This window comes from Artemia sp. Qi Xiang Cuo, chromosome 15, assembly GCF_049724085.1.
Source record: "Artemia sp. Qi Xiang Cuo chromosome 15, ASM4972408v1, whole genome shotgun sequence".
Taxonomy (NCBI): Eukaryota; Metazoa; Arthropoda; class Branchiopoda; order Anostraca; family Artemiidae; genus Artemia; species Artemia sp. Qi Xiang Cuo.
This window is the reverse complement of record NC_142808.1, coordinates 190,352-262,440: the sequence shown is the minus strand read 5'-3', so window position 1 is coordinate 262,440 and position 72,089 is coordinate 190,352. Positions and strand designations below refer to the sequence as shown.

Below are 72,089 nucleotides of genomic sequence, written 5' to 3'. Positions count from 1 at the left end.
CCAATAGAAGAGACACATGTTTTTAAGTGTTTTGTGACTAATTTCTTTTAAGTGTTTTGTGACTTGTTTTGTAACTTTTTTTATTTTTACAAGGATTGATTGTTTTGATGTGGTTGTTCACTTTAAAAATATTTTATAGTTACGATGTATAAAGCCGTCAAATATATGGATTTTTGGTATTCCAAATTAAAGATAAAATATCACTAGTATTCAGTAACATTCATAGCCTTTATCAATAACGCCCAGCGATAGGAATTCTAGTTTGATTCTCTTAATCTAAGTTTCAATGCTTTTCTTTGAACAAACTACTTTGAAAATGATTTACTTTTTATAATTACTGAGTCTGAAGGCGTTAAATTTATAGGTGTTTGATAATCGAGTTAAGAAATTTTGTTGTTGTTCAATAATATCTGCTTAACAATTTGGCATTGCTCAATAGAACTGAATGCTAAGAGTTTCTTTCTTAATTTTTATAAGTAGGCCATTGTTTTGTATAATTTTTCTTTTACTTTACTTTTTTTCCATTTTTATAGACTTTAATTTCGCTTGAGATATTTTTTTCATTACCTTTGAAAGAAATGTTTTTCTCTAAGCTTTGCTACTCACCAAAAAGCAGACAGGTGTTGGAATGTTGACCGTGTGTTTCTGCATTAGCCAAAATGTTGCGTTCATAAAACCATACCGTTTCATGAAATGTAATTAAACAAACACAAACTATTTTTCTTTATCTTGGTCTTGTGCTTAAGTAAATCTTCTTAAAGAATATAGACAAAAAGTCAAACTTTAGAATGAAGAGCAAGGAGTTAAGGAAGAGGCAGCCACCCTCATTGAAGAATAACTCTGTTCAAATAGGTCTAAACTTCAGTTGAAAATTCAGTCTACTATCAGTTGAAAAAACTTCAAAACTTGATTTCTAAAATTTTTTCAAACTATACCCAGGCCTAGCCAGGATATAATATGGGGTAGTGGCCCCTTAAACGCTTGGTTTATTGGTGTCAAAATGTATGCATCAATAATTGTAAATAGATTAGTACCGCCATGTTTTTCAGTTTTTCTGCTTACAAATTAGATTGTTGGATTATAATTAAAGTTTTCAACAAAATTTGAATATGCTTTGAAAATTTGTGTCCCTACCGTTTTCTACTTTTGTCTAAGCCTCATGGAAAGCTAGCAGCTTGGGTATTAAAATGTACACTTTTAGACATCTTCCTAAACCCCCAGCTACACAATAATCTTCCCACCATAATAGCTGAGGTGCTTACACATCACCAAACGTAATTTCATAGAAAAATTAAATAAATCCACCTCGTTAAATCCAATGCTGCTACCATTAGGTAATACTTTATCTGTAACTGGGAAGCATGAAATATAGGTTATTGATACTTCCAAATTGATTAGATTCTTAGAAACTGAAATTGATTGCAAATTGATCCCTTTTGGGCAATGTTGTATTTCGGTTCCATAAAGTGGCCGAAAACACTTGTAAAATCAAAACTTGGTATCTTTGCAGCCCGCCCACTCACCATGCCTGCATAGTGCAGGCAAGGTAAGTTTTGACTATGGGCCTTCAGAAATGGAAAGATCTTGGCAAAATTCCGCTGTAATGGATTTTTAGATCTTGGAAATCTGTTGGTCTAGGGCAGATAAATGAAGCTTGTAAGAATAAAATCAGAGCCTTAGATTGCCTCTAGGAATCTGTTTTTAAGTTCCTAACTCTAGTCCTTCTGTAGACTATTCTACGGCTTAGGACATTGCATAAAGACAAGTCTACACCTGCTTCGATCTTGGAAAATAATAAATGTTTCCGTAATTTTGGTTAGAGTCTTATTTTCTTTAACTCTGGGTTCGATTAAATTGAAATATATAATAATGTATAATAACTAACTATATTATTACTTATATGGATTCTTTCCTTTAACTGGAATCCTCATGGTTTAATTTTACTGAGCGTTGGTTCATTTTACATGATTAGTTAGTTACTCTTTTTATTAGAGAATCTGTATCTTAATGTATATAAAAATCAACATATTCCTAAGAAAATGTGTCCTATAATATATTTCCGTGCCCCCTACAGACAACCTTCATTTTGGTGTCTAACCCCCCCCCCCCCCTGTAAAATATTCTGCGGGGATCCTTGTCCCTCCTAAAACCGATGGCCACTAAGAGTTATGGCAAATAAAAAAAAAACAAATGCAAACTTCCAAAATTTTCAAACAGTTCGTGGTAACAAACTGTAAGTAAGCAGCGACTCGGCTCAATATTAACCGAAACTCTAAAAAAGGAATGTTGATACCAATATATATATATATATATATATATATATATATATATTTATATATATATATATATATATATATATATATATATATATATATATATATATATATATATATATATATATATATATATATATATATATATATATATATATATATATATATATATATATATATATATATATATATATATATATATATATATATATATATATATATATATATATATATATATATATATATATATATATATATATATATATATATATATATATATATATATATATATATATATATATATATATATATATATATATATATATATATATATATATATATCAAAAGAATTGGCTTTTTATGCTGATTTCAAATATATAATAGAGGTTTCAGCTCTTATCTAGATATTTCAAGCTCCTATCTACAAAAATGAGGAATTTTGTATTTTATGCCGGAAAAATGATCACTGATGCGTGTTTATTTGTCTTTTCCTTTTGTTTTATTTTTTATTTCCCAGAGGTGATCGTATTGACCAGTTGTCCTAGAATATCGGGGGAGGGCTCATTCGAACGGAAATTAAAAGTTCTAGTGCCTTTTTTAAGTGACCAAAAAATGGAAGGCAATTAGGTCCCCCCCCACGCTCCTTTTTTTCCCAAAGAAACCTGATGAGCAGTTTGAGATAGACATGTTGTTCAGCTTTATCAAAAGTTATAACAGGTATATCTTTGAGGTTGATTAATCCCCACAGTCACCGGGGAAAGGGCTGCAAGTTATGAACTTTTCCCAATGTTTACAAATAATATTTGTTATTGGGAAGTATACAGACGTTTTCAGGGGGGATTTTTTCTGGTAGTGGGGAGAGGGGTGGATCTGGGGTTACGTGGGGAGATCTTTCCATGGAGGAAGTTTTCATGGGGGTAGGGACATTGCTATGAAGGGGGTGCCGGGTTTCCCAGCATTATTAGAAAAAACAAACAGAAAGTTTTCGACTGAAAAACTTTTCAACATCAAAACTTGAAACGAACAGAAACTAGTACGCATATAATTGGGTTCCCCCCTTGTCAATTCCTTGCTCATTTACGCATAAGTTTTTTTTAGTACTTTCATAATAGCCATTTATTCTAATTAACGGCATTTGTGACTGAGGGGTCATTCTTAAAGATTTGGAAAAAAATTGAACTTTAGCGTAAAGAGCGAGGTATTGACTAGGGAATGTGCTCTCTGATACACGTAATAAAAATATGCGAATATAGAAGTTCGTTACGTAAGTTAATTCGAAACTTACGCATATTTACTACTAATAAAAATGTTTATAAATAAAATTAAACAACATTCGAGAAAGCCATTTAGCCAAAAAAAAGTAAAATGAATGTGCAAATTTCGTTTTAACTATTCATGTACGGTGAGCCAAAATCAAAACCTGCATTAGTTTAAAAACATTCTGAAATTAAATAAGAAAAACATGTTTTTTGAAACAAAAGTAAGGAGCAACATTAAAACGTAAAACGAACAGAAATTATTCCGTGTATGAAAGGAGATGTCCCCTCCTCAGCGCTTCGCTCTTTGCGCTAAAGTTTTTATTGTTTTAAAAAATAGAGTTTCGAGAAAGTGTCATACTTAAGATGGGACAACCCTTTTCATATACGGAATAATTTCTGTTCATTTTAAGTTTTAATGTCGCTCCTTACTTTCAGTTAAAAACTCTTGTGTTGTTTTTTATTTAATTGAATATACGAGCTTGAAACCTCTGCAGTAGGGTTATCAAACAGTTCGTGGTAACGAACTGTAAGTAAGGAGCGACCCGGCTCAATGGTAACCGAAACTCTAAAAAACGGGATTTTGATACCAATACATACATCAAAAGAATCAAATTTTAATTCTGATTTCAAATATATAAGTTTCATTAAGTTTAATCTTACCCATCAAATGTTACGTGCCTGAGAAAATTTGGCTGATTTTCGAAAAAAGGGGGAAAGACCCCCTAACAGTTATAGAACCTTAATGAAAATCACACCATCATATTCAGCGTATCAGAGACCCCTACTGTAGAGGTTTCAAGCTCCTATCTTCAAAAATGTGGAATTTTACATTTTTTGCCAGAAGAAAGATCACGGATGCGTATGTATTTGTTTTTTTGTTTTTTTGTTTTTTTTTTGTTTTTTTTTCTCCAGGGGTGATCGTTTCGACCCAGTGGTCCTAGAATATAGCGGGAGGGATCACTGGAAAGGAAATTAAAAGTTCTAGTGCCCTTTTTAAGTGACCAAAAAAAATGGAGGGCAACTAGGCCCCCTCCCACGCTCATTTTGTCCCCAAAGTCACCCGATCAAAATTTTGAGATGGCCATTTTGTTCAGCATGGTCAAAAATATAATAAAAATGTCTTTTAGGATGACTTGATCCCCCAAAGTCCCCAGGGGGAGGGCTGAAAGTTATGAGCTTTACTCAATGTTAACATATAGTATTGGTTATTGGGAAGTATACAGACTTTTTCAGAGGAGATTTTTTCTGGTAGGTGGGGGAAGGAGAGGGTCGGGGGCTATATGGAAGGATCTTTCCATGAAGAAAGTTTTCATGGGGGAAGGGACATTGCTATGAAGGGGGCGCCGGATTTCCCAGCATTATTAAAGAAAAAGATCAGGAATTAAATAAAAAAAACAAGTTTTTCAACTGATCAACTGATTGTGATTAAGAGGTCATTTTTAAAGAACTGGAAAAAAATTTCGAACTACAGTTTAAAGACTAAAGGTATTGACTAGGGGGCCAACCCCCTAATATACGTGTTAAAAATTTATGAATATAGAAGTTCGTTACGTAAGTTAATTCTAAGTTACGTATATTTATTACTAATAAAAACGTTCGTAAATAAAATTAAACAAGTTTCGAGAAAGCCATTTAACCAAATATAATATGCAAATTTTGTTTTAATTATTCATGTACGGTGAGCCAAAATCAAAACCTGCATTAATTCAAAAACGTTCAAAAATTAAATAAAAAAAACAAGTTTTTTAACTGAAAGTAAGGAACGACGTTAAAACTTAAAACGAACAGAAATTATTCCGTATATGAAGGGGCTGTCCCCTCCTCAACGCCTCTCTCTTTACGCTAAAGTTTGACTTTCTCATAACTCTATTTTTTTAAACAATAAAAAAACTTTAGCGTAAAGAGAGGGGCGTTGAGGAGGGGACAGCCCCCTTCATATACGGAATAATTTCTGTTCGTTTTAAGTTTTAACGTCGTTCCTTACTTTCAGTTTAAAAAACTTGTTTTTTTTATTTAATCTCATATAATGAATCTGATAGTGGCATTTACATTAAGATCTTGAGACTTTTTGGGGTGATCTTCTGCCTTTTTCAAAAGTTAGGAAAATTTTCTCAGGCCCTTAACTTTTGATGGGTACAGTTAAATTTAATGAACTTTATATATTTGAAATTGGCATAAAAATTCAATTCTAGTGTTATCAAAGAGTTTCAGTTATTAATGAGCCGTTTTGCTCCTTATTTACGGTTTGTTAGACTACCATAAACTCTTAGAAATGTTTTTAACACTACGTATGAAACTGTGTGTCTAGAAATTAAAATTTGAATTTTTTTTTTACAGGCCAAAAAAACAATAAAAATAACTAACGCTGAAGAAGACTTTAGTACTGATGTTGATGAGAATGGATTTTCGGACGCCCTACAGAACGTTATTCCTAATCTCAAAGGGACATCAGTAGCTGCCCCAGTAGCTCCAGTTACAGATACAGCACCTGTTCCGACAGCAGTGCCTCTGCCACAACAACAACGAATAGTTCCTATCTTTACTGTTGTTCGACCAATATCTCCCACAAGTGCTCAGTCTGATCCCAATACATTTATCCAGCAAAGTCCACAGGAATTTCCGTTCTCGTTTGCTGCTCCTGTCCAAAATGCCAAACTTAAACAACTGAATCAAGCTCGCCCTCAACCAAAGACAGTTCCTCAGCTTACAATCGGACAGTTCCAATCTCATTCTTTCCAGCCTCAATCCTTTCAGTTTAGCCCAAAGTTTACTTCATTTAACTAGAGACTGGGATAAGCAACTGATTTTGTATTGTGTTTGTTTTTGTTATTTGCAAATAGACTAGCTACTGTATTGATTCTAAATTATTTTTTAAAACTTCGGTGGTCAGGCAATTCTTACTAACATAACATACTAAGGGGAAGATGTAATATATCTCTCAGACTGTTTGTAAGGTTTTTACCCGGAGACCCAGCCAATGCCTATATCAAAAATCATAGGCAGTGCAATGGCGCTGCCAAAGTAAAGAGCGATGTAGGCACAATGTGTTATTTATTTATTTATACCAGGGCACTTCGTATTGAAGGAGTTCACAGAAACTTCGAAACGGACCCCGTGCAAGCTACACCCGTGGGTATATAAGGTTTTAATGGAAATTGTGTTCGTTGAAACTTTGAGGGGGGGGGGCTAATCAGATTGGAAATAAGAAGTTCTAATGCCCTTTTAATAGTCAAAAGTAACTGGAAGGCAAACAACAACTACAAACCCCCACCTATCGTTTCCCGAAAAATATCAAATAAAAAGTTTGAGATAGCAATTTTGTTCAGCATGGTTTATTGGTCCAGTAATTATGTCCTTAAGGATGACAACCCTCCCACCGCCCTCAAGGCAAGAATTGTAAGTAATTTCCTGGGGTTATTAAAGTTTTTATGGAAAGGATGGTCGTATAAATTTCCGAGCATGCCAAATGGATTGGAAAGTAGATGTTCTAGTGCCCTTTTTAATAGTTAAAATGAACGGAGGGCAACTAGTCCCCTTGTCACATCTTATTTTCCCCAAATGCATCTAATAGAAATTTTGAGATAGCTATCTGTTTCAAAAACAGTCGTAAAAATCACGTAACAAGGCCATTGAGGTTGATACTGCTCCCCAGAGTGTGGTGGTAAAGGTTGTAAGTTATGCCCCTTGGGCATATACGGTTTTTATAGATGGGGTGGTTGTGGGAATTTTAGAGGCTCATTTGATTGGAAATTTAAAGTTTTAGTTCTATTTTAAGAGTCAATAGCAATGGAGGGCAACCAGCCCCCGATCCACCCGAAACCCTATTTTCCCCAAACGCATCCGATCGAAATTGTGAGATATCAAATTTGTTCATAATAGTCCAAAGAAGAGACAATAATGACTCAAAGACGAAAACAACCCTCCAGAACCCAGGAGTAAGGGTTGTAAGATATGCCATGGAACAAAGGGGCTTTTTACGGAATGGAAAGACTATAAAATTTGTATGGGGCTCATTTGAATAAGACTCTGAGGTTCTAGTGTCCTTTTTAAGAGTCAGAAGTGATTTGAGGGTAATTAGCCCCCCCACCCACAAGCCCATCATTCTCCAAAATATATCTGATAAAAATTTTAAGAGAGCTATTTTGTTCAGCATTGTTTAAAGTACCAGGAGTTATGTCTTTAGGAATTTGAGCTTCCCCACAGTCCTAATCGCATGGGCTGTAAGTTAGGTAATTCATTCATTGTTTACATATGGTATAAGTTATTGAGAAAGGTATGCAAATTAAACTTTACTTTCCAAAATGACGAGGGAAATTCAGATAAGTCTTTCAGAGAATGTTGAGGGTTTTGTTGAGCTAAATCAAAACACTTTATGTGTATCAAGATTGTCAAAAGGGCGTAATTCAGGTATTGACTGAGTCTATTAATTTTGAACTTCCAGGAAATGATAAGAAAGATGATCAATAAGGCAATAATTGCAGGCTATTAGTACTACTACAGCTTGGGTATTAAGGGTATTAAGTTGGGAATCTTAGAGAACGCTTAAAGGGCAAGATCACCTGACCAAAAGGCAATATATGGACGCTGCTACTAATACAACTATCACTACTACATTTACTAATACTACTACTACTACTTTGACCACTACTATTAATGCAACTACTTATAAGGCTAAGAGCATTAAGATGAACATTTAAAGAAGTATATAAATTTACAGGTTTTCAAGAGGACATATCAGCAATGTCATAGCCATGGCTAATTGTGTTAAGTTTTGAACTTCCTGGACTTAATGGGAGGGATGTTCAACCGACCAAAAGACAATACGTTAACATTAATGCTGCGACTAGTAATGTTATTACAACTAATATTATTACTATCAGCAGCAGTAGTATTATTGTGACTATTATTGCAACTATGCCTAAAGGTATGAAGGTGAAATTTTCATTGAGTTTTGAGGGGGGAAGGTGGATGAATTCACAACACGCTGTTAGTATGAATGTTGTCAAAAGGCCGTAACAACAACCACTTAAGAAGAGCTTGGTGTGTGCAGTTGAAACGAGCAGGGTTTGTTTTGGGGGATGTTGAACTAACCAAAAGAAAATATTTACATCCTAATGATGCTGCTTCTACTCATACTCCAGCTACTGCAAATATTATTCCTACCTCTACTGCTACTATTGCCTCTAAAGCTAAGATTGCTACTATTGTTTCTACTGCTACTATTATTACTTTTTGTATTACTACTGCTGCTACTAAAATAAACCGCAGTAAGGCAAAAATTTGACGAATATTGAAAATGAATGGATGTAATGTGGAACACACAATGCCCACACAGATTGTCAAGAGGACGCATCAGAAATACTTTAGGAGCGGCTGAAGGTATTAAGTTGCAATTTTCAGGCTGTGTTGAACGGGATGTTGAAGAAATAAAGGGTGCTATACGCATACTGCTACAAATACTACTAAAACTATTGGTACTATGAAGGCTAAGAGCATTAAGGTGAAGCTTTCAAGGGGTATTTTGGAAGATGTTGAATTAAATCAAAACAAATATGACCAAGTAGATTTTCAAAAGAGTGACACAGCAATATCTAAAAACCAGCTTACATTATTCAGTTAGATCCTTAATGGTAAGATGTGGGGTATTTTGAACTAGCCAGAAGGCCCTATGTGTATATTATTGATATTGCCACTACAGTTAATGTAACTAATGAGGCTAATGGTTTTAAGGTGAAGCCCGTGGGGAGCGTTTAGGGGGATTTCAATTTCAAGAAAAAACATATAAATGCAGGTTTTCAAAAGGGTATATAAACAATATCATAGAAAGCTCTGTTCTCTAATAGCTAGAAATATCATTGAAATTCTTAAAGGAGCTAATTAAATTGGAAATTAAAAGTTCTAGTACCCGTTTCATGAGCAAAAAAAGATTGGAGGACAAGCAACCCTCCTTTCAGTCCCATTCATTTTCCAGAAAAGACACTCAAAATTTTGAGAAAGCCATTTTGTTCATCCTAACAGAACGGTACAGTAGCTGTGTTTCTAGAGATATTTGGTATGCCAACCCCCACAATTATGCAATTGACCCATCATGCTTTGAAAATAATTGTTGCTTTAAAACTAAATCAAAAGGCACTGTTTAAATAGTTGCCAGTAAGACACCACAGAAATGTATCGAGAACTAGTGGGGGTATTATGTTGAAACTTTCCTGGTTACAACTATTAGTACTTCTTCTCTTACAATTTCAATAAGTCAACTGGGTGTAAGCGTATTCAGGTTGTCAAAAAGCATTGATGGAATTTTTGGGGATGACATAAAGTTTTACTTTTCAGGTCAACTTGAAGAGGTACAAAATTAAATTAAACGACGCTAGTTGTGTCAGCATTATAAATTGTTGAAAAAGTTTCTCCAACACATAAATTACAAGCCGAACTATTGTAGTAAGGCTTACTATCTAAGTCAGAATTTGATTTTAGTAAAAATACTAAGACTCAAAATACATAACACCAAGTTTTAAAATACCACTTTTTATTAAAATAAAAGGACACATCCTGGAATGTGTGGGCTTGAAAAAAACTTGCTCAATAACCAATTTCCTGGCAGAGTACGTCAATTGGCTGGATTAATACGGTTGTTATTTTATGTACATACTCAGATTTTTGAGACTGAGTTGGCTCTAATCCATTTGCCGGGAAAACCTCAGCCCGTTAGCTACCTTAGAAATACCTTGGATTATATGTTCGAATACCTTAAGAGTTTAAGTGTCTTATTATATTATATGCTATCATAGTATTCTTATAACTGTAGATTCCCTGGGACAACTAGACCCAGTGGTTTATATATTGTCAGACCCTGTATCATTTTGTGTTGCTTAAATAAAAGTATTATATACCAAACCTGTACACAACGTTCTTTAAGTCTCTCAATTTATCCCAGTCGGTACGCCCAATTAATCAGGTCAAATCATACGGCACGCTACCTAGGTTTACTTACCTTAGGACCGTAATTATACTACTCTAAAGGGAGTAATAAGGTATCTACTATAGCCTCACTTTGCAGCCATAAACTCACTTTTCCACATCTGGTGGCTTGCGGAAAACTGGGTCAAGAAGACTAAATAAACATTGTATATTGTAACAGAAATGGCTTTAACAGATTAAAAAATGACATACCTATCAATGGTTCTTGAAATTAACAAAATTATACCAGAATACGCAGGAATTTCGGATGTCGAAGAGTTCATTAAAAAATTGAAAATTTTCAACGAAGTAACTGAGTCGTTTGGCAATAAGGTTAAATAGCAATGCGTTGCAGCTAGATTAAAGGGTAGCACGCTTAAACATTTGAGTCAATCATGGAAAAAGAGCTCAAGGACATTAGCACTCTAATAGAATCTTTTAAATCAAGATTTATAGAAACAAGTGTTTCCAGGAGACTAAGAACAGAGGTAGTTACATTCAATGCTTGTCTGTCTGTATACTTAGAGTCAGAAAAAGACGGAAGTGACGAGACGGTACAAAAAGTACAATTACATACTTTTGCGTGAGGGTTACCAAAAAAGCTATCAAGCCTAATATTATCATGGAAACCAGAAAATCTTGAGCAATCTATAATCCTAGCAGTAACAGGGGTAAAAATTGATGAGGCCATAAAAAAGTTTAATCAGATGTCAATAAATAGCACAAGAAACCAAGAAAATGTAAACTATGGAAGGGGGCAAAAGCGTGTGAGCTTTGGGGAGGTAGATCCTAAACCAAAAGGGCAAAAGGAAGTCCGAAATCTCTCACCATGGACGGAACCCTCCCATTTTGACGACCAATCTCATGGTATTAGATCCTTAATGTCTTGGAATACCGAGTATAATGGACGCCCACCTCCTCCTTCTGAAGACAATAGTAGAGCAAATAGATACAGGTCAAGAATATACAGAAATAGCTATAGACCCAATGCGCAAGAGCAGATCCCCAAAAAATATAGAAAAAGATTCAATTGCTATTATTGTGGCAAACCAAATCACTATACAGAAGATTGTTGGCACAAAATTCATCAGGAAGGCCCAACGTACAAAACAAATTACCAGTTCAGAGCACAAGGGGCAGAAATTTAAGAAGGCAGGGAACAAATAATACTTGGCAGACACCAAATAATATTCCTGAATTTAGGTCTAGAAATCAAACGGTAAACAACACCCAAGGTCAAAATAGCAACACTGAAGACAACTGGGTAACCCCCGGAAACTTTTTGAAAAATTACAGTGCGCTTTTAGACGGAGAAACGAGCCTGGAAGGACCGACAGAGCTGGACCGTTTCAAAGACCCCTTTATAGTTTAGAATGTTGTGTTGCAAATATAAATAATAATCTACCGATTTTATGTTGTTTCAAAATTGGATGTTTCCAAAATTTACCATGTCTACTCAATACAGGCGCGTCGAAATCCTTAATCAGAGAGGAAGTTTTGTGAAGATTTCCTCCTAATGTACAAAATCACGTTAGAAGATGTCAGAGTGCGCTGACATCGGTAACAGGTCATAAGTTGGCAATTTTGGGTGAATGTCCAGTACAGTTTAGCGCAGGGAATAAAGAAATAACAGTGAGAGTGATAATATATAAACAACTCCCATTTCCTTGCATTCTAGGATTAGACGCTATAAGACAGTATGGGACCGTGTGGGAGCCCCTAACCGATAATATAACCATAACCCAGCTAAACGAAACTGATGGACAAGTTTAAGTAACAACGGATAAAGATAGTGACAATTCGGGTGATAATTTAAAATTGAACGGGAAAATCACAATAGAAGGGGGAACAACAGCTCATTTTTTAGCAATTTCGAATAAAAAGCAGGAAAAGAACAAAACAATGGAAGCCATAATATGGGGGGGGGGGTGGTACACCCTGGAAGAATAACCCACAATTTTAGTGAAAAATCAAATTATTAAATTTGAGAATGGTATCGCATATATAAGATTATCAAATTTAAGCAATGATAAAGTAAAGATAAAGCAATTAGCCCTAGGATCGGCAGAAAATATTTAAAATACAGATATTAAATCGCTAAGCAGCTCAGAATGAAGGGTAAATTTTCCCAGTTACGAGCAAATTTTGTCAAACCATAATCGCAAGAAAACTACGGGATGACAAAAACTGATTTTTTAAACAGTTTAATTTAGTAAATCTACCGAAAAATACAAAAACCCAGTTGGGAAACATTCCCTGGGATTATAGAAGGACGTTTGCAAAACATAAAGCTGATTATGGCTTAACTCACCTAACCACGCACAAAATACCAACACAAGGCCCTCCAATTAAAAATTCACCATATAAACCACCTTATTATTTAAAATAATATTCAACAGAGATACTATGAAATATAAATTCTGAAGGTGAGAAATCAATAGTTCATAAAGAAAGAAAAACAAGCAAAAGTGGAGTTTTTAAAGGCCAAAAGAAAATACTGAAAAAACACAACAAAGCGAATATTTCGAGAGGACGAACGCCTCTATTCTTCAGCGTGAACCGAAATAATGTATCCAAGGAAAGTGTGGAAGTAAAAAACAACAAAAAACAAACGCGGAAAGTCAATGTGAAAAGAACCAGAAAACCAAAGAAAAACCAAAAACTTAAAAGATGAATATAATTCAATAAAAGCCAAAAATTAAGAGAATTAAAGCCAAATACCTACCAACCATAAAAGCGACTTATTCCCCAATATCTGTGATTTGCACAAAATCCAAAAAATTATGAACTACCATCGACGGATACTAGCAAACAACCGAGAAATAAAAGAAAAAAAAAACAATTCATTCACTCAAAAACAAAACGAACCAGCAATTAAATAAGTTGGAGAACTATGTCAGCTGATTTCGGAATTTAATTATTGCATTTCTTGCAGACACCCTTTGAGACCTAAGGGGTTGTTCACGTGTTTGATTATATGACTGGGAAAGTGGTTCAAGGTTTATTTCAGGGATTAATAAAGTATCGGATTCTCTTTTGAGAAAACTGAAATATGACTCGTTTATTCTTAAATTACTGGAATCCCTGCTAAAAACTAGACCTAAATGTTGGTATTTATTAATTTCAATAGCTTCTCTGTAGTGTTGGACAATACCTTTGTCATTTGAAATTAGGCTAGCTTGATTAAACAAAATAGTATGGTCTGGGTTTTCACAAATGTGCTCTGCAAGGGCAGAGTCAAAGTTTTCTTGTTTTTTTTTCGCTTTTTATGTGTATTATTAACTGAACTAGAGTTCTGAGTCAATCTATCCGTGAGTCGCTGATCAGTTTTTCCGATATACCAAAGACCGCACGAACAAGGAATTCTGTAGACACCTGAGTTTTTACCTATCGGGATATGGTCTTTACCTTGATAAATTTGGGAACTGATAGTTTTTCTTGGTCTATAATAAGTGTAAATGTTATTTTTTCTTGGAATTTTTGAAATGTGGTCTGAAACCCCTTTAACGTATGGGAGACCAAGATAAACTGAATTTTCCCTTTGATTTGTGTTTTCTGTGTAAATATCTGATAATCTTTTAATGTGTTTTGCAATTACAGAATTTATTAAGCTAATTGGTAACCATTCTCAAATAAGATATCTCTAACGTGGTCGAGTTCTAAATCCAAGAAGCTCGTTGAACAAACTTTCAATGCTCTATCAACTAGAGAAGTGAAAACTCCTCTTTTCACAGCCGATAAATGATTAGAGGAATAATTTAAGTAACGGTTATTATGTGTGGGTACTCAATAGACACCAAATTCGAAACATGTATCATTTCGGTGCACCAGAACATCTAAGAAAGTAAAACGAATCTCTACCTCTGGTTCCTGAGTAAATTTAAGTTTTGGATCCAAGGAGTTGAGCAAGTGAAGAAAAGAACCCAGAGACTCGTCACCATGCGGCCAAAAATAAAAAATATCTTTAAAACGAAACCAAAATTCGGGTTTACAAAAACTTTGCAAAATAGCCCTTTCTTCAAGGTCTTCCATGAAGATGTCAGCCTGTATTGGAGAAAGAGGGGCACCCATGGAAGGCCCATATTTCTGTCTATAAAAAATGTCTATAATGGAAGTAAAAAGAAGTTATCTTACAAATGCCTGTAAGTGAAAGAAGTGTCTGATTCGAAAGAGTAGATTCTTCTGATATTTTTGGGTTAGAACTAAGTTTATGCTCAAAAATCAGTTCGGCCTTTTGAGGGTCACAATTGGTACACATTGAATCTGCATCAAAACCACCAATTCTTGTATTTGGTTTAACCGAAACTTGCTTTACCTTGGAAACGAAATCAGCGGAATTTTTAATATAGAATTTCTGAGCCTGAATTAGTGGGCAAAATACAACTGATAAGAATTTCCCTATTTTTGGTATAGGAGAATTAAAAAAAGAAACAATGGGTCGAAGGGGATTATCGGGCTTATGAACTTTAGGAAGACCATAAAAGCGAGGGGACGTGTACCCGCATGGGTAAAAGAATAAGGGACACAATACTATTGTCCAATATGCCTGTCTAGATTTTGGACTGAATTAAAGTTACAAAATCACATGAAGCATTGCAGGCGTCACTCGGTGGAAACAGTTTCGGGTGCCCGTGCAATTTTACGCTTTAAAAATTTCCAGAATACTCTCCTGCAAAGCAATAAAATAAGTATGGACTGTGAAGCTAAGCTTATGGATGTGAACGACCCACAATTTCTGAATCGTTTCAAAGAACATCCAGCTATTGCGGTTTCCTATGCCCACGCACAAAGAGACACTATGCAATTGTTAGAAATAGTCGAAACATTGGATGAGAATGAGTGCATGACCAAAGCATTGACTAAATTAATTGTCACAACAAATGGAGCTATTTCCCGTTTGAGGAATACCCACTACCCGATGTTATTGTCAGCAGAGGATCGCCTGGCTGTTAGAAATAAGAAAATATTTTGGGTTTGTAAGGGGGAATTGGAAGAGGAGACTAAGGGAAAGGGACTAGAGAGGGGAAGGAGAAAGTCAAGGACCATAATCACTTTTTGCAGGAAATATCTTCAGGGAATAGTAATTTTCGTGGTGTGGCACACCAATCGTGCAATGTGAATGTAAGCCAGCATTTTTTTAATCCCGGGTTTCATTCAAAATACAAATTATGATTTGAAATTTATTTTACCGGCTTTGGCACGTATGCGTAGGGAGGGAGGGGGAGCAGATAGTCCATGGGTTAATAACTTATTTACCTACAATATTATCCCCAAATCTGCTGAGAAGCTGGTGCTTTTAGAGTTGAAATGGCAGGCTGTGGATAATGGACATACGGGCCTGAATAAAATCCGTTTTTTAGATTCATATAGTTTTTTCCCCATGGCTCTCAATCAACTCATTCAGGTGAAGATAAGTGAAAATTTAATAGTTTCCCTCTGCTTAAACAGCGCTTTCCAGACAGTGAAAAATATGACTTACTGACCTGCAAAGGCATATATGCATATGACTATTACTGCTCTTGCGCACGGTTAAGGGAGGAAAAACTCCCTCCCATTGATGCATTCTATAATTCACTTACCAATAGTGAATGCACTGCCGCGGACTATGAATTTGCCAAGAGGGTTTTGGCTAAGGGTAATTGTAAGAAATTGTCGGGATTATTGTAGAATGTACTTGGCCAGTGATGTGTTAACTCTTTTAGACATTGTCTGCAAAAACACAGATCAAATTTATTCAGAGTTCGGGCTAGACATTGGCTATTATTTTTCAACACCGCACCTCGTCATGGACTTAATTCTAAAAATTAGTAGGGAGGAAATAGGTTTGATCACCGATGCGGATCAGCACCTATTTTTAGAAAGATCAATAAGGGGAGGGTATGTTTTTCATGGGGATCGCGTTCAAACAACGGATCCAACAGGACAAGACACCGGTGTAAAGTCTAATGCAGTTTTTCTTGACATGAACTCATTGCACCCCTCAGCAATGTCTCACTTCTCTTTACCAGTTGGCAATTACAAAAGGCTTGAAAATCCTTGTGACATCCCCGACATTCACACAGTCGAGGAATATGGCCTACAAGGATGGTTCTTTGAAATTGACGGGTACATACCATTGGAACCTCACGATGCGGTGAAAGATTTGTACTTCCGTGCGTGAATAGACCTGTGACCAAGGAGTAATTGAACCCATACAATCGGTCTTTGGTCAAGGATATGGACATACATTGGACCCCCTCCAAGCAGAAATTAATTGTAGATCTGGACCCGAAACAGAATACTGTTGTTCACCACGTCCTTTTCCGAAAGATGGTGAGCAATGGTTTCAGGGTCACAAAAATACATAGGGCCTTGCAATTCAGTCAGAAACCTTACTTGAAGACGTTTATTAACACCTTTGTCAGTAAACGCTCACAGGCAAAAAGTAAAGTCGAAAAAATGTACAAACTTATTTTAAATTAAGCTTTTGGAAAAATGCGTGAAAGCATACAAAATAGATCACGTTGTGACGTCGTAACTCGCCCCAAAGATTGTGCACAAATTATTGCGGACACCAACCTTACAACATCCACGAGCATAGACACGAATATGGTTCTGCTACACAGAAAAAAGAGAAATGTTATACTGAATGAGAATATAGCGGGAGGTAGTTCAGTACTGGAAATTTCCAAAAAACTCATGCTGTCGTTCTTTTACAATGTGTGCAAGGTACAATGGCTAAGGGAGGGGAAGGTTCATGTTTACTATGGGGACACAGATTCTCTGTTGTTAAAAGTCAAAACAGGGGATTTATTAGACGATTTGGAAAATGGGGTGCACATCAGCTCGTATAAGGATTACACCAACTGGAATGGGAGCCTATTCTCCGAGTTGGTGAAATGTCAAGCACCCAACCAACTATTACTGTTAAAATCAGAGATGGAGAGTGATTTAATATCCAAAGGGGTGTTCCCCGATCCTAAAGTTTACTGTGTGGAAACACGGCAAGGATATAAAACAGGCGTGCAAAGGGGTGCCTACACACTTTGTAAAAAATGATTTTGACATGAGTGCCTACGGAAACTGTGTACATAGTTGTCTAGTGCCAAGTGCAAAAGTGCTAGCAATTCGCTTTCTACAGTATAGGAACTATACTATTAGAGTGGAAAAGAATGCCATGTCATGTATATTCAACAAGGTCTATGTGCTCAAGAAGGGTGTAAAAGTACTCCCGCACGGCCACTATCGAATTTCAGATCGAGTTGAATGTATGGACTATCGAAACCAACTCGGCCTGAATACGTTAACTTGAAAAGTTTAAATAGTACTTGGTGGGTGGTGGGAACAACATCAATTTCTTCTCATATTGCAGCAGCGGCTGCTGTATACAGAGTTATTTTTCTGCGTGGACCCGGTGTGGGGGTGGGGGGGTGGATGGGTGGGTTGATTCTCATCTTCTTTTCTTAGTCTAGAAATTTGTTCAACTGTATTGCTATTGTTGCATTTTAAGTTTTTTTTTGTCAATAAGTGAAAAATAATGTTGTTGATATTGCTATTGTTGTACAAATAGTGTGTGCTATTTTAAGTTTTTTGAAAATAAATGAAAAATATTGCTATTCGTGCTATATTTTAAGTTGTTTTAGTCTATAGAGGAAAAAAAATATATTTTTCTTGTTCTTGTTAACGTACTAGGTAGATCTATGGGAAATTTTTTATTTATTCATTAGACAAGTATGGTGTACAGTTAGTTGTAGTACGACTATTGTCAACAGTAGCAGCAGTATATATCAATTTAGAAAACCATTCAGGTCGTTTCTGTGCGGCCCGTCAATGTCAGGCAAAACGACACTGTTAGCTAAAATAATTAAAAATTGTAATGAAATGTTTTTGGAAAAACCAAAGAAAATTTACTATTGCTATAGTATTTGGCGAGAACCCTACGATCAAATAAAAGCTATTAACACTGCCACGTCCATGAAAATACAAATCACACGCGGACTTGATGTTTTCAATAGTATTGTGTCAAACTCATGGCTAATTATTGACGATCTAGCTGAATCAATTGAACAGTTCTCACATGAAATACTATAACTGTTTACCTTTCGCTCTCATCATGAGCACATTTCTATAACCCTAGTTCTACACAATCTGTTTCATGAGAGCAAGTGCATGAGAACCCTTGCCTTGAACTGCACCATCTATATTATCTACCGAGTTGTTCGTGATTCAAGTTCTCTAATAACTCTCAATAAGCAAATATATCCCGGTGCCCCCAAATTTCTATTTCAGCGTATAATCAGACGACAAATAAGCCCTATGGGTACATTTTGCTAGATCTTAATCAGAATACACCTGAGGATCGACTTGTAGTCAAAGATATTTTCGACAAAGAAATTACTGTATATCTTCCGGTGAACAGTAGAAAGGACACTTAGTCGCCATCATGACATTGAAGAATCTACAGAAAAATAGACATTTATTTTCCGTTCTAAGCCCTTCAAAACCCCCATTCAGGAAGGCCATACTCAAAAATGGTGTTGACAATGATTTCATTGATCTAACATATGAACTTTGTTTAAATTTAACTGAGGGCAATGTACACTTGCCAGAAGGTGTTAGACAACAGACAAAGCAACATGGTTCCATTGTACGTGCCTTGCCTTGTAAAAACAAATGAAAAATTTTTAAAAGAAAACGTCGCCTTCATGTTGGCAGTAGCTTTTCACACTTTTACTGCCAATAATTGCAGGAGTTGTAAACAGTTTTCTGTAGATGGTTATTCCTTATAAATTGACTCCAATAGATTTCCATTGAATTTCCACTATGGAATTGAATTTCCATAGTGACATCAATTGGAAACCTATCGCCAGTGACTTATCGAGAATAGAGTATCAATCTTGGAAAATACTGGCACTCCTAGTAGCAACAGCAATGATTTGATAACACCACCGATGATTAGACAAAAGCGAAGACGTGTTGATATCAACTCATCATCACAAGAGCCACCCTCCAGTGTTCAAATGGGGAGTGGACATTACACTACGTGACTGGGTTCAAATTGGATGAAGTTTTAAAACATGTCTATGAAAATATTGGTGAAATGAGATGTCTAACCTACCCCACAACGCTTTTTAAAGTTGCCTCTGACATAGGTGGCAGCACATTAAAAAATGCAAAAGAGAATCTAGTAAATGAACCGAGTTACACTCTGCATCTGAATCATAGGCTTCGTGGCAAGCAATATCAAAAAACTAAAGCCTTTTCCCTCTGCATATACTGCAAACTGATCTTTTAACTCTAGGCACAATTCAACGGCGTCACAATACACCCTACAAATATATTCTAGTGGCAATCAGTGTCTTTAGTCGCTACGCATATTCCATTCCATTGCCATCAAAGAGAGGTGTTGAAGTTGCTCATTCTTTAGAATTTATTCTTGAACAAGATTGCCATAGAAAAATTCAATCGGATCGCAGTAGCAAATTTGTTAATCTTCATATGCAAAAGGTCCTATTTAAATATAATAAAAAGCTATACCATAGTCACAGTCTGATAAAGGCTGCATTGTCGAACGATTGAGAATAACGATTCGTGTATTAATTTCAAGATATTGCACGCTTAAAAATACTGCTGCTTTTATTCATGATTTAGATAAAATCATACAAATATATAACCAACGACCACATCGATCCCTGTCTAATGTTAGCCCTCAGGAAGTTCATTGAAGTGAAAATACATTTGATGCTTTTCTAAAGCAATATTCCAGTGAAAAAAATTGTGAAGAAGAAATTCAATGTCGGCGATACTGTTCGAACTAATACTTTCTACAGCTCATGCTTTAGAAAGTATTTTTAAATAGGATTGCTATAGAAAAATTCAATCGGATCACGGTAGTGACTTTGTTAATCCTCATATGCAAAAGGTTCTATTGAAATATAATACAAAGCTATATCATAGTCACAGTCCGATAAAGGCTGCATTGGCTGAATGATTGATAAGAACGATTCGTGTATTAATTTAAACATATTGCAGGCTGAAAAATACTGATGCTTTTATTCATGATTTAGATAAAATCATACAAATATATAACCAACGACCACATCGATCCCTGTCCAATGTTAGCCCCCAGGAAGTTTATTGCAGTGAAAATACATTTGATGCTTTTCTAAAGCAATATTCCAGTGAAAAAAAAATTGTGAAGAAGAGATTTAATGTTGGCGATACTGTTCGGATTAATAGAACCACCAATATTTTTGAAAAGGGGAATTATTTATAGAGCACTGAACTTTTTAAAATGTCCAAAATTATACACACTGAACCCACGACATATGGTCTGCGAGACACCAAAGATGATGAGATTCTCGGCGGTTTTTATGATTATGAACTACAAAAAGTTAGAAACACTATTGAAATTAATCAAGTAGAAAGAATATTAAAGAGCCGTACTCGCAGGGGCAAGAGACAGTTGCTTGTTCGTTAGCTAGGATACAACTCTGATTTTGATTCTTGGGTTGCATTTGAAGACAATAACAATACCCAATGATTTCTATGTGACATTCATGTCCAATTTTTCCGATCCTCTCTACAATGATTTGAATAGAAAAAGTGATTTTAGGACGAAACTCTCCCCCACCATCAAATTCGACCCTATGATTGGCCGCCACCCCCAAGTGATCAAGAACAAATTCAAAAGATCAAATGGATGAATTATCCATATATTGAATAACCCTACGAAGAGCTCACCTGTATGAATGATTTATGTCGTTCTATCAATAAGAGAATTTCCGCTCGTAAAAAAGGAGCCTTTCATTTTAACTATTCAAAGGAGGAGGGTGAAAAAATGGGTGAACATTAGTTCACCCATTGCCGATGAAAAGGTTATTCTAAATGAAAATCTAAAAGATGTTCTTTTCTTTAAGCTCAATAAAATCAATGGTAAAAGTGCTGGAAACTCTAATTTTATTTTTGCTGACTACCCGCCTGCCTTCTCCACGGACACTGGTATATTTCACTACGCTTCATTTGTTGAAACATCCAGAGTTGGCAATAGCAATGTCCCTCTTTTAAAAGTTCTTGAACAAAAAACCAATCAAGAACATATTTATCACTACAATATAAAGCATCTTCAGTATATCTCCGTAAACATCTCCTATTTGGAACTCTTTCAGTTATCACTAAGAACTAAATTAGGTGATCCCTTAGCAATATTTAAAGGTTTGGCTGTCATTACATGCCATTTTCGACCCATTCAACAACAAGATGTCTTATAGAAAAATGGTATTCATTTGTCCTGATATTGACTGCTATGTTAATACTCTTGGCCCAAGACAAGTGGGCAGTGGCATGGACTATTACAAAGGTTGCTCATCAATGTCTGGCTATGGTCTTGGCAGTTGGTTTGCTAAGCTGTTTCACTCTGCACTACCTCTAGCTAGAAAATATATTGCACTGGCTGCAACAGATTTTGCATTCTCTACACTATACGATTGGAGCTCTGGCAAGGATTTAAAAAAAAGTGCTTCGGAAAATCTTAGGTCCAGTGCGCGAACCCTTGGCGAACAATGGAAATCCCATCAAAATGGAAAAGGTTTTTTAAGGTCGAGAAACAGTGCACCACTCATCAGTCTCTACTCAGGTCAGAAACGAAAGACATCACCCTTGTTAAAGAAAAGAAGGAAAATGATGACACGCACAGTAAACAGTAGAAGAGGCCCAAGGAAGAGAATTGTTAGATCGAAACTGGATTTCTTTTCATAGATGGCATATATACAGCATAAGGATTCCCAACCTTCAATCACTTCATCTTTAAATCTATTCAATGCAGAAAATGTTGATGTGAGTGTAAAACATGGATACTATGTATGCTTTTATCCAAATCAACCCCTCTCTGATAATATCTACTTTCAAATTTATTCCAATGAAGACTACTTTATGGATATGTCTTCGATATTTATTGATTTACGAATGAAAGTCCAAAAATCTGACAATACATTGCTAGTTCGTGCTGATAGAATATCCTATGAAAATTGTGTATTACATAATTTATTTCGTCAAATCAGTGTCTACATAAATGGAACTTTGGTGAGCACAAGCAACAATCTCTCGAATTATACAAGCTATATGCAGTTCATGTTGATGACACCCAATTCATACTGGGAATTGAGAGGCACCTCCAATGGATATGAATATACTACTGACAATGATAGTACAGATGCACTTAAAAATGCTACAACTAGTGAACTACATCTAGTTGGAAAAATATATCATGAAATATTTAATATACCCCAATGGTTACCACCCAATATTAAAGTGGATATAAAACTGACGCTTGCTCCATCCAATTTCATTTTACGAAAAGAACTTGCTGCCAATCCTGATGTAACTCTCTTCCTCACCTTGGCAATACTACATGTACGAAAGCAGCAGGTTATGAGTTCGGTTGCTTTGGCAGTGGAAAAAATGAGAGCCAGTGCAAATAATATTAAACTACTTGTTCCTCATACAATCACCAATCAATGTCATATTACCACAGGCTCGCGTACCTTCACCGACTCATCCTTTATCAGTGGTAAAATTCCATTAAAAATTGGCATTGGCACTTGTAAAAAGCGCTATTGTAATAGGATCGTGGACTGGATGCCCACATAAATTGAGATGTTTGGGATTTCATCTCTTGTCTGCAAAGTAAATGGAATCCTATTCTATAATCTGTCTTTTGATAAATCCTAGAAGACATTGTATGTATGAGATTACAATGCAAACCCAAGATCATGATTCACAACTATTTGAAAATGGTATAACCGAAGAAATGTTCGCCAAAACACATGGTATCATTGTACTAGACATGTCTGGCACCCAGGATATGAGTATAGTATGAACGGGAAGTGTGCGTTTAGAGTGAACATTTACCGACCCATTACATGAGAGTATCGCACTAATCTCACTAAATCAATTTGGAACCTATTGGGAAATCACTCCCGAAGGCAGTTTTCTACTAGACCTTACACCATGAACATCATTCAAGTATTTAATGTATTTAATATGGACCCCTACATGTCCAAATACAGATCCTATTGTCTGCCCTCAGATTTTCTTGGAAAAATTCAAGGTGCAAACAATACCCTAATTGTTGTTAATAGCAGTCCTGTGACCATGAATACTAGCCTTTGGTTATGCATATTTCAAACAATGAAGACGATTGAATTTTTAGATCCTCTTGGCCTACTCTATACATTCTACACTCCACACATCAGCAACTATATTGTGAGCAGTGGGAAAACTGTTATTCAAAGTCGGAAGAGAGTACAGGATGTGACGACTAAAAGCTGTGGTTTCCATGCGCTACTATATTTTGTGTTCAGATGTCGCGGCTATACTTACAGGCAGTGGGTCAACATTTATGGAGACAATCAACGTCTGAATGACTTTATGGTGGAAAATATCCTTTCAGAACTGTATAATATAGATTTTAGTGCCCTACGAGTAAAGTGCTAAAATGTATGCGAATTTGCTTATTGATAAAGTAAAATGTATACAAAAATGTCTTTATTCTTCACTTTAGATTTCTTCTTCTGTGTATAGGCAACTATTGAGAACCACTAATGCTGGTGAATCATTGGAATTCACTGTATATTGATCTTGATTGGCTGCAAAGTCAGGGTCATATTTTCTACAGTACAATGTAACTTCACTCTTGTCGTATCTCTTTAAATAGACAATGCTACTATTTGCATTCATATTGTTAAATTCAAGTTTTTAAATCTGTATATTTGAAGCAATATCACATACAGTGTTTTCAAATGGTGAATCACATTCGGTAACTGCCCAGTAAAAATCACTAGGCTTAAAGTCATAATAGGCAGTGTCGTCACTACGATGACGTAGAAACCAAACTGTCTTGTTACCCCAACAGTTGAATCGTAGACCTGATTCTTATTCCCATAATAATTTAAAACCACGACGATACCAATCTCATAGAAAAAAACTAAAATCATGTTTGGGGTTCTTTCCAATCATACCAGGATAAGTATTCTCCCACTGATCACATTTGTCATAGTGACAATTGGAGCATAGTTGCCCTCTAGGGTGAGAGTCACAAATATCTTCAAGACATGAATTACAGCCTTCAATTTGTACAGCATAGCCTCTATGTAATTTACATGGATTGCATAATTTGCACTTTTCATTATATTTATCAACAATTTTACAATTCTCACATGATGACCAGGTGCCAAGAGTGTAGAGCCATAGTGAACATGTATAGAACATTTTTTGGTTTCCGATGTCAACTCTCTCACAGCTAAAAAGAAACTGATCCATATTCGATAAATTCAGAGAGGGATGGGAGAGGAGTAACTCTGCGGCGTTACATAACCTCTTTCCAAGGGGGAACCATCTACATAGAATCTATGGCAATGTTTTCAAAAATATATCCACGATATTATTCTACTTTGTTTCAATTAATATATCAATAAATTGAGTATAACCGTTTGAGTCACGTCGTAAAAGTTTCATACACTAGTTGAATGGGGGAGAATCAGTTTTTATTATATTGTCAAGTGTTCCCTGTGAGAATATCCTCCATCGAAGGGATAACTCAAGGAAATCATCTTCCAGAATCAAATGTTTTTCCATAATAACAAGATTCGACCTAATTCTCTCTTTCAAAAAATTTATTCATTTTTTTTAATCCTATCACTCTCACTGCTGACTCTAGACTAACTATGATTCGTTCTACTTCAAAAATATTCGATAACCCTAAAAAAATCTAACAAAAAGAAAAGGGTGACATTTTCGATTTCGAAACAATATTATTGAGCGTGTATAATTACAACAATAATATATATTACGCATGTACAACTACCGTTATAAGTTATTGTCCTCTATATACTTTACTATTGCACTTCAAGCACTTTGAAGTCTATTCACATGTGCTATATCAACTTTTGCAGCGAAGCATAATTGATCCTCCATTTCAAATTTGCCTCATCCCATTCAAGACAAATCCGTGATCCTCTCGTGATTTCCACCGCAATGTTTGGTGCTCTTGTATCATTGCTGCTACCAACTTCTAATAGTGTAAACATTCTACTCATTATTGTAAATATATATCAATGTGTACCGTGAGTAATATGAGATATATCTAAAATATAAAAAGTAAAATTCTTTCCTTCTAAGGATAATTCCGATATAAATGCCTCGCAGCATTCCAGACGTTTTGTTTTACAGATGTGAAGTGTGGAAAAGCTACCGTTCGAATTACGGCACTAATCAAGGAAGACGGTTTTGAATTTTGCGAAAATACTTGGCAATAAAAATTCACGAGACAATATTTTATACAGGAAGTTTCAAGTTATCATAGGAATATGAATGTTTAATCATAAAAATATTGAAAACAAATTATTGGACAGTCAGTTAGCATAATGATTTTAATTTGTAAACATAAAGACAAAGTAGCGGGCCCTCCACAGGAGTTGGGCCAATCGCGAAATAGCTCTTAGAGTGCAGAATCTAGACTTGTGTGATATAGTAATGAAAAAGTGTTTTTAGAGAATTATTATGTTCCTACCATTTGGGCCATACACTCTGCAGTTATCATTCTGATCGTAAAACTGTTGCTGTATACATGAAAGCGTATGTTTCAATAAACCCATTGCTTTCTATTTGTGTTGTTTTATTTATATGCCTGTATCCCACCGCAAGGTAGATAACAGTTCAAATGTCTCCATTGGCAACACTCCCAAGGAATCTGATAACCCTAAGATGTTTGTTTACGCTCTCGGATTGATGGCTCCCAAGCCCAATTAATTACCTCACAAGGCAATTCTAACTTATTATTTAATATAATTTATTTTGTCCCATAGGGAGTGGCGCGGTCATTTTTGCTACCCCTTCATTATACTCATCCCTCCCCCCATTATAAGTGGCGCAGTCTTTAGCGGCACAAGTTTATTTCAACTTAGCTCCTTAAGGTAAAACCTAAGTGGTACAAGTGGAGCAATTCCATAACGGTGCAATTGGCACGATCCTTAATAATACAGCTTAAATCCTTAATGGCACAAGTGACACGGTCATAAGTGATACAGGGCCGACACACACACAAAAATTCCCCCGGTACACGTGGCGGTATATGAATCTAATTAAGGAAAAAATACCCCCGGTACAAGTGACGCTGTTGGAAAACTTGGAGGAAAATATGCGAACTAGTTATGCTACAAACTTTTAAATTTAAATTTAAATCATCAGATAGATACTGACTTATAAGAAAAAATGTATAGGCCTATAACCGCTAAGCTATAATATGAAAACCTTCTAGAATATCTCATAGGAGATAACAGTCTCCCCCAAATAGGTCAAGTGAAAAAATATTTTTATTTTGAGTGTATAATTTGGTGAAGTTGGTTTAAATATTTCAAACGCAAAAATGACAAAATCAATTCCGCAATATGATGGACAAACAGATATCGACGAATTTAATATCCAATTGGCCAAATTTGTAGAATTAACAAAAACAGAGCTAGAAACGTTAGTCGGTATGCTCCTCCTAAGATTAAGAGGGCAGGCCTTAACCTTCCTAAAGCAAATTGAAAATACTGTAGGAGATGATGACAATTTACCAATAAATACAATGGACAAATTGTTAACTAGCTAAAGTGTTCGAGAAATTCAGAGAGGGCAATTTTAAATGCCGGCCTGAAAAATTAAATTTATTTCAACCTAAAATTAAATTTTTAGGAGTAGTGGTGACGCAAGGAGAGATATCCCCTGACTCAGACTAAATAAAATTTTTTGAAAACCTCAAACCCACTCGAACTATGAAAGAATTAAGAGGAATTATAGGCCTTACTCGCTACTGTAGAAAATTCGTGCACAATTCAGCCCAAATTGCAAATCCCCTCACGGAGTTAACTAAAAGGAACTCCCAGAATGTTACGTGGTCCCAGGAAGCTCAAACTTCCCTAGACAGTCTCCTAAATAGACTCACTTCTGAACAAATATTATTGCTGCCTGATTTTGAAAACGGACGATTCGTGGTCCCAACCAATGCTAGTTCAAAAGACATTGGTGCTATTCTTTCGCAAATAATTCCCATAGGAAACCCTGATCCTTTGCAAGGATCTTCTAATCAAAAAAAGAAAAAGTTATATGCTATTCGAGCAGAAAGTTATCAAAAGGTGAAAGTAATTATTCCGCCACAAATCTGGAATTATTATCTATAATCCATCACTTGGACAAATCAAAAGGTGAAAGTAATTATTCCGCCACAAATCTGGAATTATTATCTATAATCCATCACTAGGACAAATTTAGACACTATTTAATTGGTAGAAAATTAAGACTACGTTCAGACCATAAAAGCCTGCAGTACCTGCGCACTTTTAAAAGCCCCACGGGAATTCCAGCTAGATGGATTATGAAAATCGAAGACCTAAATTATGAATTTGAACATTTAAAAGGTAAACAAAATGCCGCTTGTGACTTCTTGAGTAGATTCCCAGAAAATACTCCGTCGGAGATGAAAAGCAACAAGTTTTTATTTTCTGAAACCGAAAAGTCGAGGACGCCGTCGGAAACCGAGGAGAACGAAATTAAGGCTATCAATACTAAGAGTAAACATAAATGTAAGAAAAAAAAGTCAAAGACGCAGTAAAAGAAAGTAAGGATAACTATTGTCCCCTGTCTTTAGAAAATATAAAAAGAAATAAAAAAAGGACAAAATGTGTTTACCACTTATTAATTATTTTTTGAATGATGATGCGTTATCAGATAAATTCAAAACTCTTAGAAAAGAAATAGATAATTTTTACAATGATCTTAATGAAGAAATACTATGCAGAATTGTGACTGCTGAGGAAGATAGAAACCAAACTTCAATAATACCTGCATTACCCAAAAACTTAATAATACCTGCCTTTGAATATTTTCATTCAGATTTAGGTGAGAATTAATGAATAACAAAAACCTTCAATAATTCAAAACAATATTTTTAAGTGCCGACGGGATTAACAAAACTTAAAGAATTTCTAAGTACATGCGAAGTGAGTAACTTAAGAAAAAAACCCCAAGTCTATCCTAACCCCCCAATAGGACGAGTCCCGGTAGCAAGGCCCCCCTTCGATATTGTCTCAGTTGATTTATATGGAACCAGTGGAGGCTTACCTGTTTCCAACAGGGGCCATACTTGTATTCTTTCAGTTATAGATCACTTTTCCGGATTTACTTCCGCAAAAGCATTAAAGAATCAAGGCACGTACGCCACTAGAAAGGCGTTGGCAAAATTATTTTTAAAGTTTGGCATTCCAAACAAGGTTATAAGTGATAACGGAAGCAATTTCGTTTTAAAAGTAACAAAAGACTTAATGAGTTTTCTTAACATAGATAAATTGCTGACATCCCCATATCACCCACAAGCTAATGGTAAAATAGAAAATAGGCATAAAATATTTTCGAATGTATTAAGCATTTATACAAAAGACAACAGGAACGACTGGGATCAATTCTTACCTTATTTAACCAACATAATCAATACTGCTTATTCAGAAACAATCAAAGAAAACCCTTTTTATTTAATTTTTGGTCGCGACTACAGAATACCGTATCATGATATTGTTGAATCCCGACAATATTATAATACCTCGGAGGATTACAAACAAGAATTCATAAATAGAATGAGGAAAACTTATAAAATAGTAAAACAAGAGCTGGAAAAATGTAAAATAAGTCAACAGCTAAGAAACCTACCCAAAGTCAAAGGGAATATAGATTTTAAGATAGGAGATTGCGTCTACCTAAAGAACGAGGCAAAGACGGAAGGCAAAAAAATTTCCAATAAATATTCTGGACCGTATAGAATAGTCATAAAGTATAATAACGATTTTACATTTAAAACGATTAACCCCGACAATGGAAGAACTTACAAAGCACATGTTAGCCGAATAAAAAGAGCCACATTCCCGGAAAGATGGGTATTGCGTCCCTCTTCTACCGATTTGTCAGACGCAGAAGACGAGTCCTCCAAATCAAGATTGGCAGAACTAAAACCCTTTAATTTCAAGCAAGACTGTTTCGAGAATGATAGTGACGAGGAAAACTTCGAAGAATTTTTAGCTATGAAAAATCTAGTTATTCCCAAGAGAAAATCCCTATACAAGCGAGAATCAAACCACCGAATAGTCCAAAAAGTTCATCATCGGAGAGGGCAGGAGAATTAGATTATACGATACCTCCGAAAACCCAATTTTTCCTGATAGAATTTCGACCCCTTGTCCCCCCAAGAGCTTTCCAGACAATATGGTTTCCCCAGCAACCCCAATAAAGAAACCCCTGTTGCTACAGGATGAATTGAACAGATCTGTAGAAACTCCGGGTACTACCATAAAGAAAACTCCTCCCAGAGATTCAATTAAAACAGATCTGCAAGAACCAATGGATTTAATAAATTTCCCCATAAAACGAAGAAAGTACATTGTCTTGGAATCAAACTCCCAAGGATGGCCAGGAAGGACAATATCATGATATAACTGTGTCCAAGGTCAAGCCTAAACAATGGACTTCATGGAGGGAAACACTAGTGCAAAAAATTCCCTATCCCCCTGAAGATATGACATTGAAACAGTGGAGGAACCCCGCAAAAACTTTTGATTCCTCTCAAAGTTCTCAAGAATCTTTGAGTTTTCAAATCTCCTGAGTTGAAAACTCAAAGTGGCGACTTAGAGAATAAACCTTCTACACCGAGAGGAGTAGAGATTTATGAAAGAAAGGCAGGTGATACTTCAAAAACGCAAAGCTCCACTTCTAAAAGTTCTAATGTGGAATCATCGGAAACCCGTTCCGAAGAGTCTGATGGTGAATCAGACCTTATGGTAGTTAAAGAAATAGGGAAAGCAAAACAAACTTCAGGGGCTGCGCATGCAAAAGAAACGAAATTAAAAGGTCAAGAATTTTTGAAAAAATAATACAAAAAGTTTGATCTTATATCCCTAGGAAAACCGAAAAAGAAAAACCGCAAGAAGTCGAGGAGAAAGTAACGACACAATCGTGTAGAACGGTTAAAAACCTGATAGATGGAATTGCCTTTAGTCAGTATAGGATTAAGAGATTTTGAATGGATAGGCGTCATAAAGGAATAAAAATTTAAAAACTTTTTGCTCACAAGTAAAAATCATACAACTACAAAAATGCTATAGAAACGTTTTGTTCAATTTATATCAGTTCCCGAAAACAAATTCTAATTAAAAGTCACATTGCATATAATTAATTCGAATAATTTCCATTAATATCGAAAGCCTACCCGTACCATTCCAGTACGGTGTATCTAGTCCAACTGAAAGAAGCAGGGGTGTTGCCTGACGGTTTGGAGTATGGTGGGTAATGATATTGAAGTTTCCCGGGCCATACTTCGAACCGATAGACTGACTCCACAATCTTCAAACTCCAGGGCAATTCCCAATCCTAAAGAACATTTCAAGTGAAGTTAAATTGAAAAATTGTAGAAGCGCCGTTAACTATAAGAACAACCCAAAGGTCGGGGTAAGAGTTTTCATATAAATGACAATTTCTCATATGGTACTCCCCAAGGCAGTATTATCAGCCGTAAAGCAATATAGTTTGATTCAAAATATAAGTGGCTAGTGAGAAAGGCCTGATATAGGAAGCTCGTGGTTGACTGATGACGACAAGTGGTGTTTAAAGTTCTATTTGGCACATTATGCCTACTGAGAATCAACTGTTATGCTCACTTACGAGAATCAACTGTACCTCTACAAAAGTGAACTAATGAATTGAACAACCCAAAATACACCCAGTTATTGAGATTAATGACGGATTTTATTTTGTGGGAAGTTTGTATTCTGTCTCACCTACGAACGGTGTTTTGTTTAGTTCGTTGGTGAGACGGTTCCTATACTCCTCTACAAAAATCAACCCACGTTCAAAGAAAGGCTGATATTATCAAAAACAAAAATTACCAGTACAAAAACGTCTAATTATGAACTGATCATTTTCAGATCATGGCAACGGAATCAAAGCCTATCCGTAAGGCGATATTCGATATTGAATTTATCACAATAACGAATACGAAGGAAAATATTATATATTCAGCAGCTATGTTGATGGTTGACGGAAAAGGAAATCAGATATATGCAAAATAATGGGATTTAACCTACAATCTTAAAGTGTATACACCCCACACTTATAAGTATGGATTAGAACTCGTGAATACCCCCAAATATCGTCCGGATAGAGGGGAATTCAAAAGAAAATAAAGAAAAAGAAGCGTGAAACAACTTGGTCGTTTACATTTGTTAATAAGACGCCTACAAAAGAACCTAAATATCAAATATTTCGACTCTAAAGGACTCACTCAAACAGACCTTTTACTCCTTGATAAATGCAGAGCCCCCAAAATTTGCTATAATCTAGATACAAATCCCTAAAGTGTCAAGTGTGAAGGCATACATCATCCTTTATCAGAAATTCAATATTATAAACAACTTGTATTTAATCCCGAATCCGAGAACTATAAATTCCTGAGTAGTATGTTATTTCTAAAATGAATTAAAACACACAAAAGAAAACGAGACGCCTATAAAAATAATAGCAAGACAATTAAAAGAAGATTCTTAACTCTAAACCTAACAAACAAAACATCATAACCTCTGTTTTCGAAATTTTTTCTTCGCAAAAAATAATAATAATAAAATAGTAATCAAACGAATTTGGCAAAAATAGGTAAAATTATTGATAAATTAATTCTAGAAACAAACAAAAAGATGAGGCTTAAGAATATCATCATAATCCTCATTGTTCACGCAGCAGCCCAAGATATTGTTAAACATGGAGTAATATTTAAGCATGAAAATTCACTCCTAGCCAGCCATAATGCATGGAAAATCTTTATGAAATTGGACCCAGAACTCTTCGAAACCTTGTTTCAACAAGTAACAAGACTAGAGAAAAACAAGAATGAACTCAAAGAATCAATACCTTAATTCCTAAGGTTGGATAAAGGAAAAAAAACCAGCGAAATAATGCATAATAAGGATAATAAAGAATTTCCAATTCCAGTTATCTCCCCCCAAAAGATCAAAATTCGTAATAGATCACTTTGATAAGAAAATGGTAGAAATTGACATGACACATAGAACGAGCACCAAGGAAGACAGAAAGAAAAGATCAGCGAATAATATCGAATACTTGTCGAGAGACTTTACTGCAATGAAATCCATATAAAACCCTAAATTACTGACTATAAGGAAAGGAAAACCTTATAATGGAGATTACGAAATTATAAACGAACTACAAAGCCAATGGACTTTTCACAAAGAATTATAGCAAAGGCACGCTGAGAAAAACGTCACAAAACGGATGTCATCCAAACTAAGAAAGGAAAATAACAACAGACAAGATACTAACCTAAGGGAATTAGACAAATCAAGAAACAAGTTCTAAACTACCCAACAAGATCAGGAATATGCAAATCCCACAGAAGGAAATGAAAAAGATATCACGATAACCACACCTAGATATGAGACCCCAACCAAAGCCACGGCAAACACAGTGCCAGAATTGATCGCACTTAGCAAAGAATCACCTAGAAATTCAACTATATTAACTTATCGAAAACCCACGATGTTTTCAAAATGGACTTGGTCAACAGGGCCAACGTTTACGCACACCCACCCTATTGGCAAATTCCTTATAAACGCAAGGGCAAGAATCCCAGTAAGACATAACGAAATACAAACAATAAAAGTACAAGGGCTTAAGCCAGAAGAAAAGAAAAATAATTATAAAAAAGAAGAAGAAGACAATTACGTACATAAGAAATGTTGGGCAATAGATTGTAAACGTGCTTGTGCTAGATTAACCATGGCCGACGAGCCGACAAAAGAAGGTTTTGAATCATTACCTGATATAACTGAGAAAAACGCCCAGAAAGTGTCAACTGATCAAGTCTTCTTAATATTATACAGACAGAGACTACAAGCCTTATTTGAACTATTTAATACGGAAATACAAAAATTAAAACAAAGTACCACGAAGATTTTTGAAGTATTCTTTCGAAGAAATAAATACCGTAGGTCAACAAGCCGAATTCACATCATCGGAGAACTCACCTTCCGCCTCTTTGGTTTGACAACGGAGGAAGAATTAAACATCCTGAGGGAAAATGTAAAAAAAGTTGAATAATGCCATGAATGTAACGTTACACCCAGAAGATACAAGCAAGTATAGCAAATTACCAGAGAGATAAAGTTGAAATGATATCTAAGAAAATCTCAAAAACTGTAAACGTAATGAATTATTTAAGGAACGAAGCAGATCGCGTGGTGACAGACGTGAGCCTTACTATGGTATCACTCGATATAATTACCATGTCATTACTAAATCTAGCGACAGATGTTAGTAAGGTTGAATTCGCATTATTTGCCCTCACGGGAGGAACCTTGTCATACGACCTGGTAGACCCTTCTAACCTAAAAAGTTTTTTGATGAAATAAAAACGCACCTAACGTTTGGTTTACATTTACCCTTAGAGCCAGAAGTATCAAATTTATTTCTTTACTATACCAAATTAAAAGTCCAACTCACGGAAATAAATGGAAAATTATTCGCAGTATAAATGATTCCTTTGATAAACCAACGATCCATATATGACTTGTCCAAAATTTCGACCTTCCCTGCCAATATAAAGAAGACAAATTCATTTATGACTATCACACTGGAAGCAGAGTATTTACTTGTTGATCAAGATAGACGAAAATATGCCCTAGCTAATCCACAAGACTTAAAAGAGTGCCTATCATTCAAAGACCTAGTATGCCAGCTTACGTTACCTTTTATAACGTCAAATCTGGATCTTGTATGTTAGATAAATTTTTAATTGACACACAACAGGAAGAAATACCTGATTCGTGCGATGCCTTGATAGGAAGTACTAAACAAAAAATATTCATACACCTTAGAAATGATCTTTGGTTATTTTCTGTTCCAAAAGAAACTGTTGGAAGTTTGTCTTGTTATAATAATACTGAAAGAATCGATCCAAGCTACAGGACCGAATTACTATTACAAGATGTGGGTACGATAACCATAAAACACGGATGTCGCATTATAATTAAATAGTCAACAGTTCAAACACCTTTAATAATCACGAGCACAAATATAATAAGTCCTAAAATTACCAATTTTAAGGCAATCAACCTGTCGTACACTTTTCCCAATATAGAAAGTGAGGAAATGAAAACCTCAATATGGTCCAAAATAGAAAAGAATAAAGGGACATTACCGCTTACAAAAATAAGAGAATCATTAGACTCCCAAATTTCCCTATTTACTAATGAAGACCAAAGATTAACGTACGTGGATAATAGATACGGATTATTCTCAACTAATTTCTGGTGGAACATACTACTGACCGTATGTTTCGTTTTCCCTGATTCACGATTTCCCTGACTATGAGAATCTTACTAACTTTTAATTATGGAAGAAATCCGAGACTAAGAAGGCAAAACCCAAATGAAGAACACGGGGAAACGGCTGAAATGCAGAAGATAAACCCGGAACCACTCGAAAACGTCTAAGCCAAGAAAAAGGGAAGACATTAGAAAACGAGTGGGTATAAAGGTCTCTACTTGTCCTTGCTATGTCTAGTTCCCTTATTTTAAGTGTCGTTTACGTAAAACCACATGGCTACGACGCTGCAACATGCGTTTGTTAAACAGCACGGACGTGCGTGAATAATGAAGGCATGAAATATGTTGTAAACTGAGACCTCAAACTTAATGACGCAGAATAACTTTTGTTTAAATGGTTATTTTAAATATAATGTAGAATTAAATAAATGTTGAAGGAAATTAAAATAAAGTGTGTGTGATAGCGCATACTAAGGAGCATTATAAGAGACATTACTTAAAGTTAAAGGAATTAATCTCTTATATCGTCGTTATTCTATAACAACTAAGAATAAATTCCCATGTTTTAGGTTTTCCAATGGAAATTCTATATATTTGAAACCAACATGATAATAATATCGTTTTGTTAAAATCCATATATGTGTAATTATATTAGTGTATTTGTTTAATATTGTCTTGTAGCGTAAAATTCACCAAAAATGTACCCAATCGTATTACCTATTATGTATTATGACTCCTCGTTTTAAAGGACGTGTGATTCTGCCTCGTTATTTTTATTACAGGAATTGGAATGACCTATCAGAAATCAGACATTACAATACGTAGTCCAGTGCAGATACAACCTAAGAGCATCTATTTTCATCATCCCTCAACCAACGAAGAGTACTCACCATAAATTACAGGCATCGAAGCCAGGATGAAAATTACGGTTACCTTGATCATTGTTCCTCGATCACAAACCATATTTTGTATCAGGTATAAACACATCAATCCTGAGAACCCCATCGACCAGTACAAGACATAAGTACATAAATATCACCCTTGATAATCCTTATGGACCCATGCTTCATATAACTATAGTTATGATATTTGATGAACTCAAATTATTTACGTGTAGCAGATTCACGTGTTGAATCCCTTTCGACCATTTTTCGGAATCCATCCTCTCACCACAATCAAACGCGAAAAGTTCCTATCTTTCTTATCCCATAAATGTTACGAGATAATTTCTGAGAAATGGACCTGGAAATCAACCACTGAATTACAGAAACCAAAGTAACACCTGTGACTAACCCCTCAGTGACAATATAATCCTCCCACAAGTTAAAGAGGATACGTTGAAGGAGTCACTAAAGTTATATGTCGACCCATTCTAAATCCAAACATGAATTCCCCTGATATTTACCAAAGAATCACTGCAAAAGCTAATAGATACAAGCCATGCACGAACAATTTTATAAGAGAACTTAATCTATAAGTGCACGAACGAACAATTTTATAGGAGAAATAAATTCTCTATGTACCTTAAAATACCCCAAGAATGATATGCTGAGAAGAAAATCAACCCATCTATTGTCAACGTGGTCCCAGTGTTCAACCCCTCAACGATAAAGCACCTTATGAACTATCCAAAAACAGCAGGTGAGAATGAACTCTGATGGCAAAATTCCACACACCTGTAGTTGGAGGTATCATTTCCCGTTTGATAATTAGAGAAAGCACTTCGTCCAAGATGAACCCAACCATGTTCGAACTATTCTGTGAAGAAACTGTATTGTAAGTGTTTTTAAATATATATATATATATATATATATATATATATATATATATATATATATATATATATATATATATATATATATATATGTATATATATATATATATATATATATATATATATATATATATATATATATATATATATATATATATATATATATATATATATATATATATATATATATATATATATATATATATATATATATATATATATATATATATATATATATATATATATATATATATAGTAGCATATGCTTGTCTCAAAGATTAAGCCATGCATGTCTAAGTACAGCCCCTAGTGGGCGAAACCGCGAATGGCTCAATAAGTCAGTTATGGTTCCTTAGATCGTACTATATCCTACTCGGATAACTGTGGTAATTCTAGAGCTAATACATGCACAATAGCCCCAACTTCACGGAAGGGTGCTTTTATTAGATCAAAACCAATCAGGCTTTGGTTCGTCTCTTGGTGACTCTGAATAACTATAACCGATCACACGGTCTCGCACCGACGACGTGCCTTTCAAATGTCTGCCTTATCAAATTTCGATGATAGGCTATGCACCTACCATGGTTGCAACGGGTAACGGAGAATCGGGGTTCGATTCCGGAGAGGGAGCCTGAGAAACGGCTGCCACATCCTAGGAAGGCAGCAGGCGCGCAAATTACCCACTCCCAGCACGGGGAGGTAGTGATGAAAAATAATGATGCAGGACTCATCCGAGGCCCTGTGATTGGAATGAGTACACTTTAAATCCTTTAACGAGGATCCATTGGAGGGCAAGTCTGGTGCCAGCAGTCGCGGTAACTCCAGTTCCAATAGCGCATATTAAAGTTGCTGTGGTTAAAAAGCTCGTAGTTGGATATGGGTCTCGGTCGGGTGGTCCCGCCTCACGGTGGTCACTGCCTCGACCGGACAATTCATTGGATCGTTCATGGTGCTCTTAACCGAGTATTCTGGGTGACCGACACGTTTACTTTAAACAAATTAGATTGCTTAAAGCAGGTGCACCGCGCCTAATTATCACAGCATGGAATGATGGAATAGGACCTCGGTCTTATTATGTTGGTTTTCTGGAATTGAGGTAATGTTTAACAGAGACAGATGGAGGCATTCGTACTGCAGCGCTAGAGGTGAAATTCTTGGACCGTCGCAAGACGAACAACTGTGAAAGCATTTGCCAAGAATATTTTCATTAATCGAGAACAAAAGTTAGAGGTTCGAAGGTGATCAGATACCGCCCTAGTTTTAACCATAAACGATGCCAACCAGCGATCCGCCGACGTTACCTGAAGGACTCCACGGGCAGCTTCCAAGGAAACCAAAGTGTTTGAGATCCAGGGGAAGTATGGTTGCAAAGCGGAAACTTAAAGGAATTGACGGAATGGCACCACACGAAGTGGAGCCTGCAGCTTAATTTGACTCAACACGGGAAACCTCACCAGGCCCGGACACGGGAAGGATTGACCGAGTGAGAGCTCTTTCTTGATTCAGTGGGTGGTGGTGCATGGCCGTTCTTAGTTGATGGAGCGATTTGTCTGGTTAATTCCGATAACGAACGAGACTCTAACCTGCTAAATAGACGATGGATCCTAGTGGTGGATCGCTCTTCTTAGAGGGACAAGTGGCTCTTAGCCATATGAGAGTGAGCAATAACAGGTCTGTGATGCCCTTAGATCTCCTGGGCCGCACGCGTGCTACACTGGAAGAATCAGCGCGTCCTCCCTGTCCGACAGTATCGGGTAACCGCTGAACCTCGTCTGTGGTTGGGATTGGGGACTGTAAGAATACCTATGAACCAGGAATCCCTAGTAGGAGCAAGTTATTAGCTTCCGTCGATTACGTCCCTGCCCTTTGAACACACCCCCCTCGCTACTACCGATTGAATGATTTAGTGAGAACTTCGGATGACTCGCCTGGGCAGCCTCCAGGCCACTCGTGGTGTGGTTGAAAGTTGTTGAAACTTGATCCTTTAGAGGAAGTAAAAGTCGTAACAAGGTTTCTGTAGGTGAACATGCGGAAGGATCATTAGCGTTTGATAAGCGAGAAGGAGACTCTTGGCCCCTGTGGTCAGTAATTTGTCTAATCGTTGTTATTGATACTCGTTCTCGTGTTTGGTGTTTGAGGTGCACAAGTAGGTTTTCTGTGTGTGAGGAGTATCCCTTGTGCAGCATCATTCATGGGGACCATTTGTTGAACAATGGAGTGCTCAAGGGAGTGTTGAGGAATGGGGGCTTTGAGGCAGTTTTTGTGGGGATAATTGCCTCAAAGTTTGGTTCGTTACTAATGGGGAAATGACGAGACCATTAACTGTGAGGACTATCTGAGCTGGCTCTGTAGAGGGGGCTCTCAGAGGAGTAGAGCATTCAAAGCCTGTTGAGGTAGTAAGTCTCAATGGAATCACAATGACGTCATGAAGAGATGAACCATCACTGAGGTGACTGTTGTTGCCCCAGCAGCAAATTTGTGTAGGGGGCCACGAGATGATGACTGGGTATTGTTTCGAGGCCTTGGTGTCTGCATCTATTAGAAGGATGGAGGGTTTGCTTTTGGTAGCAACAAGAGATCATGTCTTGCTCTGCAGTGGGGGCTCTCTGAAGAAATGAGCATGCAAAGCTTGTGATAAACCTTGAGTTGTGCATGTGGGCAAAATTTATGCCATCTGAAATAGTAGACATCAGATTACTAACACTGTGGTAGTTGCTGCCCCAGCAACATTTTGGTGGGACCTGGGAAGTATTCTTTACCCTTCCCGAGGGCCCAAGTGGTGCAAGACGAAGGGATTGGCTTGGTCAAAAGACAGGCGCGTGAGTCCTCAGGTGAGCCAAGGTTTTGCACTGCGATTGCACTGACGTAGCATCGATTTTGCAATCAATAAGCCAACATGCTCTTGAACTCTCGATGTATATTTTCTACGTGTGAATTCGTAGTGAAAAATAGAAAGGGGTTGAAGAGAGTGTATAACTTTGTAACTTATCTGTTAGACCATTCCTCGCGCATAAATGGAGTGACTTTTATCTTTAAAAACTTTAGAGTTACGGTTTTGTGACACTTGTGAACGATCCGTTTCCGGGGGGGATTACTCCGATGAAACATTCATTAGAATGACCCTGGAAGATGGATCACTTGGCTCACATTCCGAAAACGAATGCAGCTAGACGCGTGATTCCATGCGAACTGCAGGACACATGGAACGTCTATATTTTGAATGCAAATTGCATGTCCAGCCTTTGAGCTTGGACTACGTCTGGCTGAGAGACGGATGTTGCTATTATACGGTATTGTTTACCATCACTGCGAGGCTCCTTGCTACTATTTGTTGTTTATTACAACCTATAGAGAATGTAAGCGATCTCGTTAAGTTTTGTGTACACTGCTGATGTTGAGAGGATTTGGTCAGAGGTATTGGTCTCGTTATGCTGGTCTCATTTGCCTCTTTTGGCTTTGGGTTAGGGAATCCATGGTACAAAAAAAGAGTGGAAGTGATCTCATCAAGTATACATGGCCCAGGGCTATGCCTCTTGTGGATCATCCTTTTACTTGTCACCCAACTGGGTAATGGTAACTGAGCTCCTTTTTGGTTGAATGACAGGAGTGTTATCATTATGGGCTGCGCACAGTAGAAGCCACAATGACGATAAATCCAAAGTCTTCTCAACTGAAGCACTCTGACTGACAGCCTTCGGCACACGAATAGACTACTACAACTTTGGTTGTAGGAAATTGGTTTATTTGATGTTGAACTGTTGATTCCAAGGGGCATGCTGGCACTACAGGGTTATTGGTGACCAGGTGACTTTGGATGATTGGTTTGAAAAACAAATGACCCTGTCAGTTTATATAAAAAAACCCGGCCTCAGCTCAGGCAAGACGACCCGCTTGACTTAAGCATATTAGTCAGCGGAGGAAAAGAAACTAACAAGAATTCCCCTAGTAGCGGGGAGCGAAGAGGGATAAGCCCAGCACTAAGTGTCAATTGTATCCTTCGGGAGGCAATTTCGACAGATACAGTGTTTGGGAGCCTCGTAAGACCGTCGTTTGTCCAGTCTAAAGTCCTCATGAATGTGGCCCGATTGCCCAGAGAGGGTGTCAGGCCCGTAGGACGGATGAACGCTCGGCATTACGAGGTCTCTCTAGAGTCGTGTTGCTTGAAAATGCAAAGCTAATCAGGTGGTAAACTCCATCTAAGGCTAAATACAAATGTGAAACCTATAGAAGACAAGCACTGCGAGGGAAAGTTGAAAAGGACTCTGAAGACAGAGTTAAACATTGCGTAAAACCCTCCAGGGGTTTAAAACGGAATAACTTTCGAAGTTCGAGCCATCTTCGGGATAATCGTTGTGGGTAGCGAGTGCTGATGTGATCGCTGAGTGCAGCCTCGGCTTTTATCTGGTCTTGTTAGTCATCTACGTTGCTCACGGCGTGTATTCCTGGGTGGATTCGTAATCCGCACGCGGCTGGAATGGTGTCAAAGGACCCAGTGCTTTTATTGCTTCGGCTTCAAGATGCTGGATTCCCGGCAACAATTCGGCCCGGCTTCTGTTGCTGGGTGCCTCTCTGTGGGTCTCCTGGGTGAGCGAAGAGTAGTTGAGTTACTTCTGACCCGTCTTGAAACACGGACCAAGGAGTCTAACTTGTGTGCAAGTCGTAGGTCGATGAGAAGACCGATGGCGGAATGAAAGTTAAGGCATTGCTTGCAATGTTGATGGGAGATCCCTCTTCTCTGGAGAGGGTGCATCCCAGGGGCGTCGTGATCCCGTTGCAGATGCGACGCACCTAGAGCACACATGATAGGACCCGAAAGATGGTGACCTATGTCTGGCCAGGTCAAAGTCAGGGAAAACCCTGATGGAGGACCGAAGCGATTATGACGTGTAAATCGATCTTCGGAGCTTGTATTGGGGTGAAAGACTAATCGAACCATCTAATAGCTGGTTCCTCCCAAAGTTTCCCTCAGGATAGCTGGCGCTCAAGCAAAGGAGACGGGAGTCTCATCTGGTAAAGCAAATGATTAGAGGCCTTGGGGCCGTAACGGCCTCAACCTATTCTCAAACATTCAATGGGTGAGATGCCTTGCTGACCGTGGTGTAGTTGGTGGCAAGGATTTTGGATCCGAGTGCCCAGTGGGCCACTTTTGGTAAGCAGAACTGGCGCTGTGGGATGAACCAAATGTCCAGTTAAAGCATCCAAGCTAATGCATATTCCCGATCCCAAGGAAAGGAGTTGGCTGCTCCAGACAGCAGGACGGTGTCCAAGGAGGTTGGAAACCGCTTAGGAGTGTGTAACAACTCACCTGCCGAAGTAACTAGCCCTTAGAATGGGAGGTGCTTTAGCATTGTGCTGATACCGGACCGCCAGTCGCAGAGCTCGTCGATCCTTGGTGATCGTCACTGATGCGCCGGTGAGTAGGGAGGTCACACTGGTTGCGTTGAAGGGTTTGGGCGTGAGCCTGCCTGGAGTGGCCAGTGGCGCAGATTTTGGTGGTAATAGCAAATACTCGAGAGAGATCCTTGAGGCCTAATGTGGGGAAGGGCTCCATGTGAACAGTGGTGGAACTTGGGTCAGTCGGTCCTAAGCCTAACCTAAATTTGTAGCACAACACGAGTGTTGAACAAAAGAGACACGAAATGTTGATCACAGAGCGTGAGGCTCGTGGCAAGGGTGAAAGGGAATCCCGTTTTTATTTGGGAACTGGATGGGGTAATGTTCGGATCCTCGTATACGTTTCGGCAACGAGAATTGGCCATGGGAAGCTGGTGGGAGTGCCGGGAAGAGTTTTCTTTTCTGTGTAATGGTGATACAAACCCTGGAATTCCTCCGAGGAGAGATAGGGTTAATCTTCCGAAGAGCGTTGCACTTGAGCGACGTCGCTCCATTCTTGTCGGTCCTTGAAAATTATGGTGAGGGCCAAGTCTATCCCTACCACCAGACCATGCCGATAACCGCATCAGGTCCCCAAGGTGAACAGCCTCTAGGCGATAGATGAATGTAGGTAAGGGAAATCGGCAAATTGGATCCTTAACTTCGGGATAAGGATTGGCTCTGAAGGTTGAGGGTGTCGGGCTTGGAGCAAGATGCGACTGGCTACCAAGTTGGTCTTGGGTTCTCGCAAGGGTGCTTGATCCCTTCTCAAGCTGGTCGTTGACGGCCCAAGCAGTGCTCTTAGTGCCTTGCTTTGGCATGGTTCGGTACCTCGGCGCCCAATGAATGACCAACTCAGAACAGGGACGATCCAGGGGATTCTGACTGTCTAATTAAAACAAACCATTGCGAAGGCGCCATCGCGTGGTGACGCAATATGATTTCTGCATAGTGCTCTGAATGTCAAAGTGAAGAAATTCAACGAAGCGCGGGTAAACGGCGGGAGTAACTATGACTCTCTTAATGGTCCTCTTTGTTCAGGGTTCTTCTTTAGAGAGAATTGGTACTACTTATGTTACGGTCTTTGTTCTCACTCCCGTAGGGATGAGCGTAATGATGGACCGTTAGGCGGGATAATATTGAGACCTCATACCTGATTACTATGGTGACACCTGTGGATGCTCTTAATTGAGTAACCGCTTGCAACCCGCTCACTGTCAGAATTGGGCGTGCAATCAAGCTGAACGCCAGGAAAACGTAGTCTTCATCTGATCACAGTTTGGCAGGGAGATCTACACTTTGGCCATAAGGCTGTCACGGGACTTACCAGTGTAGATTTCTAACACGGAGCTTGTGTTGACCATGACTAACGGTTCCGATGGGAACCACGCGGGTCCGTCAAGAGGCTTTGCCGCATGCTATCGCACAATGTTGATTGGGGGTTGACTGTGGCCTTGGCAGGAGGTGAGTGAGCACGAACATTCTGACAGAAGCCCATTCGTATGGGTGGGGCCTATCAGTATGGATGGGGCAGGTGCAGACATTATCTCATTTCGTGCTTTGGGGGTGACCCCAGGCACTAGGACGGAATTTGGTACCACCAATGATGCTCGACCCCCTTCACATCAGGGGGCAAGTGGTCTCTCCAGACGCCCGGATACTGTTAAAATACGTAGTTCCAACCTTCACGATGGTCTTCGCGGGAGTCCCTAACTCTCAGCTCTATATGTAGGAGGGAACTGCATATATCTAAGGGAGGGCTAAGTGTTGTCAGTTAAAAGCAACAACTGCTAAAGGCGTTCTGTTGGTACGATGGCGGCTAGGGTCCGGTGGTACCTCTATCGTAGGAAACCAACCGGGTGTACCAAGTAAGGGAGGTGCACCCGTTATATATCACGTGACTGAAATGAGAGCACAACATAGAAATCAAAAGACTGTCCGTATAGCCTCGGTTGCGGACAGACGGGGTGAGAGCAATGTAGGTGACGATGCTAGCCAGTCACATCGCGAAAGCCAGGCTCCTTGTTCTTTAATATCCAGTGGCAGTAATATACCTGGATCCAGAGTCCTGGACTACAAGAGTATGACATGTATAACATGTGGACATAAGTCCCGAGTATATAAGCTCTTGGCGGAGCATATGGCTCAGAAACATCAAGTGAGAAGTGTGACTTGGCGGTGCCTAAAGTATTCACGAACCTTCGACAAGTTGTCGTCGGTGAGTGGGCACTTCCTGCACTGCAAAGTTTCTGGCCTGCAAGGTGGGGCTGAGTCATCCATGGCTCAAGCATCTGGTGTGAAGGAGATTTTGGTTGAAGATAGGAGTGTTTTACCCTGTTTAGATGGTGGCAGGAGAAGTGATGTCGTCGTTGGTAGAAGTAATGTTGTTGATGTTGTTATGGCAGTGAATTACGATGAGGTAGGCATCGTAAATGTTGAAAGTGTTTTAGAAGTCCAGGGAGACGTTGGTATGGTTGGGAAGCCGGGTTCTTCGGAACCCACAACCCAAGCCAACGTCAGCGCGGGTGAGGAACCCATGTTAAAGTGCATTGTTGCTGGCTGTGGCAGGGAGTTTACATCTGCGTCAGGTCTGGGATAGCATATGTGACACCAGCACCCGGTCGAACACAATGAGAGTTTTGCGGGAATTAAAAGAGCTAGGTGGTGTGACGATGAACTGAATCGTGTCACAGAGATCGAACATAAACACGAGAAACTAATAAACATCAATCAGGTCATTGCTTCAGAGATTCCTGGGAGGACGGTGGAGGCGATCAAGAAGGACTGTAGGGGACCCGAGTACCTTGAGATATTTGAAGACCTTGTACGTCGGCGTGCCGAACGCAAGGCCCGACTGATATCCCCACAGAAGAAAAGGTACAAAATCAGAGAGTCAATCACCGAAACCAAAGCAGATCTCTTTGGAGAGCTGTGTGATAGAAGAGGATCTTGTTGTTGGAGAGGTGGCAACGGAGGAAGACCCCTCCGAGGTCTTGATTCCAGTGTTTGAAGGGATGACCCTTGGAGCAAGAAGCTTCAGGGATACAGCCCTTCTTGTGCTGGAAGAAAAGTTAACTGTTGATACACTCTTTAGTTAGTTCTCGGACAGATACCTTAAACGCGCAGGGATGGAGAAACGGATGACGGGAGGGAGTAGAAGGAGGGGGACGGTCTGGCAGTAGGTTCGGCCTCAACAGACAAAAACCTGCCCAGGACACTACTTCTTAACGGAGAGTTCGTAAGGAGAGACCACAGGAAAGGAAGTTTTGAATTTGGAGCTATTCCGACGCAGTGAGAAGGAATGCTTAGACGCAGTCCTAAGCGGGAATGGGATTGAAGGGGAGGAGAAAATACTCACCTCTAGTGAGAAGGCTGCGCTTCTCGCAGAGTATAAGGCCTTGTTTGAATCAGAGCCCCTGAAGGATGAGGAAGGATTCGTACCATCAGTAACGAAGCTGGGGGACGAGATGACATTTCCAATTTCTCCTGAGGAATTGAGTAGAACCCTCAACTCCTTCAATGACAAATCAGCCCCCAGACCTGATTTGCTAAAGCATCCAGTCCTGAAAAAATGTAGACCCCCATGTCTTGGCTATTCTGTTGAATGTCTTCTTGGTGGTGGGAAGAACACCAATGTGCCTGAAGCAATGTAGAACTAAACTGGTGCCAAAATTACTGGGCAGTGGCTTGCCTGTAAAGTTTAGACCGATTACTATAGCCAGCACTTTGCTAGGTCTATACACGACAATAATTGTAAATAGGCTTAATGCCTCCGAACATTTGTGTGGGGGCCAAAGAGGTTTTGTGCGTAGACCTGGTTGTTTCGAGAATATATTAACTGTCAGAGCTTTGATCAAGGAGGCACTTACTCAGGGAAGAACCATCTCAGTCGTTGCAGTGGATCTGTCCAAAGCGTTTGATACGGTGCAGCACTCAAGTGTGCTCCGGGTATTGAATCGTTTCTCTGCGAGTGACAAACAGGCCCGTGTAGTTGCCGAACAATATTCAGATGTGTCTACACAGCTGAAGGTAGGGAGGGAAGAACTATCTCACGTTCAGATGAGAGTTGGAGTTAAACAAGGGGACCCTCTGAGTCCAACGCTGTTTAACATGGTTATAGACGAGTTCCTTGCCGCCGTGAATCGAAGTGCAACCGTTGCTAATGCACCAGGATTCAGCTATGGCTGAGTGAAAGTTACAGCGATTGGGTGCGCCGATGATTTATTTTTAATTTTGGAGTCCCGCCATGGGGCGCAAATGTTAATGGAGGGGTTATCCACATTTTGCAGGCACCGGCATCTGCGGATCAACTCCGGTAAGCGTCAATCGTTGTGCCTAGAATGGCAGGGTAAAGTTAAGAGCCACAAAGTCTTGGGAGATGTCATTCTTTTCAAGCGTACAGAGGAGGAGGCTCTTGTTGAGGAAGGCCCTGTAGGTATCCCGGCCGTTAGTTTGTTTGGGTCTCTAAGTTATCTTGGAGTCCAGATATGACCGGATGGGAGTTGTTTGATCAATGATGCCGATGTCTCGTCCTCGCTAGCAGGACTAGAGAAGGTCCCCCTTAAGTGGGCACAGAAGATTAAATTGGCAAAACTTCTGGTTGATCGTCATTTCTACACAATCTCCGTGGCTGACCCCACCATCTGTCGGCTAGGGTGGTGCGATTGTTAACTACGCTCTTTTGCCAAGAGGGCGTTACACCTTCCTAAATCGACCGCTACCACCTTCCTATATACCAAAACCAGGGACAGAGGTCTTGGCCTCCCCTGTATTCTCGAAAAGGTGATGACGTTTCTGGGTGGTAAGTTGCGTAAGCTTCGGACCTCCTCAGACTTGTAGATCATTGGACTTAGTAATACCCAGCTAGTACAACGATTGCAGAGCCGATGTGATAAAATTTCCAATCAAATGAACCTTTTTGAAGTTTCTACGACAAAGCTCTCAATTAAAACCTTATATGCCCCCAGGGCATAACTTAAAAACCGTCGACCTGAGGCTTGAGGGGGGGGGGGTTGTCATCCTCAAAGAATTAATTTCCAGAACTTTCTACTATGTTGAAAAAAATGGCTATCTGAAATTATTATTGGATTTGTTTGGGGGAGTGGTGGGCGTGAGAAGGGATTTAATTACCCTCCAATCACTTTCAACTACTAAAAAGGGCACTAGCCCTCTCAATTTCCAATTGAATGAGCCCCTTTTGAAGTTTTTACGACAACTCTATCATTAAAAACCTTGTGTACCCAAAAGACATAACTCACAACCTTTGCCCTGGGGACTCTGGGGGGTTTTTCATCCTTAAACACATAATTTCTAGAACTTTCAGCAAGGTTGAACAAAATGGCTATCTCTAAACTTTGATTGAATGTGTTTGGGGAAATGGTGGGCGAGAGAGGGTGGTTAATTACTCTCCGCTCACTTTCGACTATTAAAAAGGGCAATTTCAATTTCCAATCAAAGGAGGCTATTTTGAAATTTGTACAACAACATTCTATATAAACCTTATATGCCCCCAGGGCATAACTTACAACCCTTGCAATGAGGGCTTGTCCCAGTGTCTGTGTTTGACTGTTAGTATGTCTGAGTTGTGTGTTTGCATGCCTTTTTGTTTCTCTCACACTCTGAGCCTGTGTGTTTTGGTGGATATTTGCTTGTCCCAGTGCCTGTCTTTGTCAATTTGTATGTCTGAATTGTGTATTTGTATGCAGTTTTGTCACTCTCACTCTCTCTGCCTATATGTCTGGGCGGGTGTATGCTTGTCCCAGTGCCATTCTTTGTCGATTTTTTATGTCTGAATATGTGTATTCATATATGTTTTTTTTCTCTCACTCTCTTTGCCTGTGTGTCTGAGCGAGTGTTTGCCTGTTTCAGCTTCTGTCTTTGTAAGTTTGTGTGTCTGAATTTACGTGTTTGTAGGTGTTTTTCTCTCTCTCACTCTCTAAGCCTGTGTGTCTGGGCGGGTGATTGCTTGTTCCAGTGTCTGTCTTTTTCTGTATATACGTCTGAATTGTGTATTTGTATGTGTTTTTGTCTCCCTCTATCTCTGTGCCTTTGTGTCTGGGTGGGTATTTGTCTCTCCCAGTGCCTGTTTTTGTGAGTTTATATGTCTGAATCTATGTATTTGAATATGTTTTTTTTCTCTCTCACTCAATTTGCCTGTGTGTCTGGTGGGTTTTTGCTTGCCCCAGTGCCAGACCAAACCATAGAAATCAGTAGTATGTTAAATTATACTTTGCTCACGGGTATAGCAATCTCCATGTTATTTGCTCACGGCTATAGGAATCTCCATGTTATTTGCTCTCTTTACGTTCCATGGCACCTTTCCATGGCAGATTACCAGATTGATTATTGCTATTGTTGTCAAGCATGTTTTTTTTCTGTTTTTGTTGTCAATTGCACAATGAATGTACATCATGACTTCACGTGTACATTCTTAAAAAAACTGGTATGATATAAAGAACCCACATTTTTTAATTGTTTGATTGACATGTTTGGGGAGATTACGTTCCTTGGCACCTTTTCACAGCATGTACTTATGGATACCTTTCCAAGCAAGATGGTTAAACATGCTTTTACAATCGGAAATGTTTGATTAACATTTGCAAAAAGGGGTAATAGGATTTGCGAATTGAAGGAGATGGGGTGATTGTGTACTGTATAATACACAAGTGATGTTTTGGAGAGTATTGTCAATTTAAAATAGTTTAGAAATAAAAAAAATTAACAAGAAATGGCTGAAAAGTGTTTTGAGGGAGATGGCTTGCATGGAGGGCTGAGATGCAGGAGGGTTCAGTTAAAGGGGGTACAGTTACACGGGGGTTTAGTTAAATGTGGTCGAGTTGCACGAGGGTTCAGTAGCACGAGGGTTCAGTAGCACGGGTGTTCGGTTGTACGGGGTTTCGGTTATACAGGGGTTCAGTTACCTGGGGGGTTCAGTTGCACGGGGGCTTAGTTAACTGGGGCTCGAGTGGCACGTGGGTTGAGGTGCACGATGTTTCAGTTGCATGGGGGTTCAGTTACATGCGGATTCAGTTACACGAGGTTTAGTTAAATGTGGTTGAGTTGCAATACCTTTCCAAGCAAGATAGTTAAACATGCTTTTACAATCGGAAATGTTTGATTAACATTTGCAAAAAAGGGGTAATGGGATTTGCGAATTGGAGGAGATGGGGTGATTGTGTACTGTATAATACATAAGTGATGTTTTGGAGAGTATTGTCAATTTAAAATAGTTTAGAAATAAAAAAATTTAACAAGAAATGGCTGAAAAGTGTTTTGATGGAGATGGGTTGCATGGAGGGTTGAATTGCACGAGGGTTCAGTTAAAGGGGGTACAGTTACACGGGGATTTAGTTAAATGGGCTCGAGTTGCACGAGGGTTCAGTAGCACGAGGGTTCAGTACCACGGGGGTTCAGTAGCACGAGGGTTCAGTACCACGGGGGTTCAGTTGTACGGGGTTTCGGTTATACAGGGGTTCAGTTACCGGGGGGGTTCAGTTGCACGGGGGTGTAGTTAAATGGGGCTTTGGGAGCACGCACGAAATTATGTAACTCAACATCCGTTTTTTATTCGTCCTTGAAAAACTGTATAAAAGTGTTTTGATGGAGATGGGTTGCATGGAGGGTTGAATTGCGCGAGGGTTCAGTTAAAGGGGGTACAGTTACACGGGGATTTAGATAAATGGGGTCGAGTTGCAAAAGGGTTCAGTAGCACGAGGGTTCAGTACCACGGGGGTTCAGTAGTACGGGGTTTCGGTTATACAGGGGTTCAGTTACATGGGGGGTTCAGTTGCACGGGGGTTTAGTTAAATGGGGCTTGAGTTGCACGGGAGTTGAGTTGCACGAGGGTTCAGTTGCAGGGGGTTCAGTTACATGCGGATTCAGTTACACGGGGTTTGTTAAATGTGGTTGAGTTGCATAGTCTCGTTGGAAAAAATTGGAGTTCATACTTAAACAGTTCTATTAAGAGCTATTGCTATGGAAATGGCTCATTTTTGAATCGAAACTATGCTTTTCTGACTGAAGATACAAATTTGGATCAGAAAATGTGAAAATGTACACAATTGAAACAGAGAAGTGTGTTTTGACGATATTTTCTATAATTTCGTCTGAAAAATAGGAGTTCACGCTTAAAAAGTTCTATAAAGAGCTATTTTTATGGAAATGGTTCATTTTTGAACCAAAACTAAGCTTTTCTGACTGAAGATATACATTATAATCAGAGAATTGTGTTTTGATAGTATTTTCTATAGTCTCATTGGAAAAATTGGAGTTCATACTTAAAGAATTCTATTAAGAGCTATTGCTATGGAATTGGCTCATTTTTGAATCGAAGTTTTGTGGTGCTTTACCTTGTCACAGCTACATTCTTATGATTTTCCAAAGTTCATTTTGAATTTCTGTTGTGAAATGCAAGAGTTGGAATATTTCAGTAGTGACTTGTTGTGCTTTACCTTGTCACAGTTACATTCTCTTGATTTTCCGAAGTTCATTTTGAATTTCTGTCGTGAATTGCAAGAGTTGGAATATTTCAGTAGTGTTTTGTTGTGCTTTACCTAGTCACAGTTACATTCTGTTGATTTTAATAGTTTATTTTTTATTTCTTTCATTGAAATGCAAGAGTTGGAATATTTCAGTAGTGTTTTGTTGTGCTTTACCTTGTCACAGTTACATTCTGTTAATTTTAATATTTAATTTTAAATTTCTTTCATTGAAACGCAAGAGTTGGAATATTTCAGTACTGTTTTGTTGTGCTTTACCTTGTCACAGTTACATTCTCTTGATTTTTCGAAGTTCATTTTGAATTTCTGTCGTGAAATGCAAGAGTTGGAATAATTCAGTAGTGACTTGTTGTGCTTTACCTTGTCACAGTTACATTCTCTTGATTTTTTCGAAGTTTGAGTTTGTTACTTCCTCACTTACTTACATTTTTTCCCATAATTTCTTGAATTAAATTTCTGTATTGTGCATCCAAATGGGAAATTCAAGAAAGAGTTTGTTACTTACTTGCGATTTTTTCATAATTTCTTGAATAAAGTATCTGTATTGTGTATCCAAGGTTTAAGTTTTGATGTTGCTCCTTACTTTCAGTTGAAGAAACGATATTCCAGTTCTTACATTTCACGAAAGAAATTCAAAATGAACTTTGAAAAATTAAGAGAATGTAACTGTGACAAGGTAAAAATGTGTGTGTCGTCTCTGTGTCTGTGTTGTCTCTATGTGTGTGTGTGTCGTCTCTCTGTGTGTGTCGTTTCTGTGTGTTTGTCCTCTCTGTGTGTGAGTCGTCTCATTGTGTCTGTCGTATCTGTGTGTTTGTCCTCTCTGTGCGTGTGTTGGCTCTGTGTGTGTGTGGGTGTGTCGTCTCTGTGCGTGTGTCGTCCCTTTGTGTGTTTCGTATCTGTATGTGTGTGTGTGTCGTCTCTCTATGTGTCTCGTCTCTGTGTGTTTGTCGTCCCTGTGTGTGTGTGTGTGTGTGTGTCCTCTCTATGTGTAAGTCGTCACTTTGAGTATGTTGTCTCTGTGTGTGTGTCGTCTCTGTGTGTGTGTCGTCTCTGTATGGGTGTCGTCTCTGTGTGTGTGTGTGTGTTGTCTCTATGCATGTGTCATCTCTATGTGTGTTTCGTATCTGTGTGTGTGTTCTCTCTGTGTGCGAGTTGTCCGTGTTGTCTTGAGTGTCCTTACTAACAAAAACAAAACTATTGTATTAAAAAAAAATAAATTAAATTGATCATACGACCTAAATTATTTCATCAGATACGCCATGTCTCGTCTCTCTGTGTGTGTTGACTCTGTGTGTGTGTGTGTGTGTGTATCGTCTCTGTGAATGTGTCGTCTCTATGTGTCGTTTCTGTGTGTTTGTCCTCTCTGTGTGTTATTCGTCTCTTTGTGTCTGTCGTCTCTGTGTGTTTGTCCTCTCTGTGTGTGAGTGGACTCTGTGTGTGTGTGTCGTCTCTGTGCATGTGTCTTATCTGTGGGTGTTTCGTATCTGAGTGTGTGTGTTGTCTCTGTGTGTTTGTCATCTCTGTGTGCGTGTCGTCTCTCTATGCGTTGTCGTCTCTGTGTGTGTGTGTGTCATCTCTGTGTCTGTGTTGTCTGTATGTGTGTGTCGTCTCTGTGTGTGTGTGTGTTTGGGCACCTCCAAAAATTTGTCCCAACTTCCACTCTTGCCTTAGAAATTATTCACGGATACCTAAAACCGTCAACGGTTAGACTGTTTCCCTAGCGGTAACCATGCAATGCTCTACACACATACCAACAATATATTTTTGTTTTTTGTTTTCCATTTTCACAATTGGGTCCCAATCGAGCTCAGCTCCATCACTTAGCATTCAGGCCCTGACAAATAAAGCCCAGATAGTCGGACCCCAACGCTCCAATCTGAACACTGACTAAGACCCTAATTCTGAGCTAGTGAATTTCTACCATTCACGCTGGTGGACTAAGACCCCAATTCTGAGTTAGTGAATTTCTACAATTCAGGCTGGTGGACTAAGACCCCAATTCTGATCTAGTGAATTTCCACCATTCAGGCTGGTGGACTGAGACCCCAATACTGAGCTAGTGGATTTCCACCATTCAGGCTGGTGGGTTAAGACCCCAATACTGAGCTAGTGGATTTCCACCATTCAGGCTGGTGGACTAAGACCCCAATACTGAACTAGTGGATTTCCATCATTCAGGCTGGTGGACTAAGACCCCAATTCTGAGCTAGTGAATTTCCACCGTTCAGGCTGGTGGACTGGGACCCCAATACTGAGCTAGTGTTTTTTCCAACCCTTCAGGCTGGTGGACTAAGACCCCAATACTGAGCTAGTGGATTTCCACCATTCAGGCTGGTGGACTAAGACCCCAATTTTCAAACTCTTGCATTTCCCGACAGAAATTCAAAATGAACTTAAAAAAATCAAGAGAATGTAACTGTGACAAGGTAAAGCACAACAAGTCACTACTGAAATATTCCAACTCTTGCATTTCACGACAGAAATTCAAAATGAACTTTGAAAAATCATCAGAATGAAGCTATGACAAGGTAAACCACGACAAGACACTACTGAAATATTCCAATTCTTTCATTTCACGAAAGAAATTCAAAATGAACTTTGAAAAATTAAGAGAATGTAAGTGTGACAAGGTAAAGCACAACAAAACACTACTGAAATATCCCAACTCTTGCATTTCAATGAAAGAAATTAAAAATGAACTATGAAAATCAACAGAATGTAACTGTGACAAGGTAAAGCACAACAAAACACTACTGAAATATTCCAACTCTTGCATTTCACGACAGAAATTCAAAATGAACTTCTAAAAATCAAGAGAATGTAACTGTGACAAGGTAAAGCACCACAAGTCACTACTGAAATATTCCAACTCTTGCATTTCAATGAAAGAAATTCAAAATGAACTTCGAAAAATCAAGAGAATGTAACTGTGACAAGGTAAAGCACAACAAAACACTACTGAAATATTCCAATTCTTGCATTTCACGAAAGAAATTCAAAATGAAATTTGAAAAATTTAGAGAATGTAAGCGTGACAAGGTAAAGCACAAAAAACACTACTGAAATATTCCAACTCTTGCATTTCAATGAAAGAAATTCAAAATGAACTATGAAAATCAACAGAATGTAACTGTGACAAGGTAAAGCACAAACAAAACACTACTGAAATATTCCAACTCTTGCATTTCAATGAAAGAAATTCAAAATGAACTATGAAAATCAAGAGAATGTAACTGTGACAAGGTAAAGCACAGCAAAACACTACTGAAATATTCCAACTCTTGCATTTCAATGAAAGAAATTCAAAATGAACATCGAAAAATCAAGAGAATGTAACTGTGACAAGGTAAAGCACAACAAAACACTACTGAAGTATTCGAACTCTTGCATTTCAATGAAAGAAATTCAAAATGAACTATGAAAATCAATAGAATGTAACTGTGACAAAGTAAAGCACGACAAAACACTACTGAAATATTCGAATTCTTGCATTTCACGAAAGAAATTCAAAATGAACTTTGAAAATCAACAGAATATAACTGTGACAAGGTAAAGCACAACAAAACACTACTGAAATATTCCAACTCTTGCATTTCAATGAAAAAAATTCAAAATGAACTATGAAAATCAACAGAATGTAACTGTGACAAGGTGAAGGACAACAAAACACTACTGAAATATTCCAACTCTTGCATTTCAATGAAAGAAATTCAAAATGAACTATGAAAATCAATAGAATGTAACTGTGACAAGGTAAAGCACAACAAGTCACTACTGAAATATTCCAACTCTTGCATTTCACGACAGAAATTCAAAATGATCTTTGAAAAATCATGAGAATGTAGCTGTGACATGGTAAACCACGACAAGACACTACTGAAATATTCCAATTCTTGCATTTCACGAAAGAAATTCAAAATGAACTTTGAAAAATTAATAGAATGTAAGTTTGACAAGGTAAAGCACAACAAAACACTACTGAAATATTCCAACTCTTGCATTTCAATGAAATAAATTCAAAATGAACTATGAAAATCAACAGAATGTAACTGTGACAAGGTAAAGCACAACAAAACACTACTGAAATATTCCAACTCTTGCATTTCAATGAAAGAAATTCAAAATGAACTATGAAAATCAACAGAATGTAACTGTGACAAGGTAAAACACTACTGAAATATTCCAACTCTTGCATTTCAATGAAAGAAATTCAAAATTAACTATGAAAATCAATAGAATGTAACTGTGACAAGGTAAAGCACAACAAGTCACTACTGAAATATTCCAAGTCTTGCATTTCACGACAGAAATTCAAAATGAACTTTAAAAATCATGAGAATGTAGCTGTGACAAGGTAAACCACGACAAGACACTACTGAAATATTCCAATTCTTGCATTTCACGAAAGAAATTCAAAATGAACTTTGAAAAATTAATAGAATGTAACTGTGACAAGGTAAAGCACAAACAAAACACTACTGAAATATTCCAACTCTTGCATTTCAATGAAAGAAATTCAAAATGAACTTCGAAAATCAAGAGAATGTAACTGTGACAAGGTAAAGCACAACAAAACACTACTGAAATATTCCAACTCTTGCATTTCACGACAAAAATTCAAAATGAACTTCGAAAAATCAAGAGAATGTAACTGTGACAAGGTAAAGCATAACAATTCACTACTGAAATATTCCAACTCTTGAATTTCACGACATAAATTCAAAATGAACTTTGAAAAATCATGAGAATGTAGCTGTGCAGGGTAAACCACGACAAGACACTACTGAAATATTCCAATTCTTGCATTTCACAAAAGAAATTCAAAATGAACTTTGAAAAATTAATAGAATGTAAGTTTGACAAGGTAAAACACAACAAAACACTACTGAAATATTCCAACTCTTGTATTTCAATGAAAGAAATCCAAAATGAACTATGAAAATCAACAGAATGTAACTGTGACAAGATAAAGCACAACAAAACACTACTGAAATATTCCAACTCTTGCATTTAAATGAAAGAAATACAAAATAAACTATGAAAATTAACAGAATGTAACTGTGACAAGGTAAAGCACAACAAAACACTACTGAAATATTCAAACTCTAGCATTTCAATGAAAGAAATTCAAAATGAACTATGAAAATCAATAGAATGTAACTGTGACAAGGTAAAGCACAACAAAACACTACTGAAATATTCCAACTCTTGCATTTCACGACAAAAATTCAAAATGAACTTCAAAAAGTCAAGAGAATGTAACTGTGACAAGGTAAAACAGAACAAGTCACTACTGAAATATTCCAACTCTTGCATTTCACGACAGAAATTCAAAATGAACTTTGAAAAATCATGAGAATGTAGCTGTGACAAGGTAAACCATGACAAGACTCTACTGAAATAATCCAATTCTTGCATTTCACGAAAGAAATTCAAAATGTGACAAGGTAAAGCACAACAAAACACTACTGAAATATTCCAACTCTTGCATTTTTTTTCACGACAGAAATTCAAAATGAACTTCGAAAAATCAAGAGAATGTAACTGTGACAAGATAAAGCACAACAAGTCACTACTGAAATATTCCAACTCTTGCATTTCACGACAAAAATTCAAAATGAACTTTGAAAAATCATGAGAATGTAGCTGTGACAAGGTAAACCATGACAAGACACTACTGAAATATTTCAATTCTTGCATTTCACGAAAGAAATTCAAAATGAACTTTGAAAAACTAAGAGAATGTAACTGTGACAAGGTAAAGCACAATAAAACACTACTGAAATATTCCAACTCTTGCATTTCAATGAAAGAATTCAAAATGAACTTTGAAAAATTAAGAGAATGTAAGTGTGACAAGGTAAAGCACAACAAAACACTACTGAAATATTCCAACTCTTGCATTTCAATGAAAGAAATTCAAAATGAACTATGAAAATCAACAGAATGTAACTGTGACAAGGTAAAGCACAACAAAACACTACTGAAATATTCCAACTCTTGCATTTCAATGAAAGAAATTCAAAATGAACTATGAAAATCAACAGAATGTAACTGTGACAAGGTAAAGCACAACAAAACACTACTGAAATATTCCAACTCTTGCATTTCAATGAAAAAAATTCAAAATGAACTATGAAAATCAACAGAATGTAACTGTGACAAGGTGAAGGACAACAAAACACTACTGAAATATTCCAACTCTTGCATTTCAATGAAAGAAATTCAAAATGAACTATGAAAATCAATAGAATGTAACTGTGACAAGGTAAAGCACAACAAGTCACTACTGAAATATTCCAACTCTTGCATTTCACGACAGAAATTCAAAATGATCTTTGAAAAATCATGAGAATGTAGCTGTGACATGGTAAACCACGACAAGACACTACTGAAATATTCCAATTCTTGCATTTCACGAAAGAAATTCAAAATGAACTTTGAAAAATTAATAGAATGTAAGTTTGACAAGGTAAAGCACAACAAAACACTACAAATTAATAGAATGTAAGTTTGACAAGGTAAAGCACAACAAAACACTACTGAAATATTCCAACTCTTGCATTTCAATGAAAGAAATTCAAAATGAACTATGAAAATCAACAGAATGTAACTGTGACAAGGTAAAGCACAACAAAACACTACTGAAATATTCCAACTCTTGCATTTCAATGAAAGAAATTCAAAATGAACTATGAAAATCAACAGAATGTAACTGTGACAAGGTAAAACACTACTGAAATATTCCAACTCTTGCATTTCAATGAAAGAAATTCAAAATGAACTATGAAAATCAATAGAATGTAACTGTGACATATACTACTGAAATATTCCAATTCTTGCATTTCACGAAAAAAATTCAAAATGAACTTTGAAAAATTAATAGAATGTAAGTTTGACAAGGTAAAGCACAACAAAACACTACTGAAATATTCCAACTCTTGCATTTCAATGAAAGAAATTCAAAATGAACTATGAAAATCAACAGAATGTAACTGTGACAAGGTAAAGCACAACAAAACACTACTGAAATATTCCAACTCTTGCATTTTAATGAAAGAAATTCAAAATGAACTATGAAAATCAACAGAATGTAACTGTGACAAGGTAAAGCACAACAAAACACTACTGAAATATTCCAACTCTTGCATTTCAATGAAAAAAATTCAAAATGAACTATGACAATCAACAGCATGTAACTGTGACAAGGTAAAGCACAACAAAACACTAATGAAATATTCCAACTCTTGCATTTCAATGAAAGAAATTCAAAATGAACTATGAAAATCAACAGAATGTAACTGTGACAAGGTTAAGGACAACAAAACACTACTGAAATATTCCAACTCTTGCATTTCAATGAAAGAAATTCAAAATGAACTATGAAAATCAATAGAATGTAACTGTGACAAGGTAAAGCACAACAAGTCACTACTGAAATATTCCAACTCTTGCATTTCACGACAGAAATTCAAAATGATCTTTGAAAAATCATGAGAATGTAGCTGTGACATGGTAAACCACGACAAGACACTACTGAAATATTCCAATTCTTGCATTTCACGAAAGAAATTCAAAATGAACTTTGAAAAATTAATAGAATGTAAGTTTGACAAGGTAAAGCACAACAAAACACTACTGAAATATTCCAACTCTTGCATTTCAATGAAAGAAATTCAAAATGAACTATGAAAATCAACAGAATGTAACTGTGACAAGGTAAAGCACAACAAAACACTACTGAAATATTCCAACTCTTGCATTTCAATGAAAGAAATTCAAAATGAACTATGAAAATCAACAGAATGTAACTGTGACAAGGTAATGCACAACAAAACACTACTGAAATATTCCAACTCTTGCATTTCAATGAAAGAAATTCAAAATGAACTATGAAAATCAACAGAATGTAACTGTGACAAGGTAAAGCACAACAAAAACTACTGAAATATTCCAACTCTTGCATTTCAACGAACGAAATTCAAAATGAACTATGAAAATCAACAGAATATAACTGTGACACGGTAAAGCACAACATAACAATACTGAAATATCCAAACTCTTGCATGTCACGACAGAAATTCAAAATGATCTTTGAAAAATCATGAGAATGTAGCTGTGACAAGGTAAACCACGACAAGACACTACTGAAATATTCCAATTCTTGCATTTCACGAAAGAAATTCAAAATGAACTTTGAAAAATTAATAGAATGTAAGTTTGACAAGGTAAAGCACAACAAAACACTACTGAAATATTCCAACTCTTGCATTTCAATGAAAGAAATTCAAAATGAACTATGAAAATCAACAGAATGTAACTGTGACAAGGTAAAGCACAACAAAACACTACTGAAATATTCCAACTCTTGCATTTCAATGAAAGAAATTCAAAATGAACTATGAAAATCAACAGAATGTAACTGTGACAAGGTAAAGCACAACAAAACACTACTGAAATATTCCAACTCTTGCATTTCAATGAAAGAAATTCAAAATGAACTATGAAAATCAACAGAATGTAACTGTGACAAGGTAAAGCACAACAAAACTCTACTGAAATATTCCAACTCTTCATTTCAATGAAAAAAATTCAAAATGAACTATGAAAATCAACAGAATGTAACTGTAACAAGGTGAAGGACAACAAAACACTACTGAAATATTCCAACTCTTGCATTTCAATGAAAGAAATTCAAAATGAACTATGAAAATCAATAGAATGTAACTGTGACAAGGTAAAGCACAACAAGTCACTACTGAAATATTCCAACTCTTGCATTTCACGACAGAAATTCAAAATGATCTTTGAAAAATCATGAGAATGTAGCTGTGACATGGTAAACCACGACAAGACACTACTGAAATATTCCAATTCTTGCATTTCACGAAAGAAATTCAAAATGAACTTTGAAAAATTAATAGAATGTAAGTTTGACAAGGTAAAGCACAACAAAACACTACTGAAATATTCCAACTCTTGCATTTCAATGAAAGAAATTCAAAATGAACTATGAAAATCAACAGAATGTAACTGTGACAAGGTAAAGCACAACAAAACACTACTGAAATATTCCAACTCTTGCATTTCAATGAAAGAAATTCAAAATGAACTATGAAAATCAACAGAATGTAACTGTGACAAGGTAAAGCACAACAAAACACTACTGAAATATTCCAACTCTTGCATTTCAATGAAAAAAATTCAAAATGAACTATGACAATCAACAGCATGTAACTGTGACAAGGTAAAGCACAACAAAACACTAATGAAATATTCCAACTCTTGCATTTCAATGAAAGAAATTCAAAATGAACTATGAAAATCAACAGAATGTAACTGTGACAAGGTGAAGGACAACAAAACACTACTGAAATATTCCAACTCTTGCATTTCAATGAAAGAAATTCAAAATGAACTATGAAAATCAACAGAATGTAACTGTGACAAGGTAAAGCAGAACAAGTCACTACTGAAATATTCTAACTCTTGCATTTCACGACAGAAATTCAAAATGAACTTTGAAAAATCAAGAGAATGTAACTGTGACAAGGTAAAGCACCACAACAGACTACTGAAATATTCCAACTCTTGCATTTGAATGGAAGAAATTCAAAATGAACTATGAAAATCAATAGAATGTAACTGTGACAAGGTAAAGCAGAAAAAGTCACTACTGAAATATTCTAAGTCTTGCATTTCACGACAGAAATTCAAAATGATCTTTGAAAAATCATGAGAATGTAGCTGTGACATGGTAAACCACGACAAGACACTACTGAAATATTCCAATTCTTGCATTTCACGAAAGAAATTCAAAATGAACTTTGAAAAATTAATAGAATGTAAGTTTGACAAGGTAAAGCACAACAAAACACTACTGAAATATTCCAACTCTTGCATTTCAATGAAAGAAATTCAAAATGAACTATGAAAATCAACAGAATGTAACTGTGACAAGGTAAAGCACAACAAAACACTACTGAAATATTCCAACTCTTGCATTTCAATGAAAGAAATTCAAAATGAACTATGAAAATTAACAGAATGTAACTGTGACAAGGTAAAGCACAACAAAACACTACTGAAATATTCCAACTCTTGCATTTCAATGAAAGAAATTCAAAATGAACTATGAAAATCAACAGAATGTAACTGTGACAAGGTAAAGCACAACAAAACACTACTGAAATATTCCAACTCTTGCATTTCAATGAAAGAAATTCAAAATGAACTATGAAAATCAACAGAATGTAACTGTGACAAGGTAAAGCACAACAAAACACTACTGAAATATTCCAACTCTTGCATTTCAATGAAAAAAATTCAAAATGAACTATGAAAATCAACAGAATGTAACTGTGACAAGGTGAAGGACAACAAAACACTACTGAAATATTCCAACTCTTGCATTTCAATGAAAGAAATTCAAAATGAACTATGAAAATCAATAGAATGTAACTGTGACAAGGTAAAGCACAACAAGTCACTACTGAAATATTCCAACTCTTGCATTTCACGACAGAAATTCAAAATGATCTTTGAAAAATCATGAGAATGTAGCTGTGACATGGTAAACCACGACAAGACACTACTGAAATATTCCAATTCTTGCATTTCACGAAAGAAATTCAAAATGAACTTTGAAAAATTAATAGAATGTAAGTTTGACAAGGTAAAGCACAACAAAACACTACTGAAATATTCCAACTCTTGCATTTCAATGAAAGAAATTCAAAATGAACTATGAAAATCAAGAGAATGTAACTGTGACAAGGTAAAGCACAACTAAACACTACTGAAATATTCCAACTCTTGTATTTCAATGAAAGAAATTCAAAATGAACTATGAAAATCAAGAGAATGTAACTGTGACAAGGTAAAGCACAACAAAACACTACTGAAATATTCCAACTCTTGCATTTCACGACAGAAATTCAAAATGAATTTCGAAAAATTAAGAGAATGTAAGTGTGACAAGGTAAAGCACAACAAAACACTACTGTAATATTCCAACTCTTGCATTTTAATGAAAGAAATTCAAAATGAACTATGAAAATCAACAGAATGTAACTGTGACAAGCTAAAGCACAACAAAACACTACTGAAATATTCCAACTCTTGCATTTCAATGAAAAAAATTCAAAATGAACTATGAAAATCAACAGAATGTAACTGTGACAAGGTGAAGGACAACAAAACACTACTGAAATATTCCAACTCTTGCATTTCAATGAAAGAAATTCAAAATGAACTATGAAAATCAATAGAATGTAACTGTGACAAGGTAAAGCACAACAAGTCACTACTGAAATATTCCAACTCTTGCATTTCACGACAGAAATTCAAAATGATCTTTGAAAAATCATGAGAATGTAGCTGTGACATGGTAAACCACGACAAGACACTACTGAAATATTCCAATTCTTGCATTTCACGAAAGAAATTCAAAATGAACTTTGAAAAATTAATAGAATGTAAGTTTGACAAGGTAAAGCACAACAAAACACTACTGAAATATTCCAACTCTTGCATTTCAATGAAAGAAATTCAAAATGAACTATGAAAATCAACAGAATGTAACTGTGACAAGGTAAAGCACAACAAAACACTACTGAAATATTCCAACTCTTGCATTTCAATGAAACAAATTCAAAATGAACTATGAAAATCAACAGAATGTAACTGTGACAAGGTAAAGCACAACAAAACACTACTGAAATATTCCAACTCTTGCATTTCAATGAAAGAAATTCAAAATGAACTATGAAAATCAACAGAATGTAACTGTGACAAGGTAAAGCACAACAAAACACTACTGAAATATTCCAACTCTTGCATTTCAATGAAAGAAATTCAAAATGAACTATGAAAATCAACAGAATGTAACTGTGACAAGGTAAAGCACAACAAAACACTACTGAAATATTCCAACTCTTGCATTTCACGACAGAAATTCAAAATGATCTTTGAAAAATCATGAGAATGTAGCTGTGACATGGTAAACCACGACAAGACACTACTGAAATATTCCAATTCTTGCATTTCACGAAAGAAATTCAAAATGAACTTTGAAAAATTAATAGAATGTAAGTTTGACAAGGTAAAGCACAACAAAACACTACTGAAATATTCCAACTCTTGCATTTCAATGAAAGAAATTCAAAATGAACTATGAAAATCAACAGAATGTAACTGTGACAAGGTAAAGCACAACAAAACACTACTGAAATATTCCAACTCTTGCATTTCAATGAAAGAAATTCAAAATGAACTATGAAAATCAACAGAATGTAACTGTGACAAGGTAAAGCACAACAAAACACTACTGAAATATTCCAACTCTTGCATTTCAATGAAAGAAATTCAAAATGAACTATGAAAATCAACAGAATGTAACTGTGACAAGGTAAAGCACAACAAAACACTACTGAAATATTCCAACTCTTGCATTTCAATGAAAAAAATTCAAAATGAACTATGAAAATCAACAGAATGTAACTGTGACAAGGTGAAGGACAACAAAACACTACTGAAATATTCCAACTCTTGCATTTCAATGAAAGAAATTCAAAATGAACTATGAAAATCAATAGAATGTAACTGTGACAAGGTAAAGCACAACAAGTCACTACTGAAATATTCCAACTCTTGCATTTCACGACAGAAATTCAAAATGATCTTTGAAAAATCATGAGAATGTAGCTGTGACATGGTAAACCACGACAAGACACTACTGAAATATTCCAATTCTTGCATTTCACGAAAGAAATTCAAAATGAACTTTGAAAAATTAATAGAATGTAAGTTTGACAAGGTAAAGCACAACAAAACACTACTGAAATATTCCAACTCTTGCATTTCAATGAAAGAAATTCAAAATGAACTATGAAAATCAACAGAATGTAACTGTGACAAGGTAAAGCACAACAAAACACTACTGAAATATTCCAACTCTTGCATTTCAATGAAAGAAATTCAAAATGAACTATGAAAATCAACAGAATGTAACTGTGACAAGGTAAAGCACAACAAAACACTACTGAAATATTCCAACTCTTGCATTTCAATGAAAAAAATTCAAAATGAACTATGACAATCAACAGCATGTAACTGTGACAAGGTAAAGCACAACAAAACACTAATGAAATATTCCAACTCTTGCATTTCAATGAAAGAAATTCAAAATGAACTATGAAAATCAACAGAATGTAACTGTGACAAGGTGAAGGACAACAAAACACTACTGAAATATTCCAACTCTTGCATTTCAATGAAATAAATTCAAAATGAACTATGAAAATCAAGAGAATGTAACTGTGACAAGGTAAAGCACAACAAGTCACTACTGAAATATTCCAACTCTTGCATTTCACGAAAGAAATTAAAAATGAACTTTGAAAAATTAAGAGAATGTAAGTGTGACAAGGTAAAGCACAACAAAACACTACTGAAATATTCCAACTCTTGCATTTCAATGAAAGAAATTCAAAATGAACTATGAAAATCAAGAGAATGTAACTGTGAGAAGGTAAAGCACAACAAAACACTACTGAAATATTCCAACTCTTGCATTTCAATGAAAGAAATTCAAAATGAACTTTGAAAAATCAAGAGAATGTAACTGTGACAAGGTAAAGAACAACAAAACACTACTGAAATATTCCAACTCTTGCATTTCACTGACAGAAATTCAAAATGAAGTTTGAAAAATTAAGAGAATGTAAGTGTGACAAGGTAAAGCACAACAAAACACTACTGAAATATTCCAACTCTTGCATTTTAATGAAAGAAATTCAAAATGAACTATGAAAATCAACAGAATGTAACTGTGACAAGCTAAAGCACAACAAAACACTACTGAAATATTCCAACTCTTGCATTTCAATGAAAAAAATTCAAAATGAACTATGAAAATCAACAGAATGTAACTGTGACAAGGTGAAGGACAACAAAACACTACTGAAATATTCCAACTCTTGCATTTCAATGAAAGAAATTCAAAATGAACTATGAAAATCAATAGAATGTAACTGTGACAAGGTAAAGCACAACAAGTCACTACTGAAATATTCCAACTCTTGCATTTCACGACAGAAATTCAAAATGATCTTTGAAAAATCATGAGAATGTAGCTGTGACATGGTAAACCACGACAAGACACTACTGAAATATTCCAATTCTTGCATTTCACGAAATAAATTCAAAATGAAATTTTAAAAATTAATAGAATGTAAGTTTGACAAGGTAAAGCACAACAAAACACTACTGAAATATTCCAACTCTTGCATTTCAATGAAAGAAATTCAAAATGAACTATGAAAATCAACAGAATGTAACTGTGACAAGGTAAAGCACAACAAAACACTACTGAAATATTCCAACTCTTGCATTTCAATGAAAGAAATTCAAAATGAACTATGAAAATCAACAGAATGTAACTGTGACAAGGTAAAGCACAACAAAACACTACTGAAATATTCCAACTCTTGCATTTCAATGAAAGAAATTCAAAATGAACTATGAAAATCAACAGAATGTAACTGTGACAAGGTAAAGCACAACAAAACACTACTGAAATATTCCAACTCTTGCATTTCAATGAAAGAAATTCAAAATGAACTATGAAAATCAACAGAATGTAACTGTGACAAGGTAAAGCACAACAAAACACTACTGAAATATTCCAACTCTTGCATTTCACGACAGAAATTCAAAATGATCTTTGAAAAATCATGAGAATGTAGCTGTGACAAGGTAAACCACGACAAGACACTACTGAAATATTCCAATTCTTGCATTTCACGAAAGAAATTCAAAATGAACTTTGAAAAATTAATAGAATGTAAGTTTGACAAGGTAAAGCACAACAAAACACTACTGAAATATTCCAACTCTTGCATTTCAATGAAAGAAATTCAAAATGAACTATGAAAATCAACAGAATGTAACTGTGACAAGGTAAAGCACAACAAAACACTACTGAAATATTCCAACTCTTGCATTTCAATGAAAGAAATTCAAAATGAACTATGAAAATTAACAGAATGTAACTGTGACAAGGTAAAGCACAACAAAACACTACTGAAATATTCCAACTCTTGCATTTCAATGAAAGAAATTCAAAATGAACTATGAAAATCAACAGAATGTAACTGTGACAAGGTAAAGCACAACAAAACACTACTGAAATATTCCAACTCTTGCATTTCAATGAAAGAAATTCAAAATGAACTATGAAAATCAACAGAATGTAACTGTGACAAGGTAAAGCACAACAAAACACTACTGAAATATTCCAACTCTTGCATTTCAATGAAAAAAATTCAAAATGAACTATGAAAATCAACAGTATGTAACTGTGACAAGGTGAAGGACAACAAAACACTACTGAAATATTCCAACTCTTGCATTTCAATGAAAGAAATTCAAAATGAACTATGAAAATCAACAGAATGTAACTGTGACAAGGTAAAGCACAACAAAACACTACTGAAATATTCCAACTCTTGCATTTCAATGAAAGAAATTCAAAATGAACTATGAAAATCAACAGAATGTAACTGTGACAAGGTAAAGCACAACAAAACACTACTGAAATATTCCAACTCTTGCATTTCACGACAGAAATTCAAAATGATCTTTGAAAAATCATGAGAATGTAGCTGTGACATGGTAAACCACGACAAGACACTACTGAAATATTCCAATTCTTGCATTTCACGAAAGAAATTCAAAATGAACTTTGAAAAATTAATAGAATGTAAGTTTGACAAGGTAAAGCACAACAAAACACTACTGAAATATTCCAACTCTTGCATTTCAATGAAAGAAATTCAAAATGAACTATGAAAATCAACAGAATGTAACTGTGACAAGGTAAAGCACAACAAAACACTACTGAAATATTCCAACTCTTGCATTTCAATGAAAGAAATTCAAAATGAACTATGAAAATCAACAGAATGTAACTGTGACAAGGTAAAGCACAACAAAACACTACTGAAATATTCCAACTCTTGCATTTCAATGAAAGAAATTCAAAATGAATTATGAAAATCAACAGAATGTAACTGTGACAAGGTAAAGCACAACAAAACACTACTGAAATATTCCAACTCTTGCATTTCAATGAAAGAAATTCAAAATGAACTATGAAAATCAACAGAATGTAACTGTGACAAGGTAAAGCACAACAAAACACTACTGAAATATTCCAACTCTTGCATTTCAATGAAAAAAATTCAAAATGAACTATGAAAATCAACAGAATGTAACTGTGACAAGGTGAAGGACAACAAAACACTACTGAAATATTCCAACTCTTGCATTTCAATGAAAGAAATTCAAAATGAACTATGAAAATCAATAGAATGTAACTGTGACAAGGTAAAGCACAACAAGTCACTACTGAAATATTCCAACTCTTGCATTTCACGACAGAAATTCAAAATGATCTTTGAAAAATCATGAGAATGTAGCTGTGACATGGTAAACCACGACAAGACACTACTGAAATATTCCAATTCTTGCATTTCACGAAAGAAATTCAAAATGAACTTTGAAAAATTAATAGAATGTAAGTTTGACAAGGTAAAGCACAACAAAACACTACTGAAATATTCCAACTCTTGCATTTCAATGAAAGAAATTCAAAATGAACTATGAAAATCAACAGAATGTAACTGTGACAAGGTAAAGCACAACAAAACACTACTGAAATATTCCAACTCTTGCATTTCAATGAAAGAAATTCAAAATGAACTATGAAAATCAACAGAATGTAACTGTGACAAGGTAAAGCACAACAAAACACTACTGAAATATTCCAACTCTTGCATTTCAATGAAAAAAATTCAAAATGAACTATGACAATCAACAGCATGTAACTGTGACAAGGTAAAGCACAACAAAACACTAATGAAATATTCCAACTCTTGCATTTCAATGAAAGAAATTCAAAATGAACTATGAAAATCAACAGAATGTAACTGTGACAAGGTGAAGGACAACAAAACACTACTGAAATATTCCAACTCTTGCATTTCAATGAAAGAAATTCAAAATGAACTATGAAAATCAATAGAATGTAACTGTGACAAGGTAAAGCAGAACAACTCACTACTGAAATATTCTAACTCTTGCATTTCACGAAAGAAATTCAAAATGAACTTTGAAAAATTAAGAGAATGTAACTGTGACAAGGTAAAGCACAACAAAACACTACTGAAACATTCCAACTCTTGCATTTCAATGAAAGAAATTCAATATGAACTATGAAAATCATCAGAATGTAACTGTGACAAGGTAAAGCACAACAAAACACTACTGAAATATTCCAACTCTTGCATTTCAATGAAAGAAATTCAAAATGAACTATAAAAATCAACAGAATGTAACTGTGACAAGGTAAAGCACAACAAAACACTACTGAAATATTCCAACTCTTGCATTTCAATGAAAAAAATTCAAAATGAACTATGAAAATCAACAGAATGTAACTGTGACAAGGTGAAGGACAACAAAACACTACTGAAATATTCCAACTCTTGCATTTCAATGAAAGAAATTCAAAATGAACTATGAAAATCAATAGAATGTAACTGTGACAAGGTAAAGCACAACAAGTCACTACTGAAATATTCCAACTCTTGCATTTCACGACAGAAATTCAAAATGATCTTTGAAAAATCATGAGAATGTAGCTGTGACATGGTAAACCACGACAAGACACTACTGAAATATTCCAATTCTTGCATTTCACGAAAGAAATTCAAAATGAACTTTGAAAAATTAATAGAATGTAAGTTTGACAAGGTAAAGCACAACAAAACACTACTGAAATATTCCAACTCTTGCATTTCAATGAAAGAAATTCAAAATGAACTATGAAAATCAACAGAATGTAACTGTGACAAGGTAAAGCACAACAAAACACTACTGAAATATTCCAACTCTTGCATTTCAATGAAAGAAATTCAAAATGAACTATGAAAATCAACAGAATGTAACTGTGACAAGGTAAAGCACAACAAAACACTACTGAAATATTCCAACTCTTGCATTTCAATGAAAGAAATTCAAAATGAACTATGAAAATCAACAGAATGTAACTGTGACAAGGTAAAGCACAACAAAACACTACTGAAATATTCCAACTCTTGCATTTCAATGAAAGAAATTCAAAATGAACTATGAAAATCAACAGAATGTAACTGTGACAAGGTAAAGCACAACAAAACACTACTGAAATATTCCAACTCTTGCATTTCAATAAAGAAAATTCAAATTAAAATATGAAAATCAACAGAATGTAACTGTGACAAGGTGAAGGACAACAAAACACTACTGAAATATTCCAACTCTTGCATTTCAATGAAAGAAATTCAAAATGAACTATGAAAATCAATAGAATGTAACTGTGACAAGGTAAAGCACAACAAGTCACTACTGAAATATTCCAACTCTTGCATTTCACGACAGAAATTCAAAATGATCTTTGAAAAATCATGAGAATGTAGCTGTGACATGGTAAACCACGACAAGACACTACTGAAATATTCAAATTCTTGCATTTCACGAAAGAAATTCAAAATGAACTTTGAAAAATTAATAGAATGTAAGTTTGACAAGGTAAAGCACAACAAAACACTACTGAAATATTCCAACTCTTGCATTTCAATGAAAGAAATTCAAAATGAACTATGAAAATCAAGAGAATGTAACTGTGACAAGGTAAAGCACAACAAAACACTACTGAAATATTCCAACTCTTGCATTTCAATGAAAAAAATTCAAAATTAACTATGAAAATCAAAAGAATGTAACTGTGACAAGGTAAAGCACAACAAAACACTACTGAAAAATTCAAACTCTAGCATTTCAACGACAGAAATTCAAAATGAACTATGAAAATTAACAGAATGTAACTGTGACAAGGTAAAGCACAACAAAACACTACTGAAATATTTCAACTCTTGCATTTCAATGAAAGAAATTCAAAATGAACTATGAAAATCAACAGAATGTAACTGTGACAAGGTAAAGCACAACAAAACACTACTGAAATATTCCAACTCTTGCATTTCAATGAAAAAAATTCAAAATGAACTATGAAAATCAACAGAATGTAACTGTGACAAGGTGAAGGACAACAAAACACTACTGAAATATTCCAACTCTTGCATTTCAATGAAAGAAATTCAAAATGAACTATGAAAATCAATAGAATGTAACTGTGACAAGGTAAAGCACAACAAGTCACTACTGAAATATTCCAACTCTTGCATTTCACGACAGAAATTCAAAATGATCTTTGAAAAATCATGAGAATGTAGCTGTGACATGGTAAACCACGACAAGACACTACTGAAATATTCCAATTCTTGCATTTCACGAAAGAAATTCAAAATGAACTTTGAAAAATTAATAGAATGTAATTGTGACAAGTTAAAGCACAACAAAACACTACTGAAATATTCCAACTCTTGCATTTCAATGAAAGAAATTCAAAATGAACTATGAAAATCAACAGAATGTAGCTGTGACAAGGTAAAGCACAACAAAACACTACTGAAATATTCCAACTCTTGCATTTCAATGAAAGAAATTCAAAATGAACTATGAAAATCAACAGAATGTAACTGTGACAAGGTAAAGCACAACAAAACACTACTGAAATATTCCAACTCTTGCATTTCAATGAAAAAAATTCAAAATGAACTATGAAAATCAACAGAATGTAACTGTGACAAGGTGAAGGACAACAAAACACTACTGAAATATTCCAACTCTTGCATTTCAATGAAAGAAATTCAAAATGAACTATGAAAATCAATAGAATGTAACTGTGACAAGGTAAAGCACAACAAGTCACTACTGAAATATTCCAACTCTTGCATTTCACGACAGAAATTCAAAATGATCTTTGAAAAATCATGAGAATGTAGCTGTGACATGGTAAACCACGACAAGACACTACTGAAATATTCCAATTCTTGCATTTCACGAAAGAAATTCAAAATGAACTTTGAAAAATTAATAGAATGTAAGTTTGACAAGGTAAAGCACAACAAAACACTACTGAAATATTCCAACTCTTGCATTTCAATGAAAGAAATTCAAAATGAACTATGAAAATCAACAGAATGTAACTGTGACAAGGTAAAGCACAACAAAACACTACTGAAATATTCCAACTCTTGCATTTCAATGAAACAAATTCAAAATGAACTATGAAAATCAACAGAATGTAACTGTGACAAGGTAAAGCACAACAAAACACTACTGAAATATTCCAACTCTTGCATTTTAATGAAATAAATTCAAAATGAACTATGAAAATCAACAGAATGTAACTGTGACAAGGTAAAGCACAACAAAACACTACTGAAATATTCCAACTCTTGCATTTCAATGAAAAAAATTCAAAATGAACTATGAAAATCAACAGAATGTAACTGTGACAAGGTGAAGGACAACAAAACACTACTGAAATATTCCAACTCTTGCATTTCAATGAAAGAAATTCAAAATGAACTATGAAAATCAATAGAATGTAACTGTGACAAGGTAAAGCACAACAAGTCACTACTGAAATATTCCAACTCTTGCATTTCACGACAGAAATTCAAAATGATCTTTGAAAAATCATGAGAATGTAGCTGTGACATGGTAAACCACGACAAGACACTACTGAAATATTCCAATTCTTGCATTTCACGAAAGAAATTCAAAATGAACTTTGAAAAATTAATAGAATGTAAGTTTGACAAGGTAAAGCACAACAAAACACTACTGAAATATTCCAACTCTTGCATTTCAATGAAAGAAATTCAAAATGAACTATGAAAATCAACAGAATGTAACTGTGACAAGGTAAAGCACAACAAAACACTACTGAAATATTCCAACTCTTGCATTTCAATGAAATAAATTCAAAATGAACTATGAAAATCAACAGAATGTAACTGTGACAAGGTAAAGCACAACAAAACACTACTGAAATATTCCAACTCTTGCATTTCAATGAAAGAAATTCAAAATGAACTATGAAAATCAACAGAATGTAACTGTGACAAGGTAAAGCACAACAAAACACTACTGAAATATTCCAACTCTTGCATTTCAATGAAAGAAATTCAAAATGAACTATTAAAATCAACAGAATGTAACTGTGACAAGGTAAAGCACAACAAAACACTACTGAAATATTCCAACTCTTGCATTACAATGAAAAAAATTAAAAATTAACTATGAAAATCAACAGAATGTAACTGTGACAAGGTGAAGGACAACAAAACACTACTGAAATATTCCAACTCTTGCATTTCAATGAAAGAAATTCAAAATGAACTATGAAAATCAATAGAATGTAACTGTGACAAGGTAAAGCACAACAAGTCACTACTGAAATATTCCAACTCTTGCATTTCACGACAGAAATTCAAAATGATCTTTGAAAAATCATGAGAATGTAGCTGTGACATGGTAAACCACGACAAGACACTACTGAAATATTCCAATTCTTGCATTTCACGAAATAAATTCAAAATGAACTT

At 36.2% G+C, this 72,089-nt stretch overlaps 1 protein-coding gene and 3 pseudogenes across 1 annotated transcript in view; all 4 read left to right on the top strand.

Moving 5' to 3' along the window:
• The window catches only part of LOC148943192 (uncharacterized), a 15,630-nt gene extending 9,247 nt beyond the window's left edge, over nucleotides 1-6,383 (top strand). Inside the window, exon 4 of the mRNA XM_089101499.1 lies at nucleotides 5,870-6,383. Within this exon, the coding sequence (XP_088957625.1) occupies nucleotides 5,870-6,316 (447 nt within the window). The 3' untranslated portion in view covers nucleotides 6,317-6,383. The remainder of the gene's footprint in view (nucleotides 1-5,869) is intronic.
• A 30,518-nt stretch (nucleotides 6,384-36,901) lies between these two features.
• LOC148943191 (small subunit ribosomal RNA) lies at nucleotides 36,902-38,701 on the top strand (annotated as a pseudogene).
• Nucleotides 38,702-39,776: 1,075 nt separating this feature from the next.
• On the top strand, nucleotides 39,777-39,931 carry LOC148943190 (5.8S ribosomal RNA; annotated as a pseudogene).
• Nucleotides 39,932-40,544: 613 nt separating this feature from the next.
• On the top strand, nucleotides 40,545-42,647 carry LOC148943189 (large subunit ribosomal RNA; annotated as a pseudogene).
• The last annotated feature ends 29,442 nt before the right edge of the window (nucleotides 42,648-72,089 follow it).